General features: G+C 39.6%; 1 protein-coding gene across 2 annotated transcripts; it reads right to left on the bottom strand.

Annotated features, from left to right (window-relative positions):
* Positions 1-10,537: 10,537 nt before the first annotated feature.
* Positions 10,538-35,147, bottom strand: polb (polymerase (DNA directed), beta). 2 transcript variants are annotated; one of them, XM_053504623.1, is made up of 14 exons: positions 34,957-35,147; positions 28,778-28,835; positions 28,528-28,594; positions 28,298-28,372; positions 28,067-28,125; positions 27,927-27,976; positions 27,789-27,840; positions 27,052-27,106; positions 26,506-26,578; positions 26,329-26,399; positions 15,380-15,466; positions 15,234-15,307; positions 11,256-11,395; positions 10,538-10,855 (listed from the first exon to the last, which is right to left on the bottom strand). In XM_053504623.1, the coding sequence occupies exons 1-14, from the start codon at positions 35,015-35,017 to the stop codon at positions 10,761-10,763; spliced, it is 1,017 nt and encodes a 338-aa protein (XP_053360598.1). In that variant the 5' UTR covers positions 35,018-35,147; the 3' UTR covers positions 10,538-10,760. The 2 variants fall into 2 exon arrangements, with proteins under 2 accessions (XP_053360598.1, XP_053360599.1); XM_053504624.1 differs by lacking the exon at positions 34,957-35,147 and adding an exon at positions 34,456-34,581.
* Between the last annotated feature and the right edge of the window lie 31,293 nt (positions 35,148-66,440).

Below are 66,440 nucleotides of genomic sequence, written 5' to 3'. Positions count from 1 at the left end.
GGCCACAAAAGACCCCAGGACAACATCTAAAGAACTGCAGGCCTCACTTGCCTCAATTAAGGTCAGTGTTCACGACTCCACCATAAGAAAGAGACTGGGCAAAAACGGCCTGCATGGCAGATTTCCAAGGCGCAAACCACTTTTAAGCAAAAAGAACATTAAGGCTTGTCTCAATTTTGCTAAAGAACATCTCAATGATTGCCAAGACTTTTGGGAAAATACCTTGTGGACAGACGAGACAAAAGTTGAACTTTTTGGAAGGTGCGTGTCCCGTTACACCTGGCGTAAAAGTAACACAGCATTTCAGAAAAAGAACATCATACCAACAGTAAAATATGGTGGTGGTAGTGTGATGGTCTGGGGTTGTTTTGCTGCTTAAGGACCTGGAAGGCTTGCTGTGATAGATGGAACCATGAATTCTACTGTCTACCAAAAAATCCTGAAGGAGAATGTCCGGCCATCTGTTCGTCAACTCAAGCTGAAGCGATTTTGGGTGCTGCAGCAGGACAATGACCCAAAACACACCAGCAAATCCACCTCTGAATGGCTGAAGAAAAACAAAATGAAGACTTTGGAGTGGCCTAGTCAAAGTCCTGACCTGAATCCCATTGAGATGTTGTGGCATGACCTTAAAAAGGCGGTTCATGCTAGAAAACCCTCAAATAAAGCTGAATTACAAAAGATGAGTGGGCCAAAATTCCTCCAGAGCGCTGTAAAAGACTCATTGCAAGTTATCGCAAACGCTTGATTGCAGTTATTGCTGCTAAGGGTGGCCCAACCAGTTATTAGGTTCAGGGGGCGATTACTTTTTCACACAAGGCCATGTAGATTTGGATTTTTTTTCTCCCTAAATAATAAAAACCATCACTTAAAAACTGCATTTTGTGTTTAATTGTGTTATCTTTGACTAATAGTTAAATGTGTTTGATGATCAGAAACATTTTGTGTGACAAACATGCAAAAGAATAAGAAATCAGGAAGGGGGCAAATATTTTTTCACACCACTGTATGTATGTACATTTTGCCATACTGGCACACTTTAAAGATGATTTGAAGTAGTGTCCATATCATATGCCTCCCTGTGTAATTAAAGGCATGTTCTCTGGAGGTCAACAAAAGTGTCAAAGTGTGACTTGGTAGCCCCCGCCCCTCCTCCTGTCTTTTGTTTCCAAGATCCTCGAAAAAGTTGTATTTAGTCAACTGCATTCTAATTCTTCGTATTTTCTAATTTAATATATATTCTAGATTTTAACTCTCTATATGACAATTTTTAATCTATCTTACATAGAAAATTAGTAAATTACATAGTACAGAATCTGCCCTACTGAAGGTAATTATTCATATAATGATAGTGGGAGTGCTGTTGCTTTGATCGTTCTGGATCTCATCTCAGCTTTTGATATGGTTGATCATGCAATACTTCTCGACTGAGTAATCTTTATGGCTTTCACAGTACTGGTATAAATTGGTTTCAATCATTTTTAACTAATAGGAAGATTTCTGTATGTATTGGAATCTTCTGCTGCTCGTCTTTCCTGTGGTGTTCCTGCATCCATTGGGCTCAAATGACCGTAGTAATTTCTATAACATAGGTGATCTTAACCTCAGCGGTCTCAGTTCTTACATCTCCCTGTGTGCAAAAAAATCTAGGCGTGTTCTTTAATTCTAGTCTTAAGTTTGACGAACAGATCAAATTTGTTGTTAGGTCGTTTTTTTTTTTTATTACCTTCAACGTCTGGCTAAAGTTAAATCTTTTCTTTCTCTAAAAACCTTGAAACTGTTATTCATGCATTTATTACTTCACATCTTAACTACAGCGATTCACTCTATTACTGCGTCAGCAGATGTCAATGTTTTTTTGTGTTATTATAAGTATAAAATGCAGTAGGCTGTTATGATCATCATAACTTTCTTTAATAAATAATGAAAACATTTCAACAAATTAAATTTTTACATCCTAGTAGTACCTCCATTGCGCTGTAGCACCGCCGGCAATACCATAGTGAAACATTAAACAATTTTACATCACAGTACTAAAATTACAGTAAAAACTTGGAATTTAAATTAAATATAGGCATTTTTTTATTTGCATCAGGTTTAAGCAAAGTAAATGTTAGCACAGTGAGCCTTTATATTTTATCATGTGTAACACTTGTGTAGCCAGAAAACTGGGTGTGTCAGAAAAAAAGGGGGTTGTTGTCAGATTAATGTGCAAAAACGATATATTAAAACTAAAAAAGCCTTTATTTAATTGCACTTTATTTAATTGCATTGCACAATGACGACAAAACATTATGATTTTGTAAAATAATGAAAGCACACAGGGTGCGCTTTTCTTTATTGGTTTCAGTGAACTTGAGCGTTTCAGAAAATGAACCGAAACTCCATGTAAACTTGCCTCACATACAGTATGTGAAGAAAATATACTTATAGAAAGTGACATGTCTGCTTTTACATAAACTAATGGAAAACAAATAGCCGATTATGTAATTCGCATGAAACATAAATTACACTACTCACAATATGTCAAGGATATTGTTATTTACATGAGTGCTTTTCCTATTTGCTCTGAATTTGAATGAAATAAGTAAAAGTTCCATTTGATATTACTAAGAATGTATGAGAAGAAACACCATTTTCATTAGCTTAATACTTATTACCCCCAAAATTTAGACAATAACTGGAATAGCCCCAAATTAAAAAAATTTAGAATGTCAGTAGCATGTGTTTCCACTATTTGCCACAATGACAGCTTGCATAGCGACGTCTCATGCTCCTCATTAGCCTCATGATGTTCTGAGGCAATGCATTCCACTTTTCCACAAGTGCTACACACAGTTCTGCCAGGTCACGTGGGAATGGGGTACGATCATCCAGTCTCTGCCTCAACTGGTCCCAGACGTGCTCTATGGGGTTCAGGTCAGGGGACATTGATGGCCATACCATATAAGGCACTCCAAGTTCCTGAAGTCGAGCTATGACAATTCTGCCACTACAGGGTGGAGCATCATCATCCAAGCTGGGGGTGTGCTGGCGGAATTAGTGGATGTAGTGGATGATGGGTTCTATGATGTCTCTGAGGTAAGAACGTACAGTGACTGAGCCATGTACAATAACCAAATCTGTTTTGTGCTGACTGGTGATGCCTGCCCAGACTGTTGCACCTCCTTCACCAAAGCAAACCCTGGGGACAATGTTGAGCTCAGCGTATCGTTCACCTCACCTTCTCCAGCAATGCTGATGACAATCATTTCTGTGCACAGGACGGTAGACCACTGCTGTATTGTCCAGGTTACATGGTCTTGTGCCCACTGCAGTGGAGCCTCCTGCAACGGTCGTCTGGCATTCAACAAGCCAAAGCGGTGGAGTCAGTTGCGAATGTTGTGTCTGGAAACCCTAGTACCTCTCGCATCTCGTAAACGGGCCTGCAGCTGTGTGGCAGTTGAATAACGATGTCTGAGTGCATAGGTCCTTAGGTACCTTTATGCAAGTCTGCTGATGACTCTTTGAGACACACCAAGTTCACGAGCAACATCTGACTGCCTGCTACTGACCGGAAGGCGCACCATGGCCAGGTGGCGCTGCTCGTCCGTTAAGTGACGTTGTGTGTTCATGGTTGTTTGAATGATGAACTTGGAATGACTTACTGACAATACCAGCTTTTTATACACACACAATGTTGAAATTGATGCCACATTGAAAAAGGTTGTCTTTTGGGATTGGCCCCAATATAAGGCACACCAGTACACAATGAGACCATTACATGGAAAACTCAAAATGAGGTGTGTCTATCACCCCAATACAATTGCCTCCCTATCCCAAAAATGTCTGAAGTAAAACAAACACGGTATGTGCAACATCCACCAAGTCTCTTAAAATATCCCTAACTTATTGTGAGTAGTGTACATCCACTGCTGCGGAGATGACATGCTCTCCTTCATTACTACAGCTGAAAACCAAGAAATCACTATTTCATCCATGAATTATTAAAATGGTCAGAGTCAGTCTCCTTGCTGTTTTCTCCCCGACACATTTATAATCATTAGTCTACTTCTGCCGGTGTGCTCTGGAAAACTTTATGCATGTGGTTGTGCGCTGATTAGACTACGTAGGAAATTAAAGAGGAGGATCACAATGCAGCCTCAACATCCCAGAGCCAAAATCTAATTTAAATTTAAGAAGATGCCTGAAGCACTGAAGGTCTTTAGAAAGGTCTCAGCTCTAAGAGGGTCTTAAAGTGGGGAGGGATGCATTAAGTTTGAATGTATTGGTAAAAACAGCTGATTCACAACTGGGGAGGGGTAAATTATTTGCATTTGAATGTTGTCTGACATTGTAAAGCATACACAGTAACATTAAAAGAACAACCACCTAGAATAAATAGAAATAAGAGGTCCTAATTATACTGCATAAATATTATTTGGTACAGCAAAATTTCTCCGCGCTCTGGAAAACTTCATGCATGCGGTTGAGTGCTGATTAGAATACTTAAGAAATTAAAGAGGAGGATCATAATGCCACATCAACACCCTGATCCCAAACATAGTAAGTAAACAACAATAGTCCACAATTAATACAGCATTTTTATTTAGACTAAAAAATAAACCTGCATCTATTTTTGGGCGTTTTAAACCATAAAACTATTTATTTTATTATTTTAACTATTATTTCATTTACCTCGATATAACAATATAACAAGAACAATAAAACTTATTATTGATTAAAAATATTATTGAATAAATGTGGGCTGAAAAAACTGTCATCCTCAAAGATTTAGCTGATGAGGGCTCATGTCTATCAATCTGATATACAGTATGCTGGGGAGACTCTGGTGGGAAAACACTGCTTTGTGTAGTTACCATCAAAGACAAAAAAAAAATCACCTTTATCAAATAATAATTGATAAAGTCACCTTTATCAAATAATCTGGAACGCAGAGTATCACAAAACCGTGATACATTATACTATAACCGTATTATACTAATACCAGTTAGAAATATTTATTATTATACAGTAAATGTCAATAGCTCTGGTTCTGATTTTTCATGTTTGTTGTATGAAGTGGATGTCGAAATTTCCATCACTAGTATTTCTTCCATCTAACATATGACTTTATGACTTAAGCTCTAATTATGTTTGAACTGCATCGAATGAAAATGTCACACATGAAATGACCTGGCGGTCATTTCATGAATGACACGAAATGCGACTGATTTATTTTGGCTGCTGTCATTTTGCCGTGGCGGTAAGCATGGTGGTAATAGGCATACAGGTTGACTACCTACTGTATGTGATTGTAACGGGTCTGACACAGATTCCTCTTTGTTGCGGTGAGCCATGCTGAGCAGGTAACGAGAGGCAGGCAGAGAAGAGGAGCACGTGAGAGCGCAAGGCTGGAAGCTTCCTTCTAGGATTCGGGACTGCAATCTCCTCTGCTTCCCTGAGACATGGCTGAACCTAGCGGTGCTGGACCATGCCATCCAGCTGGCAGATTCATCGCATTGACAGGACAAGGGACTCAAAGTCAAGGGAAGGCAGCAGGTGCCTAATAGTGAACAGCAGCTGGTACAACAGCGCAATTGTTGTCCCTCTAACGTACTCCTCCACACCCAACTTGGAACTACTGACTATCAAATTTTTATTAATTTTTAACTTTCTCAAGAGTTTACATTGGCTCTGGTAGCCTGTGGGAGGAAAAAAGGCCAATAACGGTTTATAAAGCACCAACATCTGGTATGCCGAACGCGGACTCTGGCAGATGAGCTAAACACTTGCTTCTAGGCTGCAGCTAACAATGCTAATGCTAAAGCTAATAACTGCAGACAGAAGAGAATGCCAACACTGGAAATGCGTTTATCATCTCTGAGCATTATGTGAAAAGAGCCTTCAGGAGAACAGCAGGACCAGATGGAATCTCAGGTCCTCAGTGCCTGCACAGACCAGCTAGCACCTGTGTCCTACAAATATCCTACATTACATAATATCCTATCCTAATATAATAACCCCTCCCTAACCCAGTCGGTAATCCCCACTTGCTTTAAAGGATCCATTATTGTTCCTGTCCCAAAAAAAAAAAAAATCCTGCTTCCCTCAATGACTACTGCCCTTACCTCAGTAGTGATAAATTGCTTTAAATGGCTGGTCAGAGACTTCATCTCTTCACTACCCGACACACTAGATCCACTACAGTTTGCATATGTTTACATTTAGGCATTTGGCAGACACTCTTATCCAGAGCAACTTACATAAAAAGTGCTTTGAAGTTTCCATCCTTGGATAGTTACTTACACTGGGTTACTACATTGCTAATTAAGTCAAATCAGTCAAACAGTTGGATTTTTTTTTATATTGGGTGATTGGGGGGGGGGTGTCAGTCCAAGTATTGAAGAAACAGATGTATCTTGAGTTGTCGTTTAAAGGTTGTCAAAAACTCAGCTGCATGGACATCTAGAGGATGTTCATTCCACCACCTAGGTGCCAAAACGGAAAATAGTCTGGATGAATGTCTTCCTCGATCCCTGAGAGATGGTAGAACCATGCGACCAATGCTGGAGAATCACGGGGAACATGGTGCAGTGCGTGGTGTGATTAGAGCTAAGAGATAAGTGGGTGCTGGGCCATTTTTAGCTTTGTAGGCAAGCATCAGGGTTTTAAACTTAATGCGGGCAGCTACAGGAAGACAGTGCAGGGAGCAGAGAAGTGGGGTGGTATGGGAGAACTTGGGAAGGTTGAAAACAAGACGAGCAGCTGCGTTCTGGATCATCTGCAGAGGACGAATGGCAGACAGAGGCCATCCAGGAGTGAGTTGCAGTAGTCCAGTCTTGAAATAACAAGGGACTGAACAAGCACCTGAGCAGCCTGTCAAGAAAGAAATAGGCGGCTCCTTCTGATGTTGTAAAGAAGAAATTGACAAGAGCGAGTATAGTTAGCAATATGTGGGAAAAAAAATGACAGATGATTGTCCTGCTGATTGCTAAAGGAGTAATCTGATTGTTGTCCAGAGAGGTCACAAGGTCTTGATCTGGGGATGACTCGCCAGGAATAAACAGCAATTCAGTTTTACTCAGATTTAACTTCAGCTGATGAACTGTCATCCAGGATGGGATGTCTGCCAGACATGCTGAGATCCGGGTGAAAACCTGAGTGTCTGAGGGAGGAAAGGAGAGAATAAGTTGCACATCATGTGCATAACAATGTGGGGGAAAAGCCATGCGATCATATGACCTTACCAAGAGACCAGGTATAGAGGAAGAACAGAAGTAGACCATGTATTAAACCCTGTGGGACACCAGTAAAAAGTCTGCATGGGACAGATGTGGATACCCTTCATGTCATTGCGATGCTGTTCCACAGAATCCAAGGCTTGTAAGAATAGTTAATAGAATCTTGTGGTTCACCTTGGATGAAGACAGATGATAGTTTAGCTGATCTAGAAGCATGAAGCTTCTCAGTGATTGATAGAAGGGCAGTCTCTGTGGAGTGTCCCATTTTGAATCTGGATTGGTTGGGGTCATTAAGATTGTTCTGTGAGAGAAAGAGATATTTGGTTGTGAACGGTCCTTTCGAAAATTTTGGAAATAAAAGAGAGAAGCGATACTGATTGTTGCTGACGTCTGCTGGATCCAGGTAGGGTTTCTTTAGGATGGGAATAACCCTTGCCTTCTTAAAAGCAACAGGAACATGACCAGATGATATGAAATGATTGATGATTGTGAAAGAGATTGGGTCTAATGAACAGGTGGTGGGATTAAATGACGAGATGATCTGCTGAATCTCATTAGGTGACAGGTTGGGGAATTCTGCTAAGGGGGGGGGGGGATCCTATAGTTTTGGTTTAGGGTTGGGAGCAAAGGACTAGTTGATTGCTGTAATTTTCCTGTCATAGAATGTGTCATCAGAAGCCAGAGACGTTAAGGCAGAAGGAGTAATGAGGAGAAGACTTAGTGGAGCTTTGTGTAGAAAGCAGTTTTGGCAGAAGTCGTATCACATGAGAATTTGGAAAGAAAGTACGGTAAGTGATAAGATATCACTTATTTCTTTCATCATCTCTCTGCAGTGCCTGCACTACTATTACTATCTCACAGGCTTATTATTTTTCTTATTATTCTTCTTCTTCCGTACAAATGTTTGGCGCGTAACTAGTCCAGCACCGTTTGTCGTAGATACGTGAACGAAGTGTCAAATTGTGCGAATTATTCGAGAATGGGGTGCTATGACTTTTCCAAGGGAGCAATTAATCGCCACGAAAAGTCCAATGGGGGGGGGGGGGGGTTTGGGGGGAGCAGTGCTCCCAGAATCCCCAAAAAACCGCCCCAAAAAATCCCATAGACCTAACATTGGGACTGGCCTCTGCTGTGACATCACGGCTACGACTGTGATGCAACGGAAGGCTCGACCACGCACTGGATGGTGTCCACGCTTGTTGGGAGTGACCCGGCTGTCGCAGAGGCACACTTAAAATTTCTCCAGAAAAATCCCTCATCCTCAGCACTGGGTCTGTTCCACTCCTTTGTTCTTCAGGATCTCACTAGAACATTCTTTGTAGCAACAGATGTCGATGGAGCGGGTGTTCAAACATATAAAAACATATACAGTGGCTTGCAAAAGTATTTGGCCCCCTTGAACTTTTCCACATTTTGTCACATTACAGCCACAAACATTAATCAATTTCATTGGAATTCCACATGAAAGACCAATACAAAGTGGTGAACACTTGGCAAGTGGAACAAAAAAATCATACATGATTCCAAACATTTTTACAAATAAATAACTGCAAAGTGGGGTGTGTGTAGTTAGTCAGCCCCCTTTGGTCTGAGTGCCCATAGACATTGCCTGATAAGTGCTAATGACTAAATAGACAGGGCAGGGATAAAGTTATTGAGAAATTTAAAGCAGGCTTAGGCTACAAAAAGATTTTCAAAGCCTTTAACATCCCACCGAGGACTGTTCAAGCGATCATTCAGAAATGGGAGGAGTATGGCACAACTGTAAACCTACCAAGACCAGGCCGTCCACCTAAACTCACAGGCCGAACAAGGAGAGCGCTGATCAGAAATGCAGCCAAGTGGCCCATGGTGACATTGGACGAGCTGCAGAGATCTACAGCTCAGGTGGGGGAATCTGTCCAAAGGACAACTATTAGTCATGCACTGCACTAAGTTGGCCTTTATGGAAGAGTGGCAAGAAGAAAATCCAGTTTGCAGTTTGCCACAAGCCATATGGGGGCACAGCAAACATGTGGAAGAAGGTGCTCTGGTCAGATGAGACCAAAATGGAACTTTTTGGCCAAAATGCAAAACGCTATGTGTGGCGGAAAAATAACACTGCACATCACTCTGAACACACCATCCCCACTGTCAAATATGGTGGTGGCAGCATCATGCTCTGGGGGTGCTATTCTTAAGATGGGACAGGGAAATTGGTCAGAGTTTATGGGAAGATGGATGAAGCCAAATACAGGACAATCTTGGAAGAAAACCTCTTGGAGTCTGCAAAGGACTTGAGACTGGGGCGAAGGTTCACCTTCCAGCAGGACAACGACCCTAAACATAAAGCCAGGGCAACAATGAAATGGTTTAAAACAAAACATATCCATGTGTTAGAATGGCCCAGTCAAAGTCCAGATCTAAATCCAATCGAGAATCTGTGGCAAGATCTAAAAACTGCTGTTCACAAACACTGTCCATCTAATCTGACTGAGCTGGAGCTGTTTTGCAAAGAAGAATGGGCAAGGATTTCTAGATATGCAAAGCTGGTAGAGACATACCCTAAAAGACTGGCAGCTGTAATTGCAGCAAAAGGTGGTTCCACAAAAGTATTGACTCAGGGGGCTGAATAATTACGCACACCTCACTTTGCAGTTATTTATTTGTAAAGAATGTTTGGAATTATGTATGATTTTCGTTCCACTTCTCACGTGTACACCACTTTGTATTGGTCTTTCACATGGAATTCCAATAAAATTGGTTCATATTTGTGGCTGTAATGTAACAAAATGTAAAAAAGGTCAAGGGGGCCGAATACTTTTGCAAGCCATTGTAAAAACTAAACAAAGACCTTTTCGATAGACAACGCGTTTCTGCATTTGACCGAGTCTCTCCTGGTGCCAGAAAGCTTATCGAAGCACAGCAGACAGACCAATAGATTGACCAATAAACTTTACAGTTAAGTTTTATGAATAGTCCATATATGCTTTTTCTGCTGAGCCAATGGTTCCCATGCCCAGTCTCAGTGCGCGTGCCTCACTCAAAGTAAACATCTTTTTGCATTTGCATGCATTTGAGTCCTGTCTCTGTCTCACTTCTGTCGCACCGAGTGCAAGCAAATACACATTCCCATCACATCAGCTGTAACCTAGACTGAATCCTAGACTGGGTTGTAACAACAACGTAGTGATTTTAATTAGACTTAAATAAATTTTATTCTTTAAGTAGAGTTTAGCTAATGCAGTTATTTTTAAGTAAGACTGTATTTAACAATGAGGATTGTTTTTACTAATGTAACTGCTTGCCTAGCAATTGAAAAGTAAACCAAAAGCTTTAAATAGTTAATACATTTTGCCACTTTATTGTCTTCTTGCTCAGAGCATGTAATCTGAGGTGCTACACTTCCATACACAGCACACACCAATACGTTAACATAAAAAAGAAAAGAGAAAAATAAAAGGGACTAAAATTTCAACCAGTTTACACTTGCGGATTATGTTAATGCATGCATTTTAACTGAGGCATTAACAAATTTACAAATCTTATTTATTTTTATCATTCACTGCGCTCTTTTGGCTCTCTGTACTTCATGTGGATGTAATCAAAAATGTCCTTTTCACTGTCCACCAGTAAGGGCTCTCCAGGTACACCTACAACAAAGCATGCGAATTTGATGTTAGTTCAATATAACAGACTGTCTATTCACTATCTGTAACTTTCAAAATTCAAAGGCTGAGGAAATAAGAATAAGCCTCAGAATGTGTCGGAGCAGCAAATGGCAAACGCCGTGTAAACACATTTATTTTTAATCTCAGTCAAGTTTTTTGAGGAAAGGGTAGTATAGTGGGACTTGAAAGGAGACTAAACACTTTGATCAAAAAGATTTAAAAAACTTTATCAAGAAGCAAAGCAATTGATCACATTTAAACAAAGAACAAAAAAAATATTAGAAACGAATAACAAAAGTTGAACCTGGTTAACAAAATAGATGGAAAAATAAACAAACTGATGTAAGACAAGAAATTTATTTCTTTATTTTTATTTTCTTACCAGTCACTCCCAACGGACGAATAGTGTACTCATTAAGGGTGAATCCTTTCTCAAGAGCGTGGGTTCTCATATTCTTATTGAATATGTCACTCCCAGTGAAATAGAGCACACCACAGTAATATTGATCCTTAGGAATAAGCCTTGAAATAAAAAAAAATTTTCAGTGTAATCACAGTAAAACCAGAAGTGTGTGTATGAGTTAGGCTAGTAAGGCTAATTTTGCAAAAAAAAAAAAAAAAAAAAAAAGAGAATTGAGAGAATTTTTTTTATAAATTTAATTTCCCAATAAACAAAAGTTAAAAATAATATATATATATATTACAAACACCATACTGTGCAAAAGTCTTACGCACCATATTATATGCTGTACCAATTTTGTTATACATCATGTCTGCATGATTATGTACAAAATCATTCAGTATTTCCAAATATAAATTAAAAATTAATAAATAAATAACATTACAGGAGAAAATATGTATGGCTGTAAAGAAAGATGTATATAGTACAAGACAGACCAGTTTTCAGATAAAAGACAAAAAACCTAATGTTCGCTCCTGGGATTTGCATAAAAAAAAGGAAAGGAACGAGTGTGACCAGAAGAATTCATATTCTCCAGCAAACTCAGTAAAACCTAATCACTATTTTACTTATAGTACTGTGCAAACATTTTGGGCATATACAAAAATATGGCATAAGAAAAATATGCTTTTTAAAAGAATCTTCTATAAAAGAGTAACAAGTAGAAATAAAGAGTAATAAAACAAACAGTCAATACCTGAAGTGAAAACTGAAACTCATAATTAAAAATAGAAGTTTTAAACACAGATTTGTGCAGTTTCATAAGAAAAATTAGTTCTGAAATACATCAAGAAAAATGTGCTAAATGTATTATTAGTTTAATGTAAGTGAAGAAAAACACATTTTAATTTGTTAAAAAAAATAGTGTCATCAAATTAAAGTGATGAATTTACCATTTAAACCTAAATGCTTGAAGTTTAATCTTTCTTGTGCATCTCTGAACTAATATTTAGTTGTATAACCACGCTTTCTGAGAACTGCTTTACATCTGTGACAATCGTACTACATGCCACAATTCCTCTGCATTTCTTGGTTTTGCCTCAGAAACAGCATTTTTATTGTCATGCCACAATCTTTTTATTGGATTAGGGTCTGGAGATTGGGCTGGCCACTCCATAACGTTAATCTTGTTGGTCTGGAACCAAGATGCTGCTTGCTTACTGGTGTGTTCGGAGTCGTTGTCTTGTTGAAACACCTGTTTCAAGGGCATTTCCTGTTCGGCATAAGGCAACATGACCTCTTTAAGTATTCTGATGTACTCAAATTGATCCATGATCCCTGAAATGTAATAAATATGTGATGATGATTGTGCCTGCATGCTTCACTGTCTTCACAGTGTACTGTGGCTTGAATTCAGTGTTTGGGGGTTGCCTGACAAACTGACTGCGGCCTCTAGACCCCAAAAGAAAAATATTGCTTTCATCAGTCCACAAAATATTGTGGCATTTCTCTTTAGGCCAGTCAATGTGTTTTTTGGCGAACTGTAACCTTTTCAGCACGTCTTTTTTTTTCCAACAATGGGACTTTGCGGGGGCTTCTTGCTGATAGCTTGACTTCACATAGCAGTCTTCTAATAGTAACAGTACTAACAGGTAACTTTAGATGTTCTTAGAGTCAATTTTGTTATTCTTTCCATTCAATCCATTTAAATGATTGTTTTCCGTTTTCTTCCACATCTTTCTGGTTTTTAAGCTTAAAAATTATTTGGTAACATTTTAGCAGTGCAGCCTATCATTTTCTGCACTTCTTTGTATGTTTTTCCATCTCTAATCAACTTTTGAATCAAAGTACATTGTTCTTCTGAACAATGTCTGGATGACCTATTTTACTCTGGTTTTCAGAGAGAAATGCACAGGACAACCTTATCTGCATTTATCCTTAAATAAGGGAAACTTGTTTGACACCTGTTTTTCACAGAATTATTTACCTCTCTAATTGAACAACACACTGCAATTTCTTTGAACAGACTAATATTTGTTTTTCTTCACTTATATTAAACTAATAATAAATTTAGCACATTTTTCTTCATGTTGTGATTCAGAATACAATGTGCAGGGTGTCCAATGCATTTATTATGCAAGTTATTATATGGATATGGAGCTTTACTCACTTTTTTCAACACACTGCTATTATTTTGAACACCACTGTGTGTGTATATATATATATATATATATATATATATATATATATATATATATATGTGTACATATATGTGTACATAGATTTGGCTGTTCATGAGTTTCATGATCGCATCTGCTCTGGGGAATACTTGTGTTGTGTGTGAACGCGTGTGCATGCTATGCCGAGGCACTTCACTTCACACTGAACATTTTATACAGTGTTTCTTTAAAAGAACTACCACACGTTGGACGATTGCAAAATTGGGGACAAAATAACTTTAGTAAAAAAATACCATTATATGGTTCTTATATTACAAATGATGTTATAATGTGAGCTGTGCTTAACTATATACAATAATCTCATGACAAAACAATGTACACCAAGTAGTAAATGTAACAAAAATCACCAATAGTATACAAGTTAGTAAACAATACTACAACAACAACAAGAGGGAGTGCTGTTGTACTGGGATTAATCAGCTTGGGTGTGATACTGCTTTTATACAACAGCTCCACAAACACCATTTATCAGCAGATAAAAGCAACTCACGGTTAGTGTTAATAACAGGGGTGAAAGTAGTTTTAAATTATTATTGGTACTATGTACCCAAAAGGTAATTATAATAAAACATGGAGGTAGTGAAGGGCCTGTAAATCTTTCTGTAAAGTAAATATACACTTACCTAAAGGATTATTAGGAACACCATACTAATACGGTGTTTGACCCCATTTCGCCTTCAGAACTGCCTTAATTCTACGTGGCATTGATTCAACAAGGTGCTGAAAGCATTCTTTAGAAATGTTGGCCCATTTTGATAGGATAGCATCTTGCAGTTGATGGATATTTGTGGGATGCACATCCAGGGCATGAAGCTCCCGTTCCACCACATCTCAAAGATGCTCTATTGGGTTGAGATCTGGTGACTGTGGGGGCCATTTTACCATTTGAATGTCTCAACAGAAATCGAGACTCATCAGACCAGGCAACATTTTTCCAGTCTTCAACCGTCCGATATTGGTGAGCTCGTGCAAATTGTAGCCTCTTTTTCCTATTTGTAGTGGAGATGAGTGGTACCTGGTGGGGTCTTCTGCTGTTGTAGCACATCCGCCTCAAGGTTGTGCGTGTTGTGGCTTCACAAATGCTTTGCTGCATACCTCGGTTGTATGGAGTGGTTATTTCAGTCAAAGTTGCTCTTCTATCAGCTTGAATTAGTCAGCCCATTCTCCTCTGACCGCTACCATCAACAAGGCATTTTCGCCCACAGGACTGCCGCATACTGGATGTTTTTCCCTTTTCTTTGTAAACCCTAGAAATGGTTGTGCGTGAAAATCCCAGTAATGGAGCAGATTGTGAAATACTCAGACCGTCCCGTCTGGCACCAACAACTACGCCACGCTCAAAACTGCTTAAATCACCTTTCTTTCCCATTCTGACATTCAGTTTGGATTGTCTTGACCAGGACCACACCCCTAAATGCATTGAAGCAACTTCCATATGATTGGTTGATTAAATTATTGCATTTATAAGAAATTAAACAGGTGTTGCTAATAATCCTTTAGGTGAGTGTAGTTTCTCTTTATATGTCTACATATTCCTCTTTAGAATACCAACTCTTGTTAACTTCTGAGTTCTGAGTTTTAATCCAATCTAATATAGTAACTGCAATAAAGTGGATTGTAATTTCCACCATTGGACTGTGATTCCACCACGAAAATTATTTTAAGTCTTTTTAGGTAAAGTATACTCTCATACTTAATTGCCTCTTAGATTATTATGTACCTGATATCAATACGGCGATGATCATAATCCTCCTCATTCTCACCTTCAACTCCTCTTTGCAACTGGCACACACCCTAAAGTAGGACAAGCAGTTGTAACACAGTGATAGAAAGACAGAAAAATGAGAGAATGTGAAATGCTCTCACCATGAACTTCGTGTCTCCTTTGGATAAGGTATCAGTGACAAAGCCAATGGACTCAAGGTGTTCCACCACTGCATGAAGCAGTCTGGGCTAAAAGAATAGAGAATAAGAAGGTGAAAAAGTGTATTTTTCCACATAGCTTTGTGTAACAACCAGAATTGAAATGGTCTTAACTGGGGTTGTAAGTTTCACTTTAAACCTGCTCCTTTTAAAACTACTTTCACCCTTGTTAATTACACTCAGTCAGTTGCTTTTATCTGCTGATAAATGGTGTTTGTGGAGCTGTTGTATAAAAGCAGTATCACACTCAAGCTTGTGCTGTTGTAATGATTAATTCCAGTACAACCGCACTCCCTCTTGTTATTATTGTAGTATTGTTTACTAACTTATTACCTAGTGTATATGTATACTATTGGTGATTTTTATTACATTTACTACTTGGTGTACATTGTTTTGTCATAAGATTATTGTATATGGTTAAGCACAAATCACATTATAACATGATTTGTAATGTAAGGAGCTTATAATGGTATTTTCTACCAAACAACATCTTTTGTGTTCATCAACAAGTTATTTTGTCCCCAATTTTGCAATCGTCCAACGTGTGGTAATTATTTTAAAGAAACACTGAATAAAATGCTCAGTGTGAAGTGAAATGCCTCGGCATGCACACGCATCCACACACAAGACAAATATTCCCCAGAGCAGATGCCATCATGAACATGAAATCGGCTGATATATACAGTGGGGGGGGGGGGGGGGGGGGGGATAAGTATTTGATCCCATACAGATTTTCTAAGTTTGCCCACTTACAAAGAAATGAAGGGTCTATAATTTGAATCATAGGTTTATGGTAAAGGATTGAGACAGAATATCAACCAAAAATCCAGAAAAAGCACATGATACAAATCTTATGAATTAACTTGCATTTCAATGAGGGAAATAAGTATTTGATCCCCAAGCAAAACATGACTTAGTACTTGGTAGAGAAACCTTCGCTGGAAAGCACAGTGGCAAGACGTTTCTTGTAGTTGTTTACCAGATTTACACACATCTTGGGATGCATTTTGATCCACTATTCTTTACAGATTTTTTCTAAATGTTTAACACTAGAAGCGCCGCGCCAGTGTCACCTACTTTTAACGCGGTTCAGCGGTCATTTGCCCGCTATTGTTTTGAATGGGAAGCTGTTGCTGACACACAATGATCGCTAGATGGCGCTTTCACCTAAAGCAAATAGTTTAGCTCCAAGATAAAACTTGCCCTTGGGCAATGGGCCATTCATTCTTGAGTTGATAATCAGCGATATTTATTTTTTCATATTCAACTGAAAAATCCTCCTACAGAGTCTCTAAGGGGACAAAGAGAAAAAAAAACGGCAGAAGAAGAAAAAAAAAAACAAGTCATGTTTTGCATTTTAACCCAAAGTTTTTGGCATGACTTTTTTTCTGCCGTTTTTTCTCCTCCTTTGTCCATCTAGGAGCTTTGTACTATAACAAACAGGAGAGCTCTCCTTAATTTTATATAGTTTTGAGAAAATTCATTAGTTCGTTCATTCTATTTAAAACTTCTGAACGTCTCGGATGGAGCAGGAGCAGCGATTTAGTTCTGAACTCGCTCCCGTTAAATTATCGCTAAAACAATATTACATTTGAATAAATCAGATCTAGCACGGCAGATAATAAACTATGCTATGTCATAACCGAAGCAAACACAATGATTATGCCTCATTTCGTTCGACGGGAACGTGGTTGACTTGGCCCCGGTGTATTATAAACCTGTGAAATGTTTCACTGTTTATGTAATAAAAATATAATATATAATAAAAGTGAGGGAAATGTGGAAGTGATGTGTGGCCTCTCAATGAGAACTAAACCAAAGATTTCGGTAACCACACTTAGTGTAACATCTGCATAGTGACACTGAAGAGCAGAACAACTTCACTTTTCTGTTTACCTTTGAAAAAAAGCTGTATGTTGTTTGTTTATATTTAGAATTTTTATAATAGTACAAGAAGTGTGCGCGCACACACACACACACACACACACACACACCCTCCACTGAGCCCTCGGTAAACATCCAATCACCGTCGGTATGCAAATGAGTCAAGACGTAGCCTAATGTAGTGTCGTGTCGGATTTCAGCGGTCACGGAGTGGAAAGAATTTGAAGCAGTTGCAGCGTTTTTTTCAGTTACAAGCAGCACAGCATTTAGAAGTTCCCTCCAATGTATGCTGATGTTTTGCAAGTATTTTTTATCACCATTCAAAGGCTTACAATTCATTTAGTTTAGATTTCTAGCAGATGCCATAAGTTTTGTTCCCTAAACATCTGCCGACTTGATTTTCATTTGCTTACGAACACAAGTTCCCTTCAACATTGTGAATTTTGCCCATGATGCTTGCATCGCTTTATTAACATTCCAAGCATAGCTTTGGTGCATTCTTTGAGCATTTGCCACAGACAAGCCGCTTACAGGTCTGGCAGATATAAGAGGTTTTGTTCCCTGCACATCTGCCAATTTGACGCTGCTTCCTTTTCGCAGGTGAAGAAGTTGTTTCAGGTAAAGGTCGCTTGCATACCATTGCCATTGCCCCTGCTGCCTTTGCCGTTTTCTGGTGCGCACATAGCACCTTTACCAACTCCAGAATAAATCTCCTCCTGCTTATGGTCATATTCATGCACTGTTTATATAGAATATGCACATTAATTGCCGCCAGGTCTAGGAGGTTGTAAAACACAGCCACAGGCCAGCGCCAGTTGCCTGCCTTTACTGAATACAGCCGCGCCATTTGATCCATAACATCAACGCCAACTCTACATTTACATTTAGGCATTTGGCAGACGCTCTTATCCAGAGCGACTTACAAAAAGTGCTTTAATGTTTACATAATTGGATATATACTTACACTGGGTTAACTAGGTTAATAACTAAGTGCCATTAGTCCAATACAACTAAGAAGAGTTTTTTTTTTTTTGATGACGTCTAGTCATCTCACCACAGCAGTTTATCCCAATCTTTCTCTGTTCATTGGCGAACCTCAGACGGGTCTGTATATGTGTCTTCTCGAGGAGGGGAAGCCTTGCTGCACTGAAGGATTTCAATCCATGCAGGCGTATTGTGTTGTGTGGCGTAATGGTTTGTTTGGTGACTGTGCTCCCAACTGCCTTGAGATCATTCACAAGCTTGTCCCGTGTAGTCCTGGGCTGGTCCCTCATTTTTCTCATGATTATTCTAACTCCATGAGGTGAAATCTTGCATATAGGGCCATTAATGGTTACTTTGTATTTCTTCCATTTGTAAATAAATCGCTCCAACAGTTGTCTTCTTCTTACAAAGCTTCTAGCAGATGGGCTTGTAGCCCATTCCATCCTTGTGCAGGTCTAAAACCTTGTTCCTGACTTGCTTTGACAGCTCTTTAGCCTTGCCGATGGTGGTGAGGTTTAAATGAAAGATAGAGATTTTGTGGAAGAGATTTTTTTTTCGGGGGGAGGTTAGTCCAAGTACTGGAGAAACAGATGAGTCTTGAGTCGTCGTTTAAAGATAGTCAAAGTCTTTGATGTACGGACATCTAGAGAAAGTTCATTCCACCACCTAGGTGCCAGAACAGAAAAGAGCCTGTGGGGAAATTTACAATAGGCTTTTACAACTTTAGTGCTGTTGTAGTAGGAAAATTTTTTCAGGCAGTTTCTTTTCGCCATTATCAGTTCATTTCGACACTGCGTGATGCATTGTGCTCAGAACGCATAATTTTTTTCTTTCTTTTTGTCTGGTAAATTGTGAGCGTGGCCTTTTTAACCTTCAACAACCTGGTCGAATATTGTTCAGACTGGGCCTGTGTACAAGGGGGCATTTCTCGTCTGATTTTATTCATTGTGCCAACAATGGTGGTTTTTCACAAATTTCCCAAATATCTCATCATGGCAGATCATGGCAAATTTATCATTCACAAATCGGGCAGCCCTTGTGTTCTTGTCATCAAAGCGCAGATAGTGTCTCTAAATTTTTTTATTCGAGACATTGTCTCTTTGAAAATAGGATTTCCCAAGTCAGCGGACCAGTAATCATCCAGATTCATACTTTTACCGCCCATGATACCTCTCAAATAAATGAGACCAACGAATGCTTTTAGTTCATCACGTAAGCTTAAACTTATCAGCATTGTTTCGTTCAGATGCCGCTTCAGTGTGTTTCTTAATCTTTCCCCACATTTCTGTGTCAATTAAACACAGTAGACTGCTCAATGGGCTTGTAATATTGCCCTTGAAACCTAAATAAATAGAACAAAATAAAATAAATATCCTAAATCCAGATTTTATTAAGCAACATCATAACATTTATCTTAGCTGGATGTTCTAATTCTCAAAAATGTTGAACCTAAAGTAAGACTTATCACACTGTAACTGTATATTTACAAAACTTAAAGGTTGTCTTATAAATACTAAAACAAAATGAAAGCAAATGAAAGCAGATGGGCTATAGAACTGATCATATGTTTATATATATATTTATTTATTTTTTATAGTAAATGAGCAGCTTTAAGTAGATGAATAGTCAAATTTACAATAGGCTTTTACTATAGTGAATTCTTGCCAACAGGACAAGAACTTAAAAATGTAACGTTCAGCTTAGATTTGGTTTATGATAATCTTATAGTTGAAAACACAAGGTAAATTTGACTATATTCATTTACTTAGGTTAAATGAATTGTAAGCCTTCGAATGGTGAAAAAAATACTTGCAAAACATCAGCATACATTGGAGGGCACTTCTGAGGTGGTCAGTGATTGATGGCACGGTCGTTCGGAGGGGGTTGTGATCACACCTAGTCTAGTTGATGACGTCTAGTCATCTCACCACAGCAGTTTATCCCAATCTTTCTCTGTTCATTGGCGAACCTCAGACGGGTCTGTATATGTGTCTTCTCGAGGAGGGGAAGCCTTGCTGCACTGAAGGATTTCAATCCATGCAGGCGTATTGTGTTGTGTGGCGTAATGGTTTGTTTGGTGACTGTGCTCCCAACTGCCTTGAGATCATTCACAAGCTTGTCCCGTGTAGTCCTGGGCTGGTCCCTCATTTTTCTCATGATTATTCTAACTCCATGAGGTGAAATCTTGCATATAGGGCCATTAATGGTTACTTTGTATTTCTTCCATTTGTAAATAAATCGCTCCAACAGTTGTCTTCTTCTTACAAAGCTTCTAGCAGATGGGCTTGTAGCCCATTCCATCCTTGTGCAGGTCTAAAACCTTGTTCCTGACTTGCTTTGACAGCTCTTTAGCCTTGCCGATGGTGGTGAGGTTTAAATGAAAGATAGAGATTTTGTGGACAGGTGGCTCTTATACACATACCACACTGTTGTTAGGAGCACCTTCTTAAATTAATATGTGTACCACAAGAGCACATTATTGTTGGTTGGTAGGGAATCAAATACTCATTTCCCCTCAATGAAATGCAACTTAATTTATAACATTTGTATCATGTGCTTTTTCTGGATTTTGGGTTGATATTCTGTGTCAAACCTTTACCATAATATATATATATATATATATATATATATATATATATATATATATATATATATGCCTGTATATGTGTGTCTGATTTAAAAATGTACTTTATATATTTCTAAACTTTCTATTCACAGATCTATATTTGTCTAATATAAAGTAATTAACTCATATTAAAGGGTTCTTTAAAAACTACAAAGCACACGTTGTTCATCATGCATGAAGTCTCTGCACATGGCGAAATAAGCGCGGGACGGGAGGAAAGCGCCGAAATGGAAGATTTGGTCGCAAAAAGAAACGCAACATCGGTCTGTCATATGGAAGCATTCTGGATACAAAAGGGATGATGCTGACCAAAAACATGTGCTTTGTCGGGAGTGCCTGGCAGTTGTTTCCACAACTTGCGGAAACACTACGAATTTGTTTGACCATTTAAGTCAAACATCAAGTTCCCCATCAGAGATGTTTTTCAGTGCAAGCGGCAACATAATCACATGTCAGCATTCAAGTCTCAAGCCTGCAATGGTAAATAGACTGGTGTTCTTACCTAAAAACCTTTAAGCTTCAACTAGATAAAAAAGTTTGTTTAGACAAACTTTAAGTTGGCTTGAGAAAGCCGGAGATAGAAGTTTAAAAGTGTGAAAAGTTTAAAATAGTTTAAGAAGTTAAAAAAGTTAAAACAGTTTAAGTTTAAAGGGTTTAAAAGACAGATAGATAGTGTCAGACAGTTACAGATATATAGATTGATAGATAGATAGATTCATTCACTATGGAGTTTGTGGTTACAGTTGCGGATCCTTAATGTCAGATACCACCCATATTGACTAGCCTACAACTTGGATAATAATCCAAAATGTTTTGCACTTGCAGCGCACATTACACACATTGATAAATGTCACTAACATGTTGCTAGTATGATTAGCAAGTTACCAGAATTTTTCTAGCATGATTAGCAAGTTACTAGCATGTTGTTAACATGACTTCCAATTTACTAGCATGTTTCAGACATGATTAGCAAGTTACTACCATATTGCTAGCATGATTAGCAAGTTACTAGCATGGTGCTAGAATTTGTAATAAGTTACTAGCATGTTGCTAGCATGATTAGGAAGTTGCTAGCATGTTGCTAGCATGTTTCTAGCATGATTAGCAAGTGGCTAGCATGATTCTGGCATGATTAACAAAGTGGCTAGCAAGTGGATAACATGTTTTTAACATGACTAGCAAAGTCGCTAGCATGTTTCTAGCACAATTAGCAAGTCGCTAGCATGTTTCTAGCATGATTAGCATGACTCTAGCTTGACTAGCAAAGTCATTAGCATGTTTCTAGCATGATTAGCATGTTTCTAGCATGATTAGCAAAGTCACTAGTATGTTTCTAGCATGATTAGCAAAGTCGCTAGCATGATTAGCATGTTCCTAGCATGTTTCTAGCATGATTAGCAAGTCGCTAGCATGTTTCTAGCATGACTAGCAAGTTACTAGCATGGTGCTAGAATTTGTAATAAGTTACTAGCATGTTGCTAGCATGATTAGGACGTTGCTAGCATGGTGCTAGCATGTTTCTAGCATGATTAGCAAGTGGCTAGCATGATTCTGGCATGATTAGCAAAGTCGCTAGTATGTTTCTAGCATGATTAGCAAGTCGCTAGCATGTTTCTAGCATGATTAGCAAAGTTGCTATCATGTTTCTAACAGGATAAGCAAAGTCGTTAGCATGTTTCTAGCATGATTAGCAAGTCGCAAGCATGTTTCTGGATTGATTAGCAAGTTGCTAGCACGTTTCTAACAGGATTAGCAAAGTTGCTAACATGTTTCTAGCATGATTAGCAAAGGCGCTAGCATGTTTTTAGCATGATTAGCAAAGTTGCTAGCATGTTTCTAAGATCGATGAGTTTGAATGAGTTTGAATAGATTAGAAATACAGTATATAGAAGGGAAGTTTGAATGAGTCTCAAAGGTTTCTGGGGATTTTGACAGTTGGAATTTGAAAAGTGCTGGCTCATTTGAACATTCCGTCAAGTCTATGGGATTTTTCCCAGTTTTAAACGTCATTTTTAGGAAAACCGTAAGTCCGATCAGTTAGAAAAGATATAGCACACCCGGTCAGATCAGTCTGAAGATCTGGGCTGAGTTTGTAGTTTGTAGAGTTAAAGCTCTAGGAGGAGTTAGAGTTGATAATTTTAGTCTCAGCATAATAATAAGAAGTTTAAGTCGGATATCAGTAAGTTGGCTTGAGAAAGGTAATGCATACAGAAGCACCAAATTGGTGTATTTGAATATTTATATTTACTTTATGCCACAGCTCTGAGAAAGAAATTTAATTTTTTTATAGAGTTGTTAAAAAGTTTAATTTAATCTTTTTTGTTAGCTGATGACCAACACTTGTTTTACTTTGGCTAAACAAAGTATCAAAAAAAAGAGAATCTTTTGAAAAATTATTTTATTTATTGTAAAATAATTATTGTTAACAACACTTATTGTCATTACAAGTTAAGTTTAGCTTATTACAATTTACCAGTTGTTTTTTTTTCAAATTTTGTGACAAAATATATTTACTAATCTGTTTTCAAAAAAGAAATTGTTGAATAAAATGTTAAATTACTTATTTTGTCACTCATGTTAATTCCTTAATGTGATATTGAAGTGTCCTCTTTTCATTCACAAAACGAGTTCCCTTTCATCAGGATAAAAGCAACATTCATTATAAATTTCATAACATATTAGAGCCTTGATTTGCCTGAATTGACAGTGAATAAGGTGAGTCAAACTGTTTATGAAACAACCCAAAATTGTGCCCAAAAAAAATGCAACCTCTGTTATTTGGCGATATTTTGGTTTCAGGATGTCGGACACTGAGCAGAAAGAGGTACTGTGCAAAATTGGCAAAACTAAAGTCGCTACATCACATGGCAACACGACACATTTATATCAGCACCTGAAGCAACACAGAGAAAAGTATGATGAATGCATGGCGGTAAAAGCCAAGAGTAGTAAAGAGACCAACAAAACAAAGCACAACCTAGTGTGAGCAGAACAAAACAACACATTATTACAGATGTGTTTGTAAGTCTCAGCAAGTGACGTAGCGAGGCACTGGCTGCATGGAACCTCTGTAAAAATGGTTTGGTCGCTGTCACAACAGACAACGGCACGCACATCGCCAAAGCGTTGGCACTTAATCTCTGGACTAGGTTCCAGTGGTTCGGGCATAGACTTTATTTGACCATCGGTAAGTTAAATTAATTTAATCTTTTTATATTTAAAGCTACCAAACTGTACGTTAGATAGGACAGCTATTAACAGATTTATTTAAGATTAAATAGACATACAGTGTAGAAATCAGTGTGTCACAAAGAACACTAGAAATGTCTCATTTAAATTATTTTCATGATTATTAGCATGACTCTAAAATTAATATGTTTAAATAACACTTTTCTTTCCTTTAATCTTTTCTTTATCATTAGATTAAAAATAGTGAGTGATTTAATAAGAATACAAAAATGTTACATCTTCCTTAAATGTCCCTGTTTTGGGACAAAATGTAAAAAATATGTATTAAAAAAATGGATATTTGTTTTATTTATCTGTACTTTTGATTTACTTTTTGTAAATTTAATGAAATATAATTCAGTAATGTAAAGATATTACTGTTATTTAATTTTGTTTTAATTAGAAAACATTGTTCATTTCTAGTTGCTAGATTGCACTGTATACTATATCTCAGTTGAGAAACTCAAATTTCAGCATTATTAGTAATGTGGGTGCATTTTCCTTGATAACAAGCAAGTTGAGTCATACCACTTGTTTATCGTATCGCAATCGTAAATTGCAATTTTGACCCTAATAATAGCAATGCGACATTTTTCCCAAATCGTGCAGCCCTAATTGGCACCCTGTCCAGGGTGTACCATGCCTCATGCCCTAAGCCTCCTAGGATAGGCTTTAATAGGCTGAATACAGGATAAAACGGTATAGAAGATGAGTGAGTAAGTAAACAAAAAGTAGGATATCCACAATTATTCATACCCTTCTTAATAATCAATATAAAAGCCTTTATTGCCCATTATATCAAATGCTTCCTATAATTGCTGACCAGCTTTTTGCATGTCGCGACCTGTCTTTTGCTGTGTGTTTTGGGTCATTGTCGTGCTGAAATGTCCACTGGTGCCCAAGGCCAAGTTTCTCTGCCTGATGTTGAGAATTTTGATGTATTGCTACTTTTTCATGGTGCCATTTACTGTGATTAGGTTTTCTGGTCGACCGTCTGAAAAAACACCTCCAAAACCCTAGGTTCCCTGTTTGACAGTGGCAATAATGTTCTTAGAGTTGAAGGGTTCTACTTTTTTTTTACGCCAAATGAAGGATACATCATTGTGGCCAAACAATTAAATTTTTGTTTTGACCATGAAACTAAAGACCAAAAGTCTGAGAGAAGTAAGAAGACAACCATCACCACTGTCAAATGTAAATAAAAGACAAGTAATCATTTTTTTCCACAATGATGCCTCTTGTACATTGTGTTACTATCTTTTATGAGACACCCGTCATTTCTAATAAAAAAATATACATAAGCTCTGGTCGAATAAAAGTAACCAAGTCAAAATTTGCCAGGGATATGAATCATTTTGATTTCAAAATGATTCATATCCTTTCATATATATATATATATATATATATATATATATATATATATATATATATATATATATATATACACACACACAAACACACATACACACACACTGAGCTACCCCTGACACTCAGTTGTTGTGCCGCAAACATCCGCACTGCTTTAATTTCAGGGGATAAACCTCCTGTGCGAGTGCAAAACTGGTTGCACATGCTCTGCAGAGAAACACGTCACTATGGCCTGCTCATTCTTTTTTTTTTAGCAGCTAGCATTCACTGCAATTACCACCACGTGCTACTACATTTACCTGCTCACGCTACGGCTCCTGTGCCTGTTTATTCTGTTAGCGCAAGGGGGACTGTCCACTACTAGTTGATCAATCACAGATTACAGATGGACAAATTTTTAAAAAGGGTGCGCAATCATACTTGGGTGGCCATCAATATACTTGGGCAGCCCACCCATGTATACTCTGTGTCGGAAACACTGCCCTGTATCATACCTCCTACTATGTAACTATTGTGCATGCGCTCAACCTTGAAACCTTGTTGATTACTGAAGTGTCTACCTCGCGCTAGTCTATACTTTATTGTGTTATATGTTATGTGTATATGTTCATTTTATGGTCCCATGCAACGCACATTCATGAATTTGTGGGACACAGCTTCAAACGAACCAATGAAGTGTTATATTTGTGTGACTTAGGTCCAAATATTGTTTATATCTGACTATCAATATTTTATAGGTCAAACCATCACAAAATCTCGTTTTCAAAAAAGAATAATTACACATGCAACATTGTAAACTTACTTGTTTTTGAGACTGGGAGGTAAAGTCTGGGTGAGTTAGAAGTATATCAATATCACCGCTCGAGTCTGCTCCTGAAGATGCCACAGAAAGTAGCATTCAATGTTTTTATTCTCATACAAAGTGTAAAGCAAAGATATTGTTCACTGTGTTGTTCATATTGTATATAAAGTATTGTACCTCGTCTGTAGCTGCCACAGATTGTGCCAATGTACTCCGGATCAAGCTGCTCCAACTCTTGCAATATTAAAGTCTGGAAAAAAAAACCCAGATACAATAAAGCCCTTTTCAGTCTTGGAATATGTAATATTTTGTTTTTCACTAATATAACCCAGGGTTGTCCAAACAATAAATTCCTACAAAAGTAATGCTGAAAACACACTGGCTTTGATAATAAACAAACAAAATTATTATTACTATTCAACCAATTGTAATTGGACATCTTTTTTTTTATTCAGAAATCTAAAGTTAACTTCTGTGTAAACTTCTGTGTGTCTTTGTGTTTTTATTAAACATGAATGAGTGTGCATGCATGTGTGTTTTGACATGTTGTAGGGTTAAAGGGGCCCCTTAAAATTACTAGGGTAAGTCAGGTCTTAATGGGGTGATGTCCTTCAGACATGAAGCAACCTCCTAATGTTCTGTAAAAGTTATAGCTTCATGCAATTATTTATTTAGACTTTTAAAAAAGGCTGAACTGATGTGACTTTTATTGACATACTTTACCTCCATTTTCTCCATCTCTGAGCGAGGAATTCTCTTCTCAAATTCTTCAAAATATCTTTATTAAAAATAAATAAATAAATAAATACAATACCACTAATGATAATTGTTCACTCACCTAACATATGTACACCGATCAGCCATAACATTAAAACCAAAAAATGTAGCCTATATTGTGTGGGTTTAACTTGTGCTGCCAGGGCAACTCTGGCACCTCAGGGCATGATTCCACAAGACATCTACAAATGTAATGTGGTGCTTGACACTGGCACATTAATGAAGGATCCTTTGGATTCCGTGGGTTGCGGGATGGGGTCTCCATGAATTGAACTGGTTTGTCCAGTGCATTCTACAGCTGCTTGTCGAATTGAGATTTTAGAAAAGTAAAAGGCTTAACATGCAAATGGTTAAAGGTTGTTGATCAGGCTTCCAAATTTGTATCATGGCTAGCATTGACTTGTCCAGCATTTGTGCTACATGAGGTTTACTGTGGGATCAGACCAGATGGTCTGGATCAGGCCTTTGGTCCCCACAGCCATAGATGAGCCATGGGTGCCCATGATCCTTTCAACAGTTTACTGGTATATTATTGATAATCAATGTAATTTAATTCACCTGGCAGTAGTGTTATTGTTGTGGCTAATCGGTATATACTCACTAAGGTATAAAAATATGAAAAAATGTACACAAATTATCACAAATTTATATTATTGTCTTAATCTAATATATTACACACTTACTTAAGGCCAATCTGCTGATGATGGTTCAGCTTGTGTTCAATCTTCTTCAGATCTGAAAAGGCCAGTGAAAATACACGGTTATGTCCATGGAAGTTAACAATTAAACAAAATTAATTGGAAAAAATATGGAAGCCAAACCATCTAGGGTCTTGACACCTTCATCATAGAACTTTCGAGCAGCAGCTGGGCTAAAAAGAAGATGAATGAAAAATAATTAGTATTTCAGTATTAATAGGTTACATACAAACAGTTGTTATCTAAAACCAAAATGAACCAACCCTATTCCAGTGACTCTAGTTAAAAAGTTGATAGAGGAGCTGGTGTCATCATTGCGAATCTACAGGTGATAAAACAGGGCATCAATTAGAAAAAACTTGCAGATTTTTTCGCCTGTACTGTTCTGCTGAATTTTTTTCAGCATAGTATTGGTAAAAGACCGGGCTTTGTTAAACAGTTTAGTCCTATTTGGATAAAATTCTCTAGCAAACAAATTAATGTAAGCTTAAGACCTTTTCCAGTTTGCGAAGTTTTCCCGTGGTTAAATACTCATCAATTTTCTCAGCAATCTTTGCACCAACTCCATCCTAAAGGCAGAAAAGATTTTATTACTTAACATCATATGTATATTATTCACCAAGTGGTAAAATAACTTGAAATGAAAAATATTTGTTAAAATAACTTTATTTTAACAAATAACAAACAATATTAAGTGATAATTAAGGAAACATTGCTTAATTACCAGTTTCTTGGCTTCAGTGCCACTTTTGATTTTATGTGGGTACTTAGCAATCACAGATGCAGCTTTTCTAAAAAGAATGCATGAACACAGTTTGGGTCACAATTGCAGCTTATTTATAGTATCACTATTCAAGTAGGCTCTTATCAGAAAAACACATACAAATATTTTAGGCAAAACACTGCACAAACATTTCTGAATTATTAACATGTTCCTTAATAATAATACCTTAATAATAATATTGTTAATTTACCTGTATGCGTTGTACTTATGGATCGCCCTGTTTACATTTTTTTCATAATTGGCCAATTCTAAAAACAAACAAAAAAATAAATAAAAGAGAGAACAACAAAGTAGCAGGTCAGAAATGTAGGGCCAGTAGGAGCAACATTAAAGAAACCCATTGGTCATCTTATCACACACACACACACACACACAGACACACAGACAAAAGGAGACCTATTGTGCAAATTTATTATTTTGATATTGCAAGCACGACCTGTCCAAGTCTCTCTTTTTTAGCTGGAGATCCACCACACAACTTATGACAGGACTTGGTATAGAATTACAAATTGTGCAGAGTCCACCCTAGTTTGCACCAGTCTGCACAAGTTGCGGTAACATGCCGTGGCAAGTTGCCACAGAAATACGTAAGTTTAAGTGCAAGTACAGATTTAAATCAGCAAGTGTGTGAGAAGAGACTAAGAAGAGACCCCTTCAGACATTAGTCTGAGTATATTAAACATCCTGAATGCTGTCACGTAATGACCAACCCGACTGGGAAATGTGTACAATCAATAGCCAGTGAACATAGACGAGGCAGGATCATCCTCCCTTTTTTTCTCCTTACTCAGAGCAGATGGTGGTGCATACTAAAACTACTGCTGCCTGTCTTGCATTCATGGTTTTTTTTTTGTTTGTTTGTTTTTTCTCCGCCTTAAAAGTTTTCTTTTGCTCTTATTAAAGTTTGGTGCATTTAGTGGGGCTTGTTGTGTAGTCTATGCTCCTTCACCTCCCAAAGAGAACCTCAACATCTTCAGCTCTGCTACCTCCAACTCTGCCTCCTGTCTTTTCTTCAGCGCCACTGTCTCTAAGCCGTAGAGCATTGCTGGTCTCACCACTGTCCTGTACACCTTTCCTTTCATTCTCGCTGATATTCTTTTCTCACACAACACACCTGACACTTTTCTCCACCCATTCCAACCTGCTTGTACCCCCCTCCTTACCTCCTTTGAACACTCTCCGATGCTCTGGACTGTTGACCCTAAGTACTTAACATCCTGCACCTTCTTTACCTCTGCTTCCTGTAGCCTCACCAATCCTCTTGGGTCCCTCTTATTCACACACATGTATTCTGTCTTGCTGCGGCTAACCTTCACTCCTCTGCTTTCCAGAGCATACCTCCACCTCTCCAAAATTTTCTCCACCTGTTTTCTGCTCTTATTACAAAGCACAATCTGCAAACATCATTGTCCATGGAGACTCCTGTCTTACCTCATCTGTCATCCTGTCCATCACCAGAGCAAACAAAAAGGGGCTTGGAGCCGATCCTTGATGCAGACCCACCTCCAGCTTGAACTCTTCTGTCACACCTACAGCACATCTCACCACTGTCTTACAGCTCTCATACATGTCCTGCACCACTCTAACATACTTCTCTGCCACTCCAGACGTCCTCATACAACACTAAAACTCCTCTCTCAGCACCCTGTCATATGCTTTCTCTAAATCTACACAATGCTACTCTTTATTACCTTCTCTGTACTTCTCCACCAGCATCCTCAAAGCTACAGCATCTGATGTAGCTGGCTTAATTCTTGTCATTATATTATAATTAAGAAGTATTTTAAACAAAAATAGGATAAGACTGACAAAATATGAAAAACTAACATTGATGTTTGACCGGGGACTAACTCTAAAATTGAAAATAGCTGATAATGAACACTTTAAAAAAAAAAAAAAACACACACAAGACAAGCACTTAAGACTGAGAGGCATCACACTCCTTTTTATTTAAAAAAAGATCAGAGTTGCCAAATCGAAAACAAACTAGAAGCATCCCTTCCTCAAAGAGTATGGTCTTCGTCTCACTGTGGACTTGTTCCGATATGACAGAGAACATAGCTGCTTTGTGGTGGGTTATACGAAAGGTGGAGCCAAGGCAATATCACTTACTATGTCAGAGCACACACTTTTATGAACAGGAAAGAGCTCATTCCTAGTTAGGGCTCAACGAGGTAAATTTCATATGATGCTAAACTCATTTATTACACTGTTGACAATGTCCCTATTTTTAAAGGCTTATTTCAAAGACAAAGATTCTAAATTGAGTGACTGCAAAATCCTGTCTATGGTAAAGAGCAGCACTTTCATAACATGTGAACAACACTCTTAAGGAGGTAGGCACCTCGTTGGCAAAGTTAAGAGACAGCTTTATGAAGACAAACCATTGGTAATAAATGGAAACTTGACCAGGGCCCATATTAACTGAGCATCTCAGTATCCCTCCTAGAAATCACGCTCAATGGACTGAAAACATTCCTAATTTAGAGTAGGGCATACAAGTTCTTTACAGTCTTTAGCTGAAAGGTTCTTCCTAGACAACTTTCATCAAAGCAAAAGGCAGCCCAATGAAATATTGGACTGTGAGACACTTTTTTTTCGACCAGGCAGTATATGTATCTCAAAAACGCCTGGTTTACCAAGTGGTGTGTAAATGGCAAAAAAGATCAGTAACAGTCATTTATGCACAGATAAACTTCTCATGATCCATAAATAATGCCTATTGTGAACTGAATTACAACTGTTTGTAATTTTTAAAAAAGTAGGTGCCTATGAGAAAGTTTGGTACACACTGTGCTAAACAATTTCTTCCAGAATCAAGAATACCATTCTAGTATCAACAATTTAAATTAAAAAAAAAAGAAAAAAAAAAAGGGACAGCTTTTATCACTCAGCTGTTACAACTACCTTTAAGAATCAGTTTGGGGGGGATAAACTACTTTCTAAATGTGATTCAGAGGCACACCATGGCTACGTTTACACTGCAGGTCTCGATGCCCAATTCTGATTTGTAAAAATTTGGAAAAAACGGCATAATTGCAGCCTGCGCATATGCTTCATTCACCAAATACTTATTTTTTTATTTTATTTAGCCCTAATAAGCATTAAAAAGGGGGGGAATCCGCCTCAGGAAATCCGATCTGTCTGTTTACACGACAATCACATTAGCGCATATCTGATTTATATCTGATTTATTTCCACATATGAAGGAGGCCTGAAATCAATCTCGAAATATCGGAATGCATTCCTTTTTTCCCTGTTTACACGGACATAGAACATATCCGATATGTGTCACATATGAGCAAAAAATCGGAATTGGGTCACATTTACCTGACAGTTTAAACTTAGCCCATGTTTCAAACAATACTCTTATAACCTTTATATAAAGTTTTAGAAAGAAAATTTCTCACGACCTTCCTTACATTTTGACCAAAAAAAATAAAGACATCACTGACATCACTGATGTTTAAGACATCACTGACAGTTCATAAAGAAATTTATATCTCAATAAAATTCGTGCCCTCTTCCAACCCTCTTAAAATCTTGCATTTTCTAAATATACAGTGCATCTGGAAAGTATTCACAGCGCATCACTTTTTCCACATTTTGTTAGGTTACAGCCTTATTCCAAAATGGATTAAATTGATTTTTTTTCCTCAGAATTCTACACACAACACCCCATAAGGACAACATGAAAAAAGTTTGAGATTTTTGCTAATTTATTAAAAATAAAAAAAATTGAGAAAGCACATGTACATAAGTACTCACAGCCTTTGCCATGAAGCTCAAAATTGAGCTCAGGCGCATTCCGTTTCCCCTGATTATCCTTGAGATGTTTCTGCAGCTTAATTGGAGCCCATCTGTGGTAAATTCAGTTGATTGGACATGATTTGTGATTTGATTTGTGATGATGTAAATCGTTAAAAGCGCTATACAAATAAAATTGAATTGAATTGAATTTGGAAAGGCACACACCTGTCTATATAAGGTCTTACAATTGACCGTTTACGTCAGAGAACAAACCAAGCATGAAGTTAAAGGAATTGTCTGTAGACCTCCGCGACAGGATTGTCAGGCACAAATCTTGGGAAGGTTACAAAAAAAATTCTGCTGTTTTGAAGGTCCCAATGAGCACAGTGGCCTCCATCATCCGTCAGTGGAAGAAGTTTAAAACCACAGGACTCTTCCTACAGCTGGCCATCTAAACTGAGTGATCGGTGGAGAAGGGCCTTAGTCAGGAAGATGACCAAGAAACCGATGGTCACTGTCAGAGCTCCAGAGGTCCTCTGTGGAGAGAGGAGAACCTTCCAGAAGGACAACTATCTCTGCAACAATCCACCAATCAGGCCAATATGGTAGAGTGGCCAGAGAGTCTCATCAGACCTGAGAATTTTGTTTCTCATGGTCCGAGAGTCCTTTAGGCTGGCTCCAGGCCGGCTGCCATGTGCCTTTTATTAAGGAGTGGCTTCCGTCTGGCCACTCTACCGTAGGGGCCTAATTGGAGTTAGGAACCACCAGGACTCTTCCTAGAGCAGGCTTGGCCAAAGTAAGCAAACAGGAGAGAAGGGCCTTAGTCAGGGAGATGACCAAGAACCCGATGGTCTGAGGGAGCTCCAGTGTTTCTCTGTGGCAAGAGGAGAACCTTCCAGAAGTTAAAAAAAAACAATCTTGTAGCATAATACTTAAAAAGACACTGAATACAATACATAATACAAGAGACACTGTAGCTCTCAGAGTGACCACTTTCCTGACTAAGCCCCCCCCCCCCCCCCCCCCCCCCGAGTTGCTTACTTCCCAGGCGGCCTATTCTAAAAAGAATCCTGATGGTTCCAAACCTCCTCCATTTATGGATGATGAAGGCCACTCTGCTAATCTGGACCTTCAATGCTGCAGAAATTTTTCAGTAGCATTTCCCAGATTTGAGCCTCAAAATCCTGTCTAAGAAGTCTACAGACAATTCCTTGGACTTTAAACTGTGGGACGTTTTGTAGACAGGTGCATGTCTTTCCAAATCTTGTCTAATAAACTGAATTTACCACTGGGGAGTTGTAGAAACATCAAGGATGATCAGTAGAAAGAGGATGGACTTGAGCTCAATTTTGAGTGTCATGGCAATGGCTGTGAAAACTTATGTACATTTGATTTTTTTTATTTCTTTATTTTGAATAAATTTGCAAAGAGTTTAAGCAAACTTTCATGTCATCATAATAAGGTACTGTTTGTTGTATTTTGAGAAAAATAATGAAGTTAAAGCATTTTAAAATTAGGCTGTAACATGGCAAAATTTGAAAAAAATCGAAGGCCTGTGAATACTTTTTGGTTGCACTGTAACTGATCCATCTGCAGCTTAAATATGCTTCGTCAGTTCACCAAGAAAGAATAGTTGAGCAATCTGGAAAATTTTCAAACAGGATGTAAATTTGTATCTTATGTTGTCTCTTATTGGAACTTTGTTCGTAATATTTTTGGGCAAAAGGTTTGGTCATTCCATTACAAATATATGATCAATAACAAAGCAAAAGCAATATCCTTTAAGCTGATATTCCTTCACATATTTATCCCTCTAGCCAATATTTTTTAAGATAAAACCATTAAGGCCTCCTGCACTTTTTGTAACTCTTCCATTGTTACTCACCTATTCTGAAATTTTCAATTTTGCAATAAATAACTAAATATCTGGAGTTTATTTATCTTGTTTATAAATGTTTATAAATTTATAATTATAAACATTTGTAATCATTTTTTTTTCCATTCTGGTCAGTAAGATCAAAATCTCTGTCCCTTCGTAGTAGTTGTAAAAAGGTCAGTTACTCTTAAAATCCTTACTTTATGCTATTTTGCACTCTTTATCTTACAGATTTTTCATACTTCTCTGTGACATTTTGAAGGACTGGACGAAAAATGTTTCTTTTCGGTTCGATTTTGTCGGCCTGTGCAGTCAACGAAGGCCACAAACCTACAAAGATCGCGGCCCCGGAATTGAGACACGGTTTATATGGCGTTTCCGTCCAAGGGACTGCCGCATGATATTTTGTTTGGATTTCCGCATCATTGTGTGTAAACCGTGACGACTTTTTTATGCGTGAAAATACGACATGATCAGCAGTTTCTAAAATACTCATCAACGTTGCACGATCAAAATCTTGGGGTAGCCATATTAAAACCTTTCACATTTATTGTTTAGGGTGGATTAAAGCTAAATGTATTCGACACATTTAGTCAGTGGTGTCAATACAATACACAGACTCCGTGGCAAATGTTAGCTAAACAGTGCACACATCTGGCTACAAACATTCATAAAACATATTGAGCTAAATACTTAGCTATCTGTATTCTTTGTTTGGATTGCCAAGGCAACCTACAACTTACCAATGAGAAAGTCAGTAATTCCCTCATTTAAGCTTTCTTGCGGCGCTTTCCGTTTGCTCATTGCTGCTCTTAGTGAATGCGCAAGTAACAAATATATTAGCGTACTGTTATCACGATAATATAAATTACACGGCGGTCAAAGCGTGAAAACAAAACGATTGCCTACAACTCGTCGCAACATTAAGACGTCACTGATGCGGTATCAACATGGCTGTGTTCCGGGGCCGTTCAAAATGGCGCTACGAGTATTATTATTATTATTATTTTTTTTTTTTGGAGGATTCGTCATATATATATATATATATATATATATATTTTTTTTTTTTAATGCCAAGATCAAAGTACAATAAAATAATTTTACATACAAAGAGGTGATAATATATACAAAGCACCATTGATATACAGAGCAAAGATTAAATAAATAAAAAAAATATAATAATAATAATAATAATAAAATAAAACGGAGTAGAAGCTCTAAAACAAATAAAAAAGAAGAAATATATTTACTGTTTTAAGTGCTTTAAGATTCTTCGATGATGAAATGGTTTGGATATACTGTTGAACCTCTTTTTTAAAAACAATAAACAAAGGATTTTGCACAGAGAATTTACAGCGATGAATATGAAATTTATGAAATTTTTTAATAGTAAGTTAATAATAAAATATTCATTAGTTTTATCTTTTTGTATATCAAAGAAGCCAAACAGAACATCTGTAAACAGCAAAGAGAAACCCTGGAGCACATTGTGATTGATAACATTGGAGAATTCAATCCAAAAAATTTGTGTGTGAGGACAATCCCAGAAAATATGTGTATCAGTTTCATTGGTGTCACCACAAAAAGAGCAACTTGTATCTATATCTGATTTAAACCTTTTTAAAAACTCTTTAGCTGGGTAAAATCTGTGTAATAGTTTAAATGAGATTTCTTTAACCTTGTTAGTTATTATATATTTTGAAGACAGAGACCATACTTTTTTCCAATCAATATGATCAACAAAATTCTTCCAATCAGACATCACATATGGAGTTGTTACAAGTTCCTTTTGAAAAAGCGATCTAATCTTATAGTTACGTGATAAAGAATGTGACAAAAAGCATAGTTTTCCTACTGGGAATTCAAAAGGGCCCAGAGAAATAGATGAAGTGCTGGTTGATCTCACAGAGTCTCTTAAAAGCATAATAGCTCCTTTAGGAACAGCGTCCATGACAATGGAGAATTCTTTGGGAGTTACTGGGAAATCAAACTTACATAAGAACTCTTCATAACTTAAAATAAGACCTTCTGAGTTTAATAACTAGGAAAAATCAAAATGTTTTTCTCAAACCAATTATTAAAAAATAGAGATTTTCTCTTATATAAAATGTTTTGATTGTTCCAGATGAAATACCGATGAGGAGAGAAGTTATGTTTAAAAATTAAAGACCATGCAAGTAATGTCTGTTTATGGAATTTAGATAAATTGTAAGGGATTCTGTCAATACTATAATTACAGATCAATAAGAAAGGGAGACCACCTAATTTGGAAATAAAGTAATTGAATTAGGATTACACAGAAACTGCCTAATCCAATTGATTTTAAAAGTGTTATTTAAAGAAAAGAAATCAAGGAAATTCAATCCACCATACTCATACTTCTAACATAATGGATTTTGTTTTTCCAAACAAAATTAAAGAGGATTTTATCAACAGATTTACAGATTTTGTTGTCCACATATAGAGAGAGTGCAGCATATGTGAGTCTGGAGATCCCCTCAGCCTTAGCAAGCAGTGCTCTGCCTCTCTGCAACCATGTTTTAAATTTCCTTTGAGTGATATAATCGGGTCAAAGTTCAATGTACATCTTTTATCTTGATTCTTAGTTATCACAATGCCTAAATACATAATTTCAGATCTAACTGAAATATTTAAAAAAGCGGATGCTGTACAATCTTTGATAGACATTAATATACATTTACCTATGTTTAAAGTAAGACCCGAAGCTTCAGAGAAAAGTTTTATATTATTGATTGCTATAGGCATTTGGGAAGCATCTCTCAAAAACAAGGTGGTGTCGTCTGCTAACTGACTAATAAATATGTCTCGATCTGCTATATGAATACCTCGAATACCGCTTTCACATACAAATGTTGAGAGTAGCTGCACGGAAAGGAGAAATAAATAGGGAGAGATAGGGCACCCTTGTCTCACGCCTCTGGATAAACTAAACCTTGGGAGAGTTTCATTCTGTATGCTTTCTTCAAACACCTTAATTAAAAAAGGAGACAATTCTTTAGAGAACTGTTTATAAAACTCTGCAGTAAGCCCGTCTGTTTCCGGAGATTTATTTTTTTTAAGTTCAAGAATTGAGTTACTAACTTCAGATAAAGCGATTTCACTGTCACAAAAATTCCTGTCATCTCTTGTAATAGTCTTACAATTTTTTATGGAATCTGGAAAAATGCGGGCTGCCTCTTCAGAATATTTTTTTTCATAAAGATTACTGTAAAATTTTGCACATAAATGTGCAATTAGCTGAGGATTATTAGTGGTTTCCCCTTCGATTTTAAGATTTTGGATTAGTGAAGTATTAGAGCCAGTGTTGCCAACTCGTCAGTAAGGTAAGTAGCTATTGGCTGTCGTAGAAGTCGCTAGAAGTCGCTAGATGACGTCATCACGTAATTTGCATAATGCACGCTGCACAGTGTGAAAAAGCAGCTTTACATGCTTCTTCAATGTGATCACATGCCAGCATAGAACAGTGTTCAGCGATAACTAATGCCATGGTGGCTTTAGCTTTTTTTGAAGAGTCTTTTTTTTTTACCATAAATGGCAGTTTGTTTTGTGTGAAACTATTGTAAGGCTTTGCCTTTTGTGTATGTTTCTGAGTTGACATGTGTTTTTTTATATCGCAAAGTTTGGCATAAAAATCAGTCTTGCAATACAGGCAGTATGCCCGTGTATTATCTCCAATAAAAGGCTTCAACCATCCGTTGAATTCAGGATTTGATTCCCACTCCTTTCTGAATTTCTGAGAGTATAGTTTTGACTGAGACGTGATGAACTAGCGAGCTATATGTTTATGCTAAAGTCACAGAGAAGCACACACACAGTGGATGAGAGAGGTAATGAGGTTGTTTGAGTCAAATGCAGCGATTTATATTTTTATTTTAGACAGAGAACATTTTTTAATATGCATCGGAACAGGATATTTTAAATTTACATCCCGCTTACAAGCCAGGGCGGGATCACTTAACGGCGGATTCGCGCATGGGCAATTCATTTGCAGTCGAGACTTGTGGGAGTGGGGGGGGGACTCCTGCGAGAGGACAGGCCTGTCTGTGAGTGCTTTGGGACGGGGGAGGGGCCGGCAGCGGCAGCTGCTGTGGCAAGTTAAGAAGAGTCAGTACAGACACATCAGAGTCTCCAAAAGTCTCCAGTAACACAAGAAAAAGTCGCCAGATTTGTCGCTAGTCGCTTTTTTTAAAAATTGTCGCTAGAGGGATTTGAAAAGTCGCTAAATATAGCGACAAAGTCGCCAAGTTGGCAACACTGATTAGAGCGACTCTTTTCTAATCTGGAAAAATATGCAGTGTTACATTTTCCCTCCTCCATCCATTTCTGTCTAGATCTAATGTAGGCACCCTGTGCCTTGTAAGTGTACATTTTATCTAATTTCAATTGCAGATCAGCATACTTAAGCTTATCTGATTCAGAGAGAAATTCCGGGGGTTTAGAGGAAAGTATTAAAATTTTGGACACCACCTTGTTTTCTTCTGCTTTCTTAAGTTTAGCTAAATTACTACCAAATCTTCTAAAGTATTTCCCAATTTCAAATTTCAACAACTCCCACTGGAAACAAAATGAATTTGACACTAACGCTCTTCTCCAGTACTGCTCAATTAGTAATGTAATATTCTTCTTAGCATCCTCATAGAGGAGTAGTGAATTATTTAATTTCCAGTAAAAAGGAGAGGAGCTAAAATCAAGGGATGCAGAAAGACAGGCCGTGAGAGAGACAGCCCTGTGATCTGTAAGAGGTGTAGCATGGATGTTAACTGATCTACAACTATTTGCTAGGCTTTGGGAAATAAACCAGTAATCTATTCGGGACTGCTTAGAGTGATCCTTGCTACTCCACGAATAAAGTCTTAGATGTGGATACATTTCTCTCCATATATCAATAACACTAAAACGTGACATGAGATTACTTATTATTGGACTCATAGAAGCAGCTCTAGGGGGGAACCTGTCTAAATCACTGTTTAAAACCATATTAAAATCCCCGCCTAAAATAAGAGCAGCATTGGGGTATTTATTTAACCAGAACTGTATATTTTTAGAGATCTCATCGATTAAAATGATATTTTCTTTAGAAGAATTATATCCATAGATATTTAGTAAAATTGAGATGGTCTCATGAAGTGAAATTACTAACAAGAGGAAATGACCTTTAGGGTCACTGACAATGTGCAAAATCTCACCAGCAAACTTATTTTTTAAAGTAGCGACACCTGGGGGGTATTTCAGAAAGCTTGGTTAACTTACCATTGGGTTAATCTTAACCTCTGGGTTGATTAACCCCAAACCCGCATACAGCGAGTATGTCAGTTCCAAAACACCTGATAAGAGTAAGTTTAATCAACCCTCTACGGGTTACCCAGAGTTAGTGCGCGTGCACGGTGCATTTATAAAGACATTTTCAATAGATCACCGATTTACCGAGTCAAAATGGAAAATCAAAGTGAAAAAAAGAGAGCGGCGTATTTCACAGAGGTTTTAATGCACGCATTTGAGGAATTCAAGCCAATAATAATGATAAAAAGCAATACGGCTGCATCGGCTAAAGAAAGAGAGCCGGCATGGCAAAAAATAAAAGACAGAGTGAATGCGTGAGTGTATTAAATTGCAAATTTAACATTGCCTCCCCTTTCATTATAATACAAAAAAAATTAAACATCCTTTCGCATCTTTTGACTGTTAAATGAAAGCCTTTACTTTTCCTGCCATTCATTTCTTTAGGTTAAAATACCAATGTATACTGACTAGGAATTTACGGTTCCCTTTCAAAGGCTACACTCGATGCTGCGTGAAAACGCTATGGGAATATCTTTCCGTGTTGCCGGTTGTGAAGCATGTGTGTACCAAACACGCCAAACTTTGGCTTATATAACCTCGGTCAGGTGACGTCATCTGATTAGATGCACCTGCAGGTTATAAATAGGAGTGAGCCGGCAACATTCCTCAGATCTTTTTCTTCACCGCATTGTGCGCGTGTGTGTGTCAGCAAGCATAACAAAAATACAAAATAAGCAGAATTAAATCTCATAAAACTCACCAGTTAGTATGGCGGAGTTTAGAACTAGATGTCCCCCTCCTTGTGAAAATTTCCTTTCGGAAATATATACACACATTCTGCTTCGGAATATGCACACATTCTGCTTCGAATGTTTGGGTGAAAAGCACGCTCTCGAAGGGCTTAATGGAGAGTGTGAGCACTGTGATCTTCTCCCCATGAAGCTGCTTCGCGCGCGTCTCGCGTTCTTTAGGGAACCACGAGCCGCGCTGCACTCATGGGGATCACAAGCAGATCTGGCCGAGGAGCGAGAGACGGAGTCCCTCCTTTCTCTCGCCCTCTCCCCCGATCCCGATGTCTCTCCTTCCACTTCACGAGCGCACTCCGGTGCTTCTCGCAGGTGTGTTGAAGAGACTCGTTCTCCTGCTTCTGTGGAAATGGAAGTTGCTTCCTCAGAACGCTCCTCAAAAGATGAAAGAGAATATGAGGAATTGCTCGAAGTTATAACGCGTGCAGTCGAACGACTGCATATTGACTGGCCACAGGAGCAGGTTCACCCAAAACAATATAAATTAGATGACAGATTTCTGTCGGGTGGCCAGGAGATGGAGCCAAAACACCGCTCTCTCCCATTTTTTGATGACCTCCACAACGAGTTATCTCGTTCTTGGAGAAATCCTTTTTTTTCCCGTATTTTTGTACAATCGACTTCGTTTTATTCAAACATCGTTGATGCAAAAGCACGAGGTTATGTGGTGATGCCCCAGATAGAAGAGACGCTTGCGGGCTATCTCTCTCCTGGAACATCATCCTCATTAAAGAAACCAACACTTCCCTCCAAGCCGTGTAGAACTTCTTCTACCCTGGTAGGGAAAGCGTTCCAAGCAGCAGGTAGGCCGGCGCTTCCTTGCACACCATGGCGGTTTTGCAGGCGTATCAGGCTGATCTGCTGAAAGATTTGAACACGAGCGGCACACTGAATCATGACGCATTCAATGAATTACGCCGGGCTACTGATTTATCCCTGCGTGCGACTAAACAGACAGCCCGTGCAATCGGCCGTTCCATGGCCTCCTTGGTGACCGCTGAAAGGCACCTGTGGTTAAACCTGACAGGCATCAAGGACAAGGATAGAAGATTCCTCCTTGATGCCCCTGTCTCACCTTCCGGCCTATTTGGCGACGCTGTGAATTCCGTCGCCACTAGGTTCCGAGAAGCTAAATTGTATGAACAGGCTTTTGGGAAATTTCTCCCACGCCGTGCTCAAGGGTCGAGGCCCTCGGCCACCCAGCCTCGGCCAGATCTGAATCTCACCAGGCGAGAGGCACAGAAAGAGAGCGTCAGCAGCCGGGCACCCCCCCGTAAGGACTGGGGTACGGCTTGTCACCCCCAACAGGCTGCCTCCAAAAGATCAGATCGCCGCACTGTCTTCTTTTCTGAAGCCTACGTGCCCAGGACTGTGGGGGTGATCCCCCCCGGGGAACGGCACTCAACTCTCTTTCCTATAAGAGCATGCCCCCCCGGACACCCCCAGGGGGTCGGTGTTCAGTTTCCGCTGCCTCTGGTGTTTCGGACCTCACCGACCTCCAGAGATATGTTAGTGCCTCGGTTTTATCCTGCTATATTCCAGGATGCCGAACCACTGACACCCCCCCGCGCACTAAAACTTGTACCCCTTTCGGAGAAACTGGCAGCGTGGAAGCTACTGCCAGGCATATCTCCCTGGGTGCTAAAGACTGTAGAGAAGGGCTACAGGATTCAGTTTGCTCATCGCCCTCCGCGTTTCAACGGCGTGGTCTACACTTCCGTGATACCGGAGAGAGCGCATCTGCTAAACTCCGAACTCCAGGTGTTGCTGGAGAAGGGAGCCATAGAACAGGTTCCTCCTCCAGACAGGGAGTCAAGCTACTACAGTCGCTACTTTCTGGTTCCCAAGAAAGGCGGGGGGCTGCGTCCGATTTTGGATCTTCGCGGGTTTAACCGCTATCTCAAAAAGTACAGATTCAAGATGTTAACCATCAATATGATTGTCTCGCAAATCCAACCAGAAGATTGGTTCGTGACGATAGATTTAAAGGACGCATACTTCCACATAAAAGTTTTGCCACAACACAGGAAGTTCCTGAGGTTCGCTTTCGGGGGAGAAGCTTACCAGTATCAGGTCCTTCCATTCGGTCTAGCTCTGTCACCCCGCACATATACAAAATGTATGGATGCTGTCCTGGCTCCCTTGCGACTCCAGGGCATCCGTATTCTCAATTACATAGACGACTGGCTAATCCTGGCCCAGTCTCAGCAGCTAGCGCTCCGACATCGCGATGTCGTCCTAGCTCATCTTCATTCGCTGGGATTGAGACTCAACGCTACCAAAAGCGTTCTCGTTCCAGCTCAGAGGACAACATACTTGGGTGTCAGATGGGATTCGATCACTATGCGGGCACAATTGTCTCCCGCTCGTGTCGAATCCATCCTCAGCGCCCTCAAGGAAATCAGACTAGACCAGGAAGTGACTATTTATCACTTTAAAAAAATGTTTAGGCCTCATGGCAGCTGCATCCACGGTGATACCTTTGGGCCTTCTGCACATGAGAGCTTTTCAGTTGTGGCTAAAAGCCAGGGGATTTCATACAAGGGCCAATCCCCAAAACCCTTTCTATGTGGTTCAGACCCCAGTTTCTCACCTTGGGTCCCACTCTAGGTCCGTCTTGTCGTCGCAAAATGCTAACGACAGACGCTTCCCTTACCGGCTGGGGTGCGGTCTTGGATGGCCGTCCAGCTCAAGGGCGCTGGAGAGGTCATCTTCTCGCATGGCACATCAATTGCCTCGAAATGATGGCTTTACTTTTGGCCCTACAGCACTTCCTCCAGCAGCTGAGAGGCTACCATGTTCTAGTGCGGGTGGACAATACATCGGTAGTCTCCTACATAAATCGCCAGGGCGGACTGCACTCGCGCCGCTTGAACGAGCTAGCGCATCAGGTTCTGCTCTGGGCACAGGACAAGTTCCTGTCCCTCAGGGCGATTTACATTCCAGGGCACATGAATTTGGGAGCAGATTTACTGTCCAGACAAGCTGTGACAAACGGGGAATGGAAACTCCACCCCGACATAGTCAGCCAAATCTGGGAAATATTCTTTACAGCAGAGGTGGACCTCTTTGCCTCCCAAGAGACACCACAATGTCCTCTCTACTACTCTCTGACTCATCCAGCTCCCCTGGGTCTGGACGCGATGGCCCATACGTGGCCCAATTTACGCCTTTATGCGTTTCCACCAATATCTCTGCTCCCGGGAGTCCTGGCGAGGGTCCGTCAACACGGTTTGCGCCTCTTACTGTTAGCGCCCCGTTGGCCGGCCAGAGTATGGTTCTCGGATCTAATATCTCTCCTCGATGGCTCACCTTGGATGATTCCAGTGAGGAGGGATCTTCTGTCTCAGGCGCAGGGGACAATATTTCATCCCCGACCGGAGCTTTGGAACCTTCACGTTTGGCCCCTGAACGGGACCAACTAAGTCAAGCTGGTCTCCCAGCCAGCGTTATTGACACTATTCTAGCTGCTGGAGCTCCCTCCACTAGAAAAGCGTATGCCCTCAAATGGAATGTTTTTGAAAGTTGGTGCATGACGAAGCAGGTAGACCCAGTCCACTGCCAAATTGTTTTAGTGCTGAAGTTCCTGCAAGATAAGTTGTCCTCGGGCTTGTGCCCTAGTACCCTTAGGACATACGTGGCCGCTATCTCAGCCTGCCACGTTCCAATCGAGGGGATTACTGTGGGAAAAACACCCTTTAGTTGCCCGTTTTATTCGTGGAGCTAAACGGTTGAGGCCACCCACTAGAGCCACGACCCCTTCATGGGATTTATCTATCGTGCTCGAAGGTCTAATTGACACTCCTTTCGAACCACTAGAGTCAGTGCCTGACAGGCTTCTGACTCTTAAGATGGTCTTTCTTATGGCCATTACCTCTCTCAAGAGGATTGGGGATCTGCGCGCCTTGTCAGTCTCCCCATCCTGCCTGGACTTTGCCCCTGGGCTAGTCAAGGCCATTCTGCATTCTCACCCGAACTATCTTCCGAAAGTTCCATTTTCAAACATGCACCCTGTTGTTCTTGAAGCCTTCTGTCCTCCGCCTTTTACAGCTTCGGAGCAGGAGAAACTTCACCTATTATGTCCAGTACGTGCTCTTCGGATTTACGTCCACCGCACCTGCCAGTGGCGTAGATCAGAGCAGCTCTTTATTTGCTATGGAGGCCCCAACCGGGGGGCGGCCGCTACTACGCAGACCATGTCACAATCGGGTGAGAGATGCTATTGCTCTCTCCTATGAGGTGCGTGGGCTCACTTCGCCTCATTCAACCAGGGGGATTGCTTCATCTATTGCACTAGCAAGAGGTATTCCCCTGCAACAAGTGTGTGACGCGGCGGGCTGGTCCTCTCCGCACACATTTATTAGATTTTATAGTCTGGATGTTCCTGTCACTCCGGGCTCACGAGTCCTCGAGTCAGCTTCCCAGACATAGTTCTGAGACCTCTCAGCCTTGTGCGCACACGCTACACAATGCGGGGTCCAGACACTCGCAGTGCGGCGACGTTGGTACTCTCGTTCCCATAGCGTTTTCATGCAGCATCGAGTGTAGTCTTTGAAAGGGAACGTCTCGGGTTTCCTTTTTGTAACCCTGTTCCCTGAAAAGGTGGGAACGAGATGCTGCGTCCCAATGCCGCACTGCCCACGTGACCGGACGTCCGTTCAGACTATTAATCTGAGGAATGTTGCCGGCTCACTCCTATTTATAACCTGCAGGTGCATCTAATCAGATGACGTCACCTGACTGAGGTTATATAAGCCAAAATTTGGCGTGTTTGGTACACACATGCTTCACAACCGGCAACACGAAAAGATATTCCCATAGCAGTTTTCACGCAGCATCTCGTTCCTGCCTTTTCAGGGAACAGGGTTACAACAAAGTAACCCGAGACGTTTCCTATATAATAAGGTGTAATCCTTCTGGAGCCAGAAGCCAAGTGAAAATGAAACACAAAAACGTTCTGCAAAAAGGTAATATTTGATTACACGATCACTGAACTATTTATTTAACATGATTTAGTATACTCTTTCTGTCATGAAGCTAATAGAAAGAAGGCTGAAGCCCATCTAACCTTTTTACATTAGAGTAACAAACTGTCATTGTGCCTTTACAGTACATACCTGGGGATTTACCCACGGATGAAGGTCCTTTAACCTCAATGCAATCTATCTAATCAATCTAATCAATGTAAGAATTTGTGTGCAGTTGTCCATATTTTAATTTTATTGTCTGACAGAATTTTATTTATTTAATTATTTTTAATAATAAATCCTAGTTTCCTTCCTAGTTGCCAGCAAAGGAGCTGTATAAGGTCCATCTTCAAAAACAAATAAGAAAAAGTGACATGGAGATGGACCTTTAATAGAAGAGAAAAGGCTATCCATTAAAAAAGCAACACTAGAAATTGAATTACTGGAGCGTCACCTTAAGGTGAGAACTTGTGCGTATATTAATCTGTTGCATGTTAAAAGTGTTGTGTATATAAAGCAATGTCATTCAAAAAAACACATTTTATTTCATTTTACTTTCATTGTTTTTCAGGAAACAAAGAAATGAACTGAGCAGCAGACCAGTGCAAACAATTTAATAAAAGTAATTTTGACAAATCCTGTCTTCCATCACTTCCATGTTGTGTGCAAAAATCTGTAGAGGTTCCTCTGGGCCATCTTCTTCAATACAAGCAATGTTGTGAAGCACAACACAAGCCACTATGATGTTGCATGCCCTCTCTGGACTGACCCGGAGCCCACGCAGACACTGAAACCTAGACTTGGGGATCCCTATGGTCATCTCCACCTTGGCCCATGTTCGGCTGTGAGCCCGGTTAAAGCATGTCTGTGGTCCAGGATCAGGTTCAGGGTAGGGAGTCATTAAATAGGGCAGACAAGGGTATCCTCTGTCCCCCAGCAAGTAACCATTGTACTGTCCTGTAATGATTCAAGTGTACAATACTAATATATATATATAAAAAGAGAGAAAAAAAAAAACATTGAATACAGCAAAACATACCCTGCTGAAATGTCTGGCATAATGATGACTTGTGGAGAATTCTGGCATCATGCACAGATCCTGGCCATTTTGCATCATCATTAGTAATGATGTGAGTTGCCTCACATATTAAAAAAGTAATGAGTTTTTTAACAAGGCAAAAAATTAAGCACACAAAATTAGGTTGTTACCTGAACATTGATACTATGAATAGATTTCCTATTAACATCGTCTCCCTCATTTATTGAAGAAGCTTTAATAGGAATGTGTTTGCCATCAATGCACCCAAATACATTTGGAAACCCTGAAATAGAAAGTCATACATGGAAGGATCGAGTGTATGTGTGTGTGTGTGTGTGTGTGTGTGCAGGAGATATAAATAGTATGACTACATATTAAATATGCGTCATCGATTTTACTATAAAGGACAAACCTGTCACTCTGTGGAATTCCTCTTTAATACATGCAGAGGTTTATGGCCAGGGAACTGTACACACGTGTGTAAGAAGTGCCAGACATACAGTTGCCTTTCCCATATGCTCTGCATCGCCCACGTTGTACAAAAATGCCGTTATAAATATAATAAATATGCGGTTTCAAGAGATGTGTAAAGTAAATTAACGATTCCATTGAACACCAATAACGCTCTTTCAAATAATCATTAGGAAATGAAAAAACATCAATACGCGGTCTCATAACTCTCTCCCGGCAAAAAAAACTCGTATAATTTGTGCCTCCGCGTCCACGGGATCATCATTAAAAGTGCGCACCATGCTGAATAACCTTCTGAAACAAACTTACCCTGGAACATAACCTGCTAGCGAGCAGGTTATCTTCAGAGAGTAAGTTGCTATGGTTACATACATACCCAGAAAGTTACCTCCGTTTTTGGAACCGAAAGTTGAGGTTATCCACTAACTTACCCTCAAACTTATCTGGGTAAACCTTAAACCTTAAACCGCATTAAGAGAAATGAACGATACTGACATAAACAAACAGCAAGGAACAGCTGTTAACACGAATCAAACAAGGCACAAAATTGCGTGATAGATAAGAAGAAAGCTAAGATGAACAGAGCAAAACTGACCGATTTAAATGACTAAAATAAAGAACCAGCTGTAAAACAATGATAGCTCAAATGCCATAGTTCTAGAAAACAGGCAACGTCTTGGAGAAGATTTCATGATCTTCATGCTGAAACTCACAGAATAATCTCCACACCTTCAATGAACGCACGCGCTCCGATGTAGTAGGCCGCTTTTCCAGCATCCCTCGCCTCTTTCACTCTCGGCCACAAGCTCTTCCGTCTCTCCCGGTCCAGTGCAGTCAGATCCTCCGCGAAGCGCATATTGTTGTCTCAAAGAAACTGGGACTTCTTGTCAGCTTTCCATAAGGCATCGCGGGTAACTCGTGAGGTAAACTGCATGATAATGGCGCGAGGTTTTGTGTTGTCACCTCTCCTCCAAAGCCGATGCACACAGTCGATAACATCAGGATACTTGTTCTTAGCCTCGGGAAAAGTCTCGCTGCAGATTCGAATGACCTCGCGCTACGAGTATTTTTTATTTATTTATTTACTTAAACAAAATATACATGCACAATGGCACCAATAAATTGAAGTGAAATGTGTCAAGCAAGGAATACAACAGCCAAAGACAAAGCAAAAAAAAAGAAACAAAAGAAAGCAAATACAACATAAAATAGAACATAAATAAATAACTTTTTGTTCATCTTTTAATAAACCAAGTGCTCTTATTATTTAAGCAATTTTTGGACATTTTTTCCTTTTCATATATTTTAAAGATGGATAGTAATTACAAATAAATGTGGGTTTATAAATGAAAAAAAAAAGGTCCAGAATTAACATTATTAATGAAAAAATCATTCTTCTCTATGTCGGATATAATATTGTAAAGTTTTTTTTAAGTTGTGTAGTAGAAGAAGCGAGTTGCTCAGTAAGCTTTTCTGGCGCCAGGGGAGACTCAGTCAAACATACACACACGTTGTCTGGCAGAAAGGTCTCCGTTTAAATGTGCTCTCTTTGCTGAGAATAAACAGAGATCTTCAGACATTTAAGATGTTGGCTCGAGTTAGGGGGAGAGGGGGAAGGAGATGAGGGAGAGAGAAAGAGATAGGGGGAGAGAGACATATGAAGAGTATGTGAAGCTTGAATATGACTATGCCACTGTTTGTTTCCATACCCCTTTTTGTTTGCTCTGGTGATGGACAGGATGACAGATGAGGTAAGACAGGAGTCTCCATGGACTATGATGTTTGCAGATGACATTGTGCTCTGTAGCGAGAGCAGGGAACAGGTGGAGGAAAATTTGGAGTGGTGGAGGTATGCTCTGGAAAGCAGAGGAATGAAGGTTAGCCGCAGCAAGTCGGAATACATGTGTGTAAATGAGAGGGACCCAGGAGGATCGGTGAGGCTACAGGGAGCAGAGGTAAAGAAGGAGCAGGATTTTAAGTACTTAGGGTCAACGGTCCAGAGCAACGGAGAGTGTTCAAAGGAGGTGAAGAGGCGGGTACAGGCAGGTTGGAATGGGTGGAGAAAAGTGTCAGGTGTGTTGTGCGATAAAAGAGTATCAGTGAGAATGAAAGGAAAGGTGTACAGGACAGTGGTGAGACCAGCAATGCTCTACGGCTAGAGACAGTGGCGCTGAAGAAAAGACAGGAGGCAGAGTTGGAGGTAGCAGAGCTGAAGATGTTGAGGTTCTCTTTGGGAGTGACAAGGATGGATAGGATCAAGAATGAGTTTATCAGAGGGACAACCCACGTTAGATGTTTTGGAGATAAAGTCAGAGAGGCCAGATTGAGGTGGTTTGAACATGTTCAGAGGAGTGATTGTGAATATATCGGTAGAAGGGTGCTAAGGTTAGAACTGCCAGGCAGGAGGTCTAGAGGAAGACCAAAGAGGAGATTTATGGATGCAGTGAGAGAGGACATGAAGTTAGTTGGTGTGAGAGAGGAGGATGCAGAGGATAGGGTTAGATGGAGGCAAATGATTCGCTGTGGCGACCCCTGAAAGCGAACAGCCGAAAGACAAAGAAAAAGAAGAAGAAGAAGAATCAAAAATCAGTAGGATCTTTTCTTAGCTGATAAAACAGATTCTGCAGACAAAACCAGGAGGGAGACAATTCTTGAAGAATATGAAGTAACTGGGACACTGTCTGCAGTAGAAGGCGGCAGATGGTTAACGTTCTTGCAGCACACATGGTTAAGACTGAAAGGTGAGTTCATAATAGAGTTTAATATAAGGATGTCCCGAATGGTAGGAAATACTATGGGATACCCTAGAGGTTAAGCCATTAACAGCTACTTAACATTTTTTTAAATAATTTCACATAATGCAAAAGTAGTATAGACAGATGTATTTAGTCTGGGTGGAATCTAATAACTAATAAGTTTGACAGTGTCACACCTGTGCCACCACGGCCCCGGGGAATAAGATCAGGTTCTCCGGATTACTGAGCCGCCGCTTTGTCTCCCCCTAGTGTGTCTGCGTTGGTATGTCTCCCAGTAATGTCAAATTAGTTTCACATGTGTCTCTCGACTTTGAGTCACTAATTAAACCAGCCGAACCTGTAGGTCCCTGTCCGTTCACTGTTTTTATCATCCATGTCAATGTTTGTCAGTAACGTCCCTTTGTTCATTTGTTTTCTCCTCAGGACTGAGCGTGTCTGCAGGGACCGGGCTGATGCACTTAAAGAAGGCACGTCAAGTTCAAGGCTGAGCAGTAATCAGCGTGGGGTTATGACCTCTGTTTTATTTGGTCTTTGAGTTTCTCTGTTTTTCCCACTAGAGTTCCCGCCTGCAGACCCGGGGTCCGTTCTTCGTACGTCGCTTGAAACATCCGAGATGAGTTGACACATCTAAGATGAGATCATCGTGCTAATTACGATCTGGCTAAGTCGGTTCTTCGAGCTCACCTGTTGTTGATGATTAGTATAGCTGGATTGAGTTGTCTAGGATTATTGCGCGCTCGTGCGTTGGTTTAAAAGACGATATGCATCGACAGTAGAAACACTGATCACAACCCCTCCGATTGGTTGACAAAATGGAAAAAGAGCAGCTCAACTTTTTTTTGTAACACGTGTTATGCGCTAAAATGCCCCTCTGCCATGGAATGCCCCCCCTAAATAATCGCTATCAAATATTATATTAAAACATAAATTTATAGGTTAATGGTTTACAAATTACAAATTACATGAGACAATAAAATAAAATAAGCAATATGAAAATAAATATGTCGTATATGAAAAAATAGAAATATTATGTATACTTTTATATTGTTTATTTTATAATAAAATTAGTTTCGTCCAATTTATCATTATAAAATATATATAAATATTTATTTGCATATTTTTATGACAAACCCCTGAAAAATAAATGTTACAAAATAAACATTATACAAGAATTAGTATTAATGGTCTCGACGGCTGTCTCATGCCTAGGGTTTATTATAGTAGTAATATCATATTTGATAATAATAAACCTATGAATTTATGTTCATATATAATATTTGATAGCGATTATGTGTGTGTGTGTGGGTGGAGGGGAGTCCATGGCAGGGGGCATATACTTTTCTTTTTCCACGTGAGTCAGTCGTGCTCTTTAACCAATCAGACGTGACCTCGCCATTTCAACCAATCATAACCCGGCAGAAGCGCAGGATCTAAATCCTGTTTACATGAAATAAACCTGCTCCCGAGCAGGTTCAAGCTTACGGATATGTTGCTATGACAACAAATGCTAGAAGCGCATCGAAGAACGAAACAATCCAAGATCAGGACAAATCCACAACAATCAAATCCAGCTAACTGAGTTAGCGACGTACGAAGAACGGACCCCCGGCCTGAGGAAGTGTCTATTTTTGTTGTTGAGCTTTTTTTCGTTTGCATCCCTTTCACATAAATAAATAAGACTCGTGAATTACCCTGCATTTTGCGTCTGTCTTCTACCTTCAGGGACATGACAGACAGAAGTGGTTGCTTTACTTAGGTTGCAAAAAAAGCAGAAATGACTGTACTAAGCTCATTCCTGCGGGCTTATTACTGAATTTATGTAATAATTATGTCCTCATTAAGTACAGATCCTTGTGTACGTGTTCTAACAACATAACTTATTCACAATGATAATTTGACTATTGTACAAAAACACGGACACAAATTTAATTCATTTGAAATTCTTTTTAGTAACATAAGTGTATTTAACTATATTAAGTCAGCTCAGTCGATCCCGCTAATTGTCATTTCCAGACCTCCAGGGCCGTACTCTGAATTTCTTAGTGAATTTGCAGATTTCCTTTCAAACCTAATCGTTTCTGTAGACAAAGTGTTAATTGCTGGAGATTTTAATATTTATTTTGAAAACCCAGAAGACCCTCTGAGAACAGCATTTATGTCTGTACTGAACTCGGTAGTAGTAAATCAGTGTGTAGTAGGACCCACTTATAAAGCAGGTCACACTTTAGATTTAATAATATTATTCGGTTTAAGTATAAGAAATTTATTCACAATTCCACTATCTGAAGTTATCTCAGATCACTATCTTGTCTCAATTCAAGTGTGTCACAGTAATAATGTACGCACAGCGCCGCGCTACCGTATGAAACGTACATTCACATCAACTACCAAACGGAGTTTTATCAGTAATCTCCCAGAGTTCCCAACTTTGATTAGATCACCGTCTGACCCCACAGAACTCGATCAGGCGACTGAATATTTAGAGTCGACATTATTAGAGATAAGAAACTTGCTCCCTGGTATAACGATCACACGCGCACTTTAAAACAGACCGCTCGGAAATTAGAACGTAAATGGCGTCAAACTAAATTACTAGTATTTCAAATAGCATGGAAGGAGAGCATCCTGAACTATAGAAAAGCTCTTAGTGTAGCTAGATCAACATATCTCTCCACTCTTATACAAAATAACAAAAATAATCCTAGATTCTTATTTAATGCTGTAGCCAAATTAACCAGAAATAAGACCACTGCAGAAATTTCCACAACAACATCATGCAATAGTGAGGACTTCATGAACTTTTTTAATAATAAAATTGTAAATATTAGGCATAAAATTGAGGTTTTGAAACCGAACAATGTAATTGATGCAGATGTTAATCTAGCCATGTCAGATCAGAACCTAGAATACTTTACTCCCCTTGAAGAGAATGAACTAATTTCACTCATCTCTTCTTCAAATTCATCAACCTGTATATTAGATCCTGTACCGACACATTTTCTTAAACAGATAGTACCAGCAATAACAGAACCCCTGTTCTGAATAATAAATTCTTCACTCAGCATTGGTTATGTTCCAAAATCTTTTAAATTAGCAGTTATCAAACCAATAATTAAGAAACCTGACCTCGACCCCTGTCAGCTGTCCAGTTACAGGCCAATATCAAACCTTCCCTTTATCTCTAAGATCCTGGAAAAGATAGTAGCGGAGCAGCTATGCTCATATATACATAGAAATGGCATACAGTACATGAACTGTATCAGTCAGGATTTAGGCCTCATCACAGTACAGAGACAGCACTCGTTAAAGTAGTAAATGACATTCTATTGGCCTCTGATCAGGGTTGTGTAACTATGCTTGTATTACTCGACCTCAGTGCAGCTTTTGACACCGTTGATCACGCTATTCTTCTTCACAGATTAGAAAATGTAGTAGGAATTAAGGGTACAGCCCTCTCCTGGCTCAGATCCTATCTGACCCATCGTTATCAGTATGTAGACTTAAATGATGATTATTCTGCATGTTCTCTAGTGGAGTTTGGCGTTCCGCAGGGTTCAGTTTTAGGTTTTACTGCTTTTTTCCCTTTACATGCTTTCTCTGGGCAACATAATCCGTAAGCATGGTATTAGTTTTCATTGTTATGCTGACGATACACAGTTATATGTCTCAGCAAAACCTGATGAGAAAAAACAGCTTACTAAAATTGAGCAATGTGTGCAGGACATAAGAAATTGGATGCTAATTAACTTCCTTCTGCTAAATCCGGATAAGACAGAAGTTCTAGTCAAAGGACCGCATACAGCTAGGAGTAAAATTTTAGATCACTTTAGATGGCCTTTCTGTTCCATCAAATGCAACAGTGAAAGACCTTGGTGTGATTATTGATTCCAGCCTTTCATTTGAAGCACATGTAGATAATATTACCAGGATAGCATTCTTTCACCTCAGAAATATTGCCAGGATAAGAAATTTATTGTCGCTAAACGATGCAGAAAAACTAGTTCATGCTTTTATCGCGTGTGACCTTGGTGTGATTATTGATTCCAGCCTTTCATTTGAAGCACATGTAGATAATATTACCAGGATAGCATTCTTTCACCTCAGAAATATTGCCAGGATAAGAAATTTATTGTCGCTAAACGATGCAGAAAAACTAGTTCATGCTTTTATCACGTCTAGGTTGGACTATTGTAATTCCTTACTGTCTGGTTGTTCAGCTAGATGCATAAATAAGCTTCAGCTAGTCCAGAATGCAGCAGCGAGAGTCCTCACTAGAACCAGAAGATATGAGCACATCACCCCTATCTTATCTTCACTCCATTGGCTCCCTGTGAAATTTCACATTGATTTTAAAATACTACTCTTGACATATAAAGCATTAAATGGTCTCGCGCCGCAGTACCTGAGCAAACTGCTAGTGTCTTACGATCCGCCACGCCTACTTCGATCAAAGAATGCAGGCTGCTTGTCAGTACCGCGTATTATGAAAAATACAGCTGGGGGCAGAGCTTTTTCTTACAAAGCCCCAAAATTATGGAATAGTCTTCCAAATAGTGTTCGGGACTCAGACACAGTCTCAGTGTTTAAGTCATTTATTTAGCCAAGCATTTTTATAAATAGATTTGCCATAGGTAAAGGAGCAGATCTGGGGGAATCATGGACGTAGAGTATTATGGCGAACTGGTATGTTTGGATGCTGTCTTCCTCACTTTCATTGATCACTCAGGTTTGCTGACGGTGAGGTGATTGTTTGCTTTACATGTCAGGAAGCCCTCATGTTTGTGTTTCCTTCTGGCTCTCCCTTTTAGTTATGCTGTCATAGTTAGTCCTGCCGGAGTCTCTGCTTGCACTCTACAGTTAATATACATTCACATTATACATTGTGTGACTGTGACCATACCTAACTGGCATTTCTCCTCTTCTTCTCTCCCCACACCCCCCCCCCCGCCCCCTCTTTCTCTTTCCTCTCTCCTCCTGTCTCCCCCTTTCACTCTTTCTCTCTCTCTCTGTCGAGCTACACATGTCGTTCCTGAGCTGCCAGTGATCCAGACTCCCTCTGCCCTCTGGACCTGTCTGACCCATCCTGGTGCCCCGCTTCTGGCTGAAGATCTCGTCACATGGATGCCCTGTGTGTCTCTCTGGGATGCATCTGGTGTCTGGGAATGATTCTCTCTACCTAGAAAATGGTTCTGGCCTTGACTGGTGTTGGCAACTGTTTCTCTGGGGACTTGACAGTTCGATAGTTCATGACTGGAACTTCTTACAAGTCTACCTGGGTCTTCAATAACTACCTGGACTCCATATTAACATCAATTAACATCAGTTATTATAGCTGAACTGCCTCCCACCCTACACACTGTATAAATGCAGATCATTTACTGCTTTCTGTATCTCCCAAATGAGGATGGGTTCCCTGTTGAGTCTGGTTCCTCTCTAGGTTTCTTCCTATTACCATCTCAGGGAGTTTTTCCTTGCCACTGTCGCCCTCGGCTTGCTCACCTGGGACAAACTGACCATTTTGATTCATACAAATTCACATTTCATACAAACTTAAATGATTCTTTTGACTGTGTAAAGCTGCTTTGCGGCAATGAAAATTGCTAAAAGCGCTATACAAATAAAATTGAATTGAAATTAAATTGAATTAACAACACACTGTTATTTTTATTTTTTCAGGAGAATCCCTCAGCGAGCTACGAAAGAGAAGTATGCACTGGGAATAGTCACATTGTTTCCTGCATTAAAAGATCCACTATCCACAAAGGGATATGTAAGCCATGTAATTAAATAAATTAAGTAATTAAATTAATCATTTAAATTATTTTAATAACCTAATTGTCACGGAAACACCAGGCTCCACCCTCAACCTTTGTTCCCAATCACCTGAGTTCTGAGCACACACCTGATTCTCATTAGCACCACACTTTAAATACACCTCACTTCCCCTCACTCAGCGTCTGACTTCACCTGAGGCTACAGACTCTGTCATGCACCTGTTTAATCTCTCGCGCCGAGTCATCTGTATCGCCCCGTCTCCTGGTTCCCGTTCCTGCCTCCTTGTTCGTGCACCTTGGATGCTCTTCGTTCCACCAGTTTGTCCACGCATGTCCACCAGCTCTACTCCAAATACAGTTAAGACTTTCCGGTTAATTCATCCTTTGTGTTTAAATACTTTACCAACTTTTAATAAAACGCCCATTTGGGTTCACTTCTAAGATCATTGTTTGTTGAGTCTGTATTCCCGTAACACTAATAAATATTGGCAATATGATGTATATTGTTGAAAATATTTTAGAGTGACATTGATTCAAATTTGCAGTTTTGAATACTGTAGTTTGAGCTACTATTAAACTCAATTAGTATACTGGGAGGTTTTTCTTGCATTTAGTCTACCTTTATTGAGAAAAATTGCATAGACCAATCAGTATAAAATAAGTCAGTTCAACATCAAACATGTTGCATGACATTTTTAACAAAACTGTACAAAATTGCACAGTTGTATCAACAACTCCCTAAAATAATTAGAACAAAACATTTTCAAGAAGAATGTATCAAGACTGAGTTTTAGTTGCATAGCTCTGCTCATGCTAACAGCCATAGCAGCTTTGGTTGGCCATTTTTTGAGGGGATGGTACCCTCTAATGCTATTCATATCAGTAATTACGGGGGAATGTCTGAATCTGAATTACATAAAACTATTTTGATCCTTGACTTCAAGTACTGCTGCTATCAGGTAGTTCTGCTGAGTATAAAGTTGAACTTAATTGTGTCTCTGTCTTTGGTAAGGAGCATTATTATGACAGCCAAAGTGGCTCTGGATTTCTGGCTTGGCGGCTCAAGACAATTCAGAGAAAGACAAAACTTGTGTCCAAGAACTTAAAAACGCATACAACACAAGGAGGTGGTCCAAGACAGGAGAGGGAGCTGCCTCAGTGTGGTGGTCAGTTATATAAAGAGCATTGTAAAGAGGTCATATCCTTGATGAACCACACCAGTGACAGAGAAATCATCCTGGAGAAGACCAAGGAGACCTTTGAGTATAGGCAGCATCTCATCCACAACCCAGATGAATCGCACACTGTATTCTTTGTTTCCAAGGCTGCTGGATACCAAAGGGCTGGTAAGAATTGTCATCCTTTTTTGTAACCACAGTTAATAGGGTTAAGCTTGGCACACAATTGTTAGATATGTCAATAGGATATGAAATATTTTTTTATGTGTTGCTGCAGATACTTTAAGATTTTAGCCTCCTCTTTGAGCCAGTAACAGCTGCCAAACTACTTAAAGTGGTTTACGTCCTATAAAGTAAAGGTGATCAGAGAAGCGGAGAGCCTTACGTCCACCCTGATGCTCGAAAGTTTCTTGAGGTCTGCCAGGAATCAGTGGCCAATGAATCAGTGGCCAATGAACAAGTGTCTGTAGCGGTTTATAAGAATATCCTGCAACATAGGTAGTGCACAGAGAATTGACTCAAACTTTTGTTTACCAAGAAGTTACAAGTTTTTATAGACAGTTACCTCAGTCTAGCATGTGTCTTCAACCTATCTCTGTCAGTTCTCACAGACCAAGATGCTTTTACTTACACAGCAGAGGCAGATCTCCCAGAAACCTCATCTACCCTCCAGTACTGTCTCATTGCCCTGCACTGGTGGTAGGTGGGCTCTGGAACTGCCAATCTGCTGTAAAGAAAGCAGACTTTATCTCTGTCCTAGCTACCCATTACTCTTTTGACTTTCTGGCACTAACTGAGACCTGGATATCTCCTCAGAACTCAGCTACACCGGCTGCCCTATCCTCTGCCTAAGTCTTCTCTTACACTCCACGAGTAACTGGCAGAGGTGGTGTTACGGGTCTCCTGTTGTCCAAGAGATGGTCCTTCTCGCCTATCACCCTGTCTCATCTCAGTTTTTCATCATTTGAATTTCATGCAGTTAAGGTAACCTCTCCAATTAACCTCCACATCTTAGTTATTTACCATCCTCCTGGCTCTCTAGGAAACTTTCTAGATGAAATGGACATACTTCTTAGTCTTTTTCCTTCTGCTAACACTCCTCTCACTGTTCTAGGAGATTTCAACCTTCCATCTGATAAACTCCAATCCTCTTTCCTTCTCCCTCTCCTTAACTCCTTCTCTTTAACTCTAAACAGCTGCCCTCCTACACACAAGGCAGGGAATTCTCTCGACCTTGTTTTCTGCCGCCCTTCCCCAGTCACTGATATCACTACTATTCCTCTTCATAAATCAGATCATTACCTGGTATCCTTCACCATAACCCTTCCCATTCTATGTAAACCTAACCACCAAAATGTCTCTCTTACCCGCAAAAACCTTCACTCTGTCTCCCCTTCCTCTGTGTCTTTATACACCCTATCATTCCTCCCAGACCCAGACTGCTTCTCCTCTTTACCACTAGAGACTGCGACTGAAACTTTCCTCTCCTCTCTGTCATCCATAGATCTCCTTTGCCTGCTGTCATCTAAACCAAGGAAGATGTCTTGTCCTGCTCCTTGGCTATCTGATGTACTGCGCAACAACAGGAGAGAATTAAGAAATGCGGAGAGAAGATGGAAGAAATCGCAACTTGATGCAGATCTCATCTCTTACCAAACTCTTCTCATCTGCACATGATCCTGGCAAACTCCACAACATCTTCTCCTCACTACTCAACCCACCGACTCCTCCTGCCCCTTCCTCTCTGACTGCTGACGATTTTGCCACATTCTACGATGGGAAGATTGCAGCAATCCGCCAGTCCTTTGCTCTCAACCAAACTCCTACGGCAGAACCTCAGGACCTTTCCTTCCCTTCTTTAGCAGAATTCTCCAACCTGTCATCTGATGAGATTCAAAAGATCATCTCGTCATCTAACCCCACCACCTGTTCATTAGACTCAATCCCTTCCACAATGCTCCAGGCCATCTCACGGGACCTCCTTCCCTTCACCACAGCCATCATCAACCATTCCATATCATCTGGTCATGTTCCTGCCTCTTTTAAGAAGGCGAGGGTTATTCCCATCCTCAAGAAACCCTGCCTGGTCCCATCAGAAGTTAACAACTATCGCCCGGTATCACTGCTCTCTTTTATTTCCAAAATTCTTGAAAGAGCTGTTTATAATTAAATGTCTCTTTATCTCTCACAGAACAACCTTAATGATTCAAACCAATCTGGATTCAAAGTGGCACATTCCACAGAGACTGCTCTTCTGTCAGTCACTAAGATCTCCATGCTGCTAGATCTGCTAAACTGTCATCTGTCCTCATCCTCCTGGACCTGTCAGCTGCATTTGACACGGTGAACCACAAGATTCTATTATCTATTCTTACAAGCCTTCGAATTTGTGAAACAGCGTGGCAATGGTTTGCTTCTTACCTAAAAGATAGGTCATATGAGGTAACATGGAGGGGATCTACATCTGCCCCATGTCGACTCTCTACTGGTGTCCCGCAGGGCTCAAAACTTGGTCCTCTTTTGTTCTCCCTCTATACCTGGTCTCTTGGTAAGGTCATATCATCGCATGGATTCTCATCCCACTGTTATGCAGACAACACCCAACTTGTTCTCTCCTTTCCTCTCTCTGACACTCAGGTTTCCACCCGGATCTTAGCATGTCTGGCAGACATCTCATTCTGGATGGCTGCTCATCAGCTGAAGCTCAATCTCAGTAAAACCAAACTGTTGTTTATCCCTTGTGACTCATCCCCAGGTCAAGACCTTGTGATATCCCTGGACAACAACCAAATCACTCCTTCAGCCACCGCCCGCAATCTTGGGATAACCGTGGACAATCATTTGTCATTTTCCCCACACATCGCTAACCTTACTCGCTCTTGCCGATTTCTTCTTTACAATATCAGAAGAATTTACCCATTTCTTTCTTCACAGGCTACTCAGGTGCTTGTTCAGTCCCTTGTTTTTCAAGTCTGGACTACTGCAACTCACTCCTGGCAGGCCTGCCTCTGTCCACGATTCGTCCTCTGCAACTGATCCAGAATGCAGCAGCACGTCTCGTTTTTAACCTTCCCAAGTTCTCCCACACCACCCCACTCCCCCGCTCCCTGCACTGGCTTCCTGTAGCTGCCCACATCAAATTCAAAACACTGATGCTTGCCTACAAAGCTAAAAATGGCCCAGCACCCACTTACCTCTCTGCGCTAATTACACCACGCACTGCACCACATTCCCTCCGATCCTCCAGCACTGCTCGCCTCATCCCACCATCTCTCAGGGATCGAGGGTGAGACTCTTTTCTGTTCTAGCACCTAGGTGGTGAAATGAACTTCCTCTAGATGTCCGTACATCAGAGACTTTGACTATCTTTAACGACGACTCAAGACACATGTGTTTCTCCAGTACTTGGACTAACCGCTCTGGATAAGAGTGTCTGCCAAATGCCTAAATGTAAATGAATCCTCAAAGAGTTGCTAAGGTATTGAGTTGAAGGATAAATTAAATAAATTTACACACAGGGTACTTGAGAGGTAACCTAACACAAAACAGTGGATTTAAAAAAAGATGGCCCTTTTTGAAAGGAGACATATTTGTCATAGGGGCAAAAGCTGAATTTTTCTTGCTTCTTACAGAATGGGAAAGTGATATGGTGTTGTTCCTGCTGCTCTTGCATATCCTTCCACCTCAGCCAAGTAAAAAGAAAACGCAGAAGATCTGTGCTGCTCAGGCCAAGGACTAGTTGTGTTCCACAAGGTATGTACTGGGCCACAGTTTGTGGTTTAATTAAGTGGAAAACAGTATTTCAGCAGTATTTGTAATTTAATTAGGATTTTTTTTCCCTCAGTCATGCAGGAGCTTAGAAGAACTGCTAGAGCCAAGAGGGACATCGCCAGCCATACCTTCTCGCTTCTGGAACCAGTAAGCAGGCCTTCAGCACTTTCTACATTGTGCTGGACAAGAAGCTCATCCCATGCCAGTGAACCACGTCACTGGCGGCCTTTGATGAACTCTTTAAAGCGCACTTTGTGTTCAGTGTCAGCTATGACACTGCTTTAAGTAACATGTACACATTCCTTCAGACCTTCTACAGTATTGATGTTGACACCACTAATGAAAGCCAAAAGGTGAAAGAATTGAGAGCCAAGTTTATGAACAGGAGCTAAGAGCCAAGGTCAGTGTTCTCAATGTAGCAATTACAGATTGTTACACAATGCACCTATTGCAATCACTTTACATTTAAGTTTAAGTTCTGACTAAATCTTTGTAGAGCCAAGTTCTTGAACAATGTATAGGTGTGTCACGAACAGGGTGTTGTGGCAGGTGTTGAACGCCGTGGGCGAAAGGAGCAGGCATAGAGGCAGAGGGACACATAACACGTCCTGTGGCGAGACACAGGCAGGAGGAGGACAAACACATAACAGGACACACAAACTATGCGTGGAGCTGAGACTGGACACTAGAGGGAGACACTAGAGAGAAGGGAGACACTAGAGAGAAGGGAGACACTAGAGGGAAACACTAGAGAGAAGAGAGAGACACTAGAGAGAAGAGAGAGACTAGAGGGAGACACTAGAGAGAAGAGAGAGACTAGAGGGAGACATGTAGAGACTAGAGGGAGACACGTAGAGACCAGAAACGAGAGACCAAGAGAGACGGGACGAGGGCTAAAGACATGGCAATCAGCTAGACATGGCTTTTACAGTAGCTAAACATGGTTAAGCTGTGCTTAACCATGGCAGTTAGCTACACATACACCTAGCTAAGCATGTCTTTAGCCCCAACATGCACTAAGCTACACTTACCTAATAGCTTAACACACACTAGGGAATGGGGGCACAGAAACACAGACAGAGGATACCCAGTGGCTAGGCGAGGCGGCCCTCCAAGACTAAGCGAGGCGGCACTAACAAGCTAGTCGGTACTCCAAAGCTAGGAGGGGCGGCACTCTAAAGCTAGGCGCACTGGGACACTAGGGGGATAGGAAACACAGGACAGCTAGAGACACAAAGGGGCTATGGCTAGAAGCATGCTAGTTACTGTAACTCAACATAGATTTTAGCTAAACACGCTCCTAGCCAAACACACACCTAACTACTTACCTGACTCTAGCTAAACACACAAGAACACAGGAGGACAACAACCACAGTACTTACATACATTTAAGACAGGACTGAATCAGCTCCACTAACACAGACACACAAAACATACACAGAAACATTGCCAATAAGAGAGTCCAAGTCAACACAACTAAAATCAAAATAAACTAAACAAAGAACAAAAACAAACTAAAACTAAATGCCCACACAAGTGACAGTGGTGATCCCAAAAAATGCTCGACCCAGTTTCCCAGTCTAAACAGCTATTTATAAAGATGGATTGATGGCTACCTCGGTTCAGGTGTGCACTCGCATCACCTGACCGAGGTGCCTGCTGGGAAACTGAGTCAGCCAACAAAAAAACTACAAAATGAAAAACGGTGACCTCTAGTGGCGGACCCTTACAAGGTGGTATATTTGTAAATCGTTACATGATGTCCCTGGTGCATTAATTCAGCACCTTATTTATTTTTTTTATTTTTTTGCTAGGTTATACCCTAGCAAAAAATTTGTTCTTCTTTGTGCTCAAGATGGATGTTCACTGCATTTTAAAAGTTTTGCAGGTTTTAGAAAGCATTTACATAGTTGTTATAGCACTGGAAATGTGAGCACAAGTGGTGATGATAATGTGCAAAGGCCACATGAGTCAGATCTCGGTGAGCAGCGCTCACAACAAGATTCATTTGATATGGACCTAGATATGATAGACCAACCCATCACATCTAATATGTCAAGAGTTCACGCAAAGGAAATGTGTGCTTCACTTATAGCAAAGTTACAGGGCAGTGGTGTTGCTAACAATGTTGTCTTATCTGTTGTTGAAAGCATGGAGGAGTACGTCAAGAAAGTACATGCGGACCTTAAAGAACAACTGTAAAGTGCAGTGCCACCTAATAATCCAAGTAGAAGTGCTTTGGAAGAAGTTTTTAACAATACTTTCAATCCATTTAGTGTCTTAAACACAAACTCAAAATGGAAAAGTATTTTAGTGAGAAATGGGGTGTTGTTGAACCAGTGGAACTTCACCTAGGAGTGCGATATGATTCAAGAAGAAACAAAGCATCTGGAGTATATGAGCAGGTGCCAGTAAATGGCACTTTCATTTATATACCCCTGTTAAAAACATTAGTGTTAATTTTTAAGAATGAAGAAGTGTGTCATTAGATTAATAAATGTGCTACTGTTCATGATGTACAAGTATTCCTCAGATTGTAAAATACTATAAACGACATCCTTTGTATTCAAAGTCAAAACATGCCCTGCAAATTCAAGTTTATTATGATGATTTTAAAACATCAAATGCACTAGGGTCAAAACAAGGCATTCATAAGCTTGGATGTTTATATTTTACACTTCACAATTTATCACCATGTATAAATGCATCATTGATGAATATTGTAAGCATATTTTAATCAAATATGTATGCATGTTTTAATCAACTTATATTCATGTAAGCATGTTTTTTATTAATATATATTTATGCAGGCAGAAATATAAAAGGCCTGTGAGTATACCATTATAGCAGAAAGAGAGGACAGGATCACATATCAACCCTTCTTTGAGCTAAAACAATACCAAGAGGAAAGTCAGTGAGAGGAATAAAAGAAATGCCAGGATTTAACAAAGGAACAGGAGCTTGAGGAAAATCTGTTTGAGTACCAACAGTAGCTGTCTCGTTAGTCTGTGTACTAACAGACACTTTAAAATCAGTTTGGGTACCAATACTTACATACCATCTAGGCTTTCTGACAGATGGAGCTGGAGTACTAGACTCTGGCCTCACTGGCTAAAAAGAACAATAAGGACTCTCAAAATCCAAACGCTGTCTTTTAGAAAGACCAGGTTTGGAATCACCTTTCTTAACATAGGTAAACCCTTTGTCTCGTAGATAATGCATCAAAGATCCAGATAACTCAGAATCAGCACGTCAGGACTCACGGAGGCCTGATCCATAATGGGTTCAGTCGGGTTGTAGTCCTCAGAAGGAACACGTTCTGGACTGTCTTGGCTGTCTGAATCATCCAAAGGAATTAAGTCATCAATAGAGAAATCGGGGTTAGCTATAAAATAGAACAAAATACATAAGAAACATTGAAATGGGTAAAATAAGGCCAATAAGTAAAATAGTGCAAAGGAGATGCTTAATCATGGCTGGTCTCTTGAGAAATGAAGAACAAACCAAAGAAAAACGAGGAAAAAGCCTTGAAAACAAGCGCCACCATATATTTTTTAATAAAAAAGATACGAAAAGTGTAAAGATAATAGAAAATAAATATTAAAGAAAACGATTTATAATAGGAAATTAATAAGCGTAAGAGGAGTCAGATAAGCGCAGGGAGGAGTAAAAAATAAAAAGGTGTAATTATAATGGAAATATTAATTGATATAAACTGGATTATAATGGAAGAAAAATTCTGATGCGGTCAAACGAGGTGAAGGTACAGGGGAGGAGACTGGAGATCCCCCCTCTCAGAAACTTTATAAAAGGAGCATGATTTTGACTGTAAAGGTGGTCTGATTTTGGCACTGCTTGGGATCTGATCCAAAGCATTGCTGGTCCGGCTCACCTGGGTTCTTATTGCTGCAATAAAAGCCTGACTTACTTCATCCAGCTCTGCGTGGCGTAATCTTCTTTAATTCTTCTTTAATTCTCTTTGTTAATGACTTGTTAACTGATTGATATTTTAAACTAACAGCAACAGGTGGAAGAATTATCTCCCACAATATCCATCTTATATCTTTGTTCCATTCCCAAGATGCAAAAAAAATATGGTTTTGACAAAATACTTACTCCATTTGTAGAAGATGTAAAAGCACTAGAGCAAAATATCAACCTATTATAATCCATTGTTCATCAATAATTTTTTCCATCATAATTACACCTCGTTATTTGACTCCTCCCTGCGCTTATCTGACTCCTCCCTGCGCTTATCTGACTCCTCCTATGCTCGAAACTTCTTTCCATTATAATTAATTTTCTTTAATAATTATTTTTTATTATCTTTAAATTTTTTCATATTTTTTTAATAAAAAATATAGAGGTGGCGCTTGTTTTTCAAGGCTTTTTTCTTGTTTTTCTTTGGTTTGTTCTTCATTTTTCAAGAGACCAGCCATGGGTAAGCATCTTCTTTGCACTATTTTATTTATTTGCCTTATTCTACCCAATTCAATGTTTTTATTATTTTATAGCTAACTGCGACTTCTCCATTGATGACTTCATCCCTTTAGATGATAGGGCAGTTCAGATCGTGTTCCTTCTGAGGAATTTTATTTCTGTTGATGCTTTTACCCAGGCCCCTTATGTTTTGTATTTTACGTTGGGCTTTAATGTATTAAAATATGTTATTCATAAGACTGGCTCTGTGTCTCTGATTTTTCCATTCCTTATCTGCCCGTACCAGTCTGCCCACGTGGCCATCTGCACATATGCCTTATCTTACAGGGAAACTCCTGATCCTTTCAAGTTTGGTTTCAAGTGTACAATTTATTACATAGTTTCCCGTACACCTCGTTAGCCCCTCTCCCCCTATTGCATGGTCACCTGTTCCCTTCATGCCTCTCTCCCCTTATCTGGTTTCTAGTGCCTGGTGCTTATCTGGTGTCTGTCACCTGATTATTTTTTCTGACCTTGTTTTTTTTTTGTTGTTGGTTGTTCCTGGTTTATTCTATAGTTTTTAAGAGACAGACTATGTATAAGCATCTCTTTATTTGGTAGATGCACATACTACTTTATTTTTGTGTCTACTTTTATTAAACTCAGTATTCTTAAACTGATCGTGTTTTGGATATTTGTATTGGATATTCGGATTTCTATATCCTTACTTAGACATGTGTACGTGTATCCAACACTTCTTTTCAATTCATCTTCATTAGGCCAAGTCCGACACTTGGCACCTTATTTTGTCTTATCTGGGTCACTCTAACCATCCCCTAACTGCTATGTTTTATGACCTGTCATACTCCCTGTCTGCTTTTCTTACCTAACCTCTATATTATTTCACTAAGATTAATATTATGTTGATTAATATTATCATATTGTTACATTGCTGCATACACAAATATATTTAATTAAAATATGCTTACAGCACCATTGGGTCTGAATTTAATTCTTGGTTATGTGGAAACTTTCACTGCAACTTACTACTGCAGAATGTGCCTTACTGATAAAGCAAGAGCTCAAACAATGTTTAGCGAAAAATATCCACGCATGAAGCTCTGCACCAAATCGACCAGTGAGGAACATTACCGTTATCTTATTGAGAATTCAATGGAACATTCTTACTTTGGTATAAAATAAAATAGTATACTCAATTCCTTGACGTCCTATAATATATCAGACAACTTTTTGTTTGACATAATGCACGATATCCTGGAAGGTGTAGCACAATAAGAAATGAAGTTGTTGTTTGAGTATTTGAATCACAACTTTATTCATAATGAAAACATACTCCAACTTGTATATGCATTCAACTATGGCTTCATGGATCAAAAGAATCGTCCAACGCGCATAAACATGTGGGCTGGCACTGGTATTGGGCTTAACGCCAGTCAAACTTTATGCCTAATACGTAACCTTCCACTAATCCTTGGTGATGTTGTCCCAGAAGGTGACAGACATTGGCATTTGTTGTTACTTTTGGTGCATATCATAAACATTGTATTTTCCCCATGTATGACAGAAGGAATGTTGGTACAGTGGAACCTCGGATTACGTGTTACGCGGTTTTAAGGATTTCCGTGAATTTTGGTAGACCTCCTTTTGTTTACTCAGTGCTCAGCCTGTATTCTGCTTGTCCCGCCTGGATCCAGGGAACCCCTCAATGATACACACAAGTCAGT

Source organism: Clarias gariepinus, chromosome 9 (assembly GCF_024256425.1).
Source record: "Clarias gariepinus isolate MV-2021 ecotype Netherlands chromosome 9, CGAR_prim_01v2, whole genome shotgun sequence".
In the NCBI taxonomy this organism is placed as follows: domain Eukaryota; kingdom Metazoa; phylum Chordata; class Actinopteri; order Siluriformes; family Clariidae; genus Clarias; species Clarias gariepinus.
This window is presented reverse-complemented; position numbering and strand designations above follow the sequence as displayed.

What these genes read in the sequence shown, in the direction of transcription:
- polb (XM_053504623.1), bottom strand. Translation starts at nt 35,017, where the DNA reads ATGAGCAAACGGAAAGCGCCGCAAGAAAGCTTAAATGAGGGAATTACT. An exon ending in GCACTGAAGCCAAGAAACTG is followed by an intron (nt 28,373 to 28,527) that starts GTAATTAAGCAA and finishes TTCTGCCTTTAG; the next exon opens with GATGGAGTTGGTGCAAAGAT. An exon ending in TCGTCCGTTGGGAGTGACTG is followed by an intron (nt 10,856 to 11,255) that starts GTAAGAAAATAA and finishes GCTTTGTTGTAG; the next exon opens with GTGTACCTGGAGAGCCCTTA.